Genomic DNA, 72,089 nt, shown 5'->3' with positions numbered 1-72,089 from the left:
ATCAAGAGGATGTCAAACATGAAGAAGGCTGTGTTAGTGGTGGAGTGTTACACATTTCTTGCTTACTTTACATGTTGCTTTGAATGAATTGCAAGTATAACTCTGTAATACCCCTTCTCAGGTATTACCCCTTCTGAATACCTTCATATAGTCCTATAACATATACTTAGTAGTATTCTACATATTTTCTCACACTTATTATTGAAAACTATTTCACAATTTTGTTCTTTTTTAAAATCTTGACATTTCAACACTTAAATGAGCATGCAGTTAAAATAGTAAGAAAATGGTCAAATTTTCTGAATTACAAAAGGAGAATTTTTGAGACTTTTCTTTACTTTGAATTATTATTGGAATGATTTTTTTTGTTGAATATATTTTATGAAATTTGGTCCAAATTAATTGTTTATTCAATTTGTATCACAGAATGTAATAATGAAAACAAGATTATTATCAGACCAGAAATTAAGTTCTTAAAGGTAGGTTTTATATATACTTCATTGTTCCTTCATTTTATATTTTTGTCAGATAATGCAACACATGTGACTCTTGACAGTTTAAGACTGAGGTATAGTTGGTACAAACTGAGGTACAATTGGTATAAACTCATTCTCATTCAGCATAACTCAGAATTCTCAATCTGCATATCAGAAAAAGAACATCACATTACTACTGACAGTTTTGATTATGTTTCAGCCAGAAAATCAGGACAAAGAAAACAGAGACTGCATTTCACCCTATGACCCTATGGAAAATATATTGAGTTGGTATGCATTAACTATGATACATATGAATCTATAGGCAAACTATTCTACTATCTCAGCAGCCTGCTGTCTCAGAGCAATGTGGTTGAAAATGAAGCCACATGGATGATAAGGAAAGTTATTTCAGCTTTTTAATGACTGAAATAATGTATCGGAAAAGAAACAGACAGAAGGCTCAGCTATACTAATTCATATATTTGTTGAGCATATATGGCTGCAGATTGCCTCAAAACAATTTTCTATCTACTTAACAGATAGTTACTGAGAAATGTTAGAAAAACTAGTTGAAGGTAAGTTACTGTAAATTACCATTAGTTCCACTGTTAGAAATTACAAGCAGGACTGTCTTCAGAAGTAAGAATATCAACTAATACCTCCAAAGCAATGGACAAGCCTGGACTGACAAAAAAATAGAATAAAAATGGCCAGAGGACAGTAAGAATAATGAAATTAGAATGTTGTATATTGGGTATGCTCATTAAAAAAACACACACACACAAACACAAAAAAACCGCAACAATAATCAACTGATCAGTTCAATGTTGCTTATAGCAATGGTAAGCTATAGTAGGCCAAAAGAAGAAGTAGAATCTCAGGGAACTGTAGTAACCCAGTTCTGATTTTTTGTTGTTACCTGACCCGACAAACTGGATGAAAACTGGGCATGTAAAGAAAATGAACTGATTTGTCTCTATGAAGGCCCTCCTGCACACATTGTATCAATAGAAGATGATGGCAAGGAAGATATTTTTCAATTAAAAAAAAAAAAAAAAAAAGTATACCTCACATCCACTGAGATACATGAAATATAAATACACATGCAAATATAAAAAGTGTATAAATATTTATTTATTACACAATCAGCTAAGAAAGAATTAGCCTTAATTCCAGTGACTAACACCAAAAATTCAGAGCACTGCATGAAAAAAGATTGGTATTTTTAAAAAATCATGCAAACTGGTACACTTAAACAGGTTTGTACAGATCCTTAGAAGGTTAGAAGTTTAAACAGGTTCAAAAACACAGCTGTTTCAGAGAAGCTACTTATCTACCAAGTTGTTTTAAGTTTCCCTAAGTATTTATATAGAAATAAATCAAAAATATTCAGCAGATCATAACTGTGCCAAAGACTATGTCTGGTGAATAATTTTCCTTATATTTTGGTGAGGGATACATTTTCAGTACTACAAAATAATTAAGCATAACAGCTCATTAACTCACTGTTATTTTAAATGACATGAAAAGTGTGGCAAAAACCAACAATATCTGGGAAAAATTGGAAATTCAAAGTCTTGGCTTTCAGTGTATCTGTAAGGATATAATTCCATCACTCAGCCCAGTGGTACTGGTGTCTATAAATTATCATCCAATACACCCAAATTTAATTATCCAGGATAATGAAGAGGTGTAGGAAACAGAACACAGTAACACCAAATACAATTCTGTTGAAGAGGACAGTTGATTATAGGGATGTGTTAGTTTGGATGGGCTAGGTGTTCTGTAAATGCAGGTGTACCTCATCCAAAGGTTGGGCTGGCTTGCACAGGGATGTCTTGGGTGTGTACCCAAACTGTGTACATAAAATCTGTGTGTACACGAAATCTGAATGTTGATAAAGTGAATGGAAGAGAAGTATGTGCATAAGCCCTGGGAATGAGAAACAAGTCCAATACATGTCCCAGAGAGCTCTCAGAAAGGGATACAGCTGTTACCTTTCCCTTTACAAGATAGTATGGAGAAGGTGTGTCTGACCAGGTAGGGGCAAGAGACATCTGAATTCCACTCTCTGCTTTAAAATTAGATTTATAAATTCACCAACACTCTGTAAAAGATTTGAAAACTGTTTTCTTACATCCCAGCTAAGTTTACTGTTAAGCTATCTATTTTCTTTTTTGTCCAGTGGATACTGACTTCTATGAAAAATAAAAACACCTGATTCCACACAAAGAATTAGAAATCTCCTATCTAGAACAGTGTTGTAAACACTGTTGTAAACACTGTTGTAAACAGTGTTGTTATTAACAGAATTGTTAAGACATTTAACCATACTGTGAACTAGAAAAGATATATGGCAATTTAACAGGTAAGAAACTGAGACCCAATGGGGCTCTAGTCAAAAAAAGTATTCCAAAGTTACAATGTCACAGATGCGGTTGTGTATGTATCATGTATTCAGGGTGAAAAAATCTGCTCTGTGATAATTTTTTGATTGTTATTTTATTTATTGGTTAAATTTGTTGAGATCAACATGAAAATTTTTAATAAATAATAGGGCAAAAATTGCATTTTCAGTCCTTCATTGTTAATAGAGCCTATGTTCTGGAAGCTAAGGCAGTTTGTAGAACTACAGAGCTCCTATAAACTTTCATTGAGCTCCAAAAGAATTCAGAAATAAATTAGTTCTGGAAGATATGAAAGGAGATAGTGATGGTTAGGAAGGTTATTCAGACTATATCCTAGAAAATTTGGGGAATTTTGAATTTGCAGAGTGCCTGGAGATCACCATTCATGGTGAAAACTCTGCAGTGTAAATGACAGATACATTGTAGAAACTGGTAATTCAAGTGGATAGGGTTTCTTTCTTTGTACTCTCTAGTACTGTGATCTTTGCTGGGAAAATACATGTACATAGAATGTTCTAGTAATAATAAAGAGCAAACTAAATGTTTTGCAAATGAAGTGAAATGTTAGTGAAGAACAATATTTATTACAAAGCTGAGACCTCTGATTTTGAAGAATGTGAGAGAACTTAAATAACAAGAGAATATGAACAGTATACATGTAAACAGTGGTGTATTCTATACAAATGCAGACTCATGTTACTGCATTATTGGTGATTAGCAATTTACTGCCAGTAATCACTCAAATGCATATTTAATACTAGGTAATTCTGAATTAAGCTAGAAGTGCAAACTTCCCCTGGTTGGCAGCCACGGGAGTTTTCTTTTCGTCTTTTGCTGGAGCACACAAGACAGCAAATTTTACCTGTGGTTAATATACTTTCTTAATCTTTCAGAGGGACTATCTTCCTCAAATTTAGACCACAATGATTCAAGGTTAAAAGAATGTGTATAATAGAGATGTGACATGTTACATACATCCCTTAGCACTATAAGACTCACTTAAGAGTATGGTTTGGCAGACAATGCAGAAAAGGGCTGTGAAGGCATTCACTTTAATCAATTACCAAGAGCTTCATCAAAGTGCAAAGGTTATTTTAATTCTAAATACAGTGAGAGCAGTGTGTGAAGAGGTAAGTTTTTTGAGGGTATTTCCCCCACACACACACCCCGGACAGGAGAACCTGATATAACATACAAAAGAGATTAAAGTAGAAATACAATTTAAGACATGACTTGGTGAAAAACACCAGATATATTACATGATTTACCCCGTGCCAAAATTTTGCAGGTATTGAGGGAAAAAAAAAAAAGAAAAGAAAAAAAAGAAAAAACTGATTATTTTTTCTTATTGAACAACTTCTAATACAAAACAAACAACAAAATAAAAACACAATTTCAAAGCAGAAGATATCTATAAAGATAAAACAATAGCTTTCACTGAAGAATGTCTTGTCAAAAGACATATAGATCTGGCTCATGAAAAGTGTTACAGCACTTTGTTCCACTACCTTATTCTTTTGTGAGGTAATCCTTAAATCTTCCCTAACCTTTATAAGTAACAGCAGCTTTAAAGCATTAGTGTGCTTGTAGAGTCAGAAAGACATGGTGATGTCACTGTTCCTTCCCCTGTCTGTTCTGTTTAGGCTGACCCCAGCTCAGCTAACTTCAGGACTGGTACTCTGTCTCAGTGTCATCTGTACCTTCCCCTATAGATTCTCCTGAAGTTGGCTTCAATAGCTATCAGTAATAATATTGTAGCACACCATAGTTCCAGTAGAGGTTCATGGCATTTTTGCGCAGGATGGCATCCAGATGGGTTTTGAATATCTACAGAGAAGCAGACTCCACAACTTGTCTGGGCAACAAATAACTTTTTTTGTTTATTCTTCACCTGCTCACCCAACTTTAAAGCAGAATGGTCTAAAAGCACAGATCTGGAGTGGAATCAACTCACTCAACTTCAGTTATGAACAACTGGTCTGAAGTCCATCTGCCATCACTGAAGAGTGGTTATTGTGTACCAGGGGAAACTTACACCAAGCTAGAAAAGACATCTAGAATAAATGAAACAAGGGACTAAATGAGACAACGAAAATTTTAGACAGCTGAAATGATTCCCATTTTTGCTATAGTAACAATTGCAGAAAAATGTTTGTTATGTCTGAGGCAAGCTATTAATTGGCTGTACCAAAGCTCAGATATATTTTTTATTTTATATATATATATGTAAATATATATATATAGCATTAAAAGCCACAGTATACCACTAGAAACATGGTAATCCATGCTATTCTGACGTATGAGGCTGGAGGTCAGGGTGAATGTGACAGTCTGTAATAATTGTTTAAAAGTAAGACAGTTTAAAATTGTCTTGAAGTCAGAGTGAAAATAGAGATACAGAATGGTATCTTCAAAGAAATGCAAAGGATACTACGTTTCTTAAGTTATACTGGACGTGATTTCGGGTTGATTCTGTACAATGCTTGATTCTCAGTAACTTTTTCATCTCAAACTTCACATCTGAATGAAGGATGCCCAAAATACAAATCTTATCTGGAGCCAAGTTCTGGCAGTTGTTATAGTACTAATATAACTAATATAACTAAATTTTATGGTTTGTGGGCAAGCAGAAGAACACATTGTTTGAGCAGATTAGTCTTATCTTAAATCTGCACTTCTGTTATACAGCCACAGGTTGGAAAGGATCCTTGTGTACCACAACAAGGTACTACATATATATATATATATATATATATACATATATATATATACACATTAAAAAAACACCAAACAAACAAACAAAAAATACCCTGTGATTCTTAATTTCATGTTTCTAAAATGGAATATTTATTCCTTTACTCAGTTAGGTGTTGTAAACATAAATTCATGTTTATGAATTTATGATTCATTATGATTTATGACAGAGATATATTATCACTAATTTTGCATGAGGAATTAAACATGGAACAACAGGTTGACCTCCTAAGAAAATAACCTGAAAAATAACCTAAGAAAATAACCTAGTGTGCATGCAAAGAAACAAGTGTTCCTAGCATAACATGACTGTACTGGAAAATAACTATAAGATGTCTACTCAATATACTAGTTTAAATAGTCATAAGAATGATGTTACTTTAATCACATAGAAAATAGAGAACAATTTTTGCTCTTTTTTTTCTTCAAAACATTTTTACCTGTTATTATTTATTTATTTATTTATTTATTTATTTATTTCCTTCTGTGCACAAACTGCTTTTTACTTCTGCTAAGAATCTTATCAGAGCATCACTAGGAAAGGATCCATCCCACTGCTCCCAGGCAGGGTAGGATGCATGAAATACAATGGTGAACTTGTACTTGTGGTACCACTACCCAGCTGTTTGGCAAGTCAGGATCATTCCCAGAAGGAGCAAGGCAATTTCAGATCAGGCAGTAGATGTAACTGGTGCAGCTTTTGCTCTCTCCTCTTGGTTTGTAGGTGTTCAGGATTATGCAGTGTTAGGAGGAACAGCAAAATGAAATGGTCTTAGCATTGTAATATTGGAAACCAAAATAATGTATTCTTTGAAAGGTTAGGCACCGATTGTGTGAAGCAAATATGCTCTGTGATAGGGGAAAATAAATAAATATCTGCACTTTTATAGTAATAATATGTCTGTCCCTCTCCTCCCTCCCTTGGCTTCTTTGCAGCCAGGCTAAAGCCTTGGAATTATAACTGAGCAAACTGAGCCCATTTGTGTGCATCACTGGCTTAATCACTTTGACTGATTTTCAAGAACACCCATACTATTTACCACTCAGTCTTTGCAAACATACGCATTTGATGGAGATTGATTTGTCAGTCTGTACTTTTTTTTGTTGTTATTTGGTCTGTGGGGTACACATTGTGAGGATATTTGCTATCTAATAATCTGAATTTAGAAACTGTGTTTCTAATTTCTGTTTTCCATCCACAGCAGGGAAAATACATTGAAGCAAATGAATGCTGGATCTCAACTTGCCATGGAGAACGACTACTGTTCACACTTGAACTGCAAACAATTAAATTCTTCCCACAGGTCACTTAGACACAGCCATCGGGACCAGTTTCCATGGGTTATATGCACCTTTGAAGAGACATTTATATACCATAAATTGTACAGGTGATTTGAAGAGCAGTGATTTGCAGCTTCCTCCCTTGTAGGCTTATTAATAACTACTTATACAATAAGCATGCATCACAAGGTACTGGGCTTAATGCTAACACAAGGCTTTCAATAACCTTGGAAAAACAGAGAGAATTGCAAGCTGTACATACACATTCCTCAGCAAGAACTCAATATTCCAGTTTCCAATAAAGTACCTCTTGTGGTTAATAGTTCTAACAGATTATTTTAGACCATGCTGTGCTCTGTAACATGTGAAGCAATTCTTTGCTGAAATCACTGCTGCTTAAATGTTTTGCTAACTTACTGAAATCTAGCTCCCCATACTTGTAGTTTGAACCACTTAGTCCAGTCCTTTACAGAATCAAAGCCAGCCATCACATCTCCTGTCCCAGTAGAGCTTCTTTTCTAGTGCACAGGCAACAAACTGTTATAATATCTTCTCTAGCTTATTCCTCTTAAGGACGCTATACTAAACAAGAGTCACCCAATGTCAACCCATCTTCTTTTCTTAGTTTTCAAGTGCTGACATCCCTCTGCAATGAAATATGTCATGAAATGCCCCCAGTCCTTTTTCCTGGAAATAACAGGTCTCTTCCCCAGTTAAAAAAGTGAGTCTACACAGTCTTCTGGTAGTGGTTTTCCCTAGAAGTGTAAAATGAGGGAGGGGCGCGGAAGGTCCCAGAGAAAACTTCAAAGAGTGTTTTGTTATTTATTTTAAGGGTAAATAGTCATTCAGATTTCCTCTGCTTTTCTTTCTGAAGAAACTTGCACTATTTTTCTTCACAAAACTAAATCTGTTGTCGGGTGGGAACTGCCATAATTTCTTAAACAGTTCAAATTTCATTTTATTTCTGCTACAGTGTAAAATGAAACTTATGCTTCCAGAAGTAACATAAACAACAACAACAAAGAAAAACCCATGGAATTTCCAACAACAACAAAAAAACATTTTCACTGAGTTCCTATGTATTTTATATTGAATTTTCTCAAAAAAAAAAAAAAAAAGAGAAAGAAAAAGAAAAATCCCACATCTTCTTATGTTGAAATTTAAATTTTGTCCTGAATTTATGTATTTATTTATTTATTCTTAATTGTTTTATTTTTTCTACTAAATATTTTTATTTCATTCATACTATTATTTGCCTGGTCTACCTGTGCCTGCATAGTCTGGCTAATTCCTCAAAACCAGGTGGTATTCATATTTTTCAGTTAATTTTGTGTTCTCAGATCATAGCTTATTTGGATTACCCACAGATATTCTTGTATCTAGTTCAAAGCCATACATTCAAGGCATATGAGAAATGCCTTTGACAGGAAACCCAATAAAGTGCATTTTAAATTGTAAAGGTAACAGTAGTTAGTACTTTTTTCATCAGGAGCATCTGCATGTACAAACCATAGCTTATATATATATTAGCTTATATATGGGAATATAGCTTATTCCCATAATGCACATCAGAGAAATACAATAGTTAAGCCAGCAAGTTTTTAACACTTGGAGTTTTGCAAAGACTCCATATGTAGCATCTTTTGTTATACTCACAGATATCATGCCCCTAGATGCCTATCCAAATGGATGCCGTGGCAGAATCAAAGGAAGTTATGTCAATTTTCATGTGAAAGAAAATGGGTAAGAACCACAACAGAATTGACAGAAGAGCAGAACTATAGGTTTTGTTATAGAAAGACAGAAAGGTTAACAAAGTAAATGTGGGGTTTCATTCAAACAGAAGTAAATTAATTACCAGGTCAAGCTCATTTCCTTTGTGTCCCCTAAATAAAATTACATCTAAGCGTGTGCAGAGTGTTTTTGTCTTCTCCTAGAAACACGGTGTAAGCACAAACTTTTAATACTTGTGTGTTTTTTCTTATAAAAATCCACAAACAAAGGGCTTCACCACTCTAAAGGTTACACAGCATTTCAACAATAGGTTTAGTTGATTTGAATAGACTTTTGGCATGTTGATTTATGCTATAAGTGTGGCCAACGTTTTTAACAGTTTAAACAGGATAATGGGGTAGAGAAAGCATGCTGGGCAAAATGTATTTCAAGACTTAAGGACTTAAAATGTCTGAATTAAACTAAACTGACATGTATTAATTCTTAGCAAATTTGCTGTAATTATATCTGGAAATTCTGAAACAAGTCTGCGATTGCCTGCCAGCTGATCCAGGGGGTTACTGGTTCCCATTATAGGAACTACATTTCAAGCTGTTGGTCACATACCCAGACATTAAGTAAATGGTGCAATGCCTCAACTACTATAAAAGTATTTCAGAACTAAGGACATTTGGCATTTGACCAATCTTTGCTGAAGATATGGATGAATACCAAAAAGAAACATAGAAAAACAAAACAAAACAAAACAAAACAAAACAAAAAAAAAAACACACAACAAAACCAACAAAACCTAAGTAATTGAAAAATGCATTACAGAATTAGTCTATAATTAATACAGTAAGATGGTGCAGTCATGCACTAATTGTGCTTGTTGGTATATGTTTCTATAATGACATAAATCACAAATATCTGAGGATATTCTGAGAAAACTTTCTTGTTTGTTTGTTTAAAATAGAAATGGTTATGAAATCCATTTATTTGCATTTTAACAAATACATTATCGTCCTTTGAATTAAACATTCTGTGAGATCCAGTAAAGTTCAATTTAATCTGGATCATTCAGAGAGGTATTTCTATTCATGGTGTCATCCTCTGGTAACATTTTACGTCATCTGTTTTCCTTTTCAGACAATTTTCATGATCTCCAAAATTCTTTTCCCTGCAGCATATCTAATCTTTCATAAGGATATAGGCTCTGGTATAAAAAGTTGGTTCATTATTCTTCCTTGGTGCACTGAAACCTGCTGACATTAATATAGGGACTAACGTGAGATACTTTGAGAAATGTCTTTCATATGGCTTGTAGGTAAGTCAAAGCTGTATGAGCTGTGTGATAGTCTAGAACATACTACCTGTGTATGGATAGTTTCTCTTGTCTTTACTCCTCCTCCTGTGATCCCAGGCTATTTTAGTGGAAGCAGAGATCACTTGGCATTTAACAGACTTGATTTATTCTTCTCTAATACTTATGCTTCTACAGCTAAATTGCTCCAGTTTTTGAGGATGGGAGCTGTAAATTGCTAAGAGTTTGCATACGATGCAGGATTTAGCAGCAAGGGCACAGAAAAAGATTCTTATGTTTGACATTTCCAATATTAGACACCTAAATCCTCAGTTAGACTCTGAAGTATATGGCCTGTTTGTTGAGCAGCTGCTGTTCTAGCTGACATCAATTGACACTATGGGTGAAAAAAAAAGCTTGATATATTGGAATCCCTAAAAATAGAAACACAAAAATAAAAGAGTAAATGAAAGTGCATTTTTAGCTAGAATAAAACATTGTGGTTAGGTCTACTAAGAAGAAAAGTCAACTTTATTTTTTTTTTATTTTTTTATTTTTTTTTTATAAAAAAAAAGAAGTTGGATTTTCAATTTAGCTGAGATTTTTACGAGGATGCATCTCTCCTGACTCTATTTGCTGGGACAGTCTGGTTGACAGATCACATATATTAGGCTGACCTGCTGTATGAAGGAAGGCTTTGGTACTGTGCCTCAAATAGATGAGATAAAGTTTTATTATTGGGTATAGTGAGATACGAACAAATTCTAAATCCCTGCCACTTAGTGCATGAAGCTTGACAAAACTGGAAACAGACGCAACACCCCACTCTTCCCCCTCCCCCAATTTTGAAAATATTAGTACTAAAATGTCAAGATGGAATCTCCTAGCAATTTAGCAATTTAATTTTTCTGCTCCTGTGGCTTTTTTTTTTTTTTTTTTTTGGGGGGTGTGTGTGTGTATGTCTGTGTCTGGGTAAGATATCCCTCACAGTATCTGCAGCCTTCTACATGTATTTAAACCAATGAATGACTTCCTATTAACTATCAAGGAAACCACAATGACTCCCCTTGGAGCCTGCTGTGGGGTCTGGGGCCATGCCAGGGATTCCTGCTGCTCCTTCCAAAAATTCCCATTTCCCAGAAGATAATCTAACTACTACTTAGCATCAGTAAGTATCCTACAGAGCTTTAGAGAAAGAGTGTTTTATTGTATTTATTTATACATGTAAACTAACATTTTTGTTCAAGGTGATCCTCAGCCATATATCTAGGTCAAGGGAGGTGATTGTCTCTGCCCTCATGAGGCCCCACCTTGAGTACTACATCCAGTTCTGGAGCCCCCAGCACAAGAAGGATGTGGAGCTGTTAGAGTAGGTCCAGGAGGGCTACAAAGATGATCAAGGGGATGGAGAACCTCTCCTATGAAGAAAGGATGAGATGGAGATGTTCAGCCTACAGAAGAGAAGGCACAGGAACACTTCAGTGTAACCTTTCAGTACTTGTAGGGGACTTATAAAAAAGATGGAGAGCGACTCTTTGCTCAATCGGATAATGGTGGAATGGTTTTAAACTAGAAGAGGGGAGATTTAGATTAGAGGTTAGGAGGAAATTCTCCACTCAGATGGTGGTGAGGCACTGAAGCAGGTTGCCCAGAGAGGTTGTGGATACCCCATCCCTGGAGGTGTTCAAGACCAGGTTGGATGAGGCCCTGGGCAATGTGGTCTGGTGGGTGGCATCCCTGTCTATGGCAGGGGGTTGGAACTAGATGATCTTTGAGGTCCCATCCTACCCAAGCCATTCTATGATTCTATAATTCAATGATCTCTGGATGCTGATGAAGCATCAAACCTATTCTTACAAACTTTCCTAGGCACCTGCTCTTAGCCAGTGTCAGACACAAGGTGGGCACATGGGAATACATGTAGACTGGGTCAACATTACTTGCCTTACGCTGGTAAAGTGACTGAGAAGTGCTTGCACAAATCCATTAGAGCATGTATGAGCGTCTGTGCAGGGAAGAACAAAGCCGATGAGACTTTCCTGCAATCTCTGTTACAAGCTCATTTACAGGGATAAGAAGCTGCAGTTTATATCATTGCCTCTTTGTCAGATATATAGACACCTAAGTTGATGTATTCAAGTTGGATTATAACAACTGCCTTTAGAGATTTCATATTGCTGCAAGTACTGCACCAGAGAAATTCAGCAAAGTTGAACCACAATGTATTGCTACTCAGACTTGGAATGCTGCCCCAGCCACATTTTTTCTACTTGTAGTTCATTTGGTATTAAACATATCTTTTAAATCTGTTGTTAACATATCTTCTAAAACACTTAAAATTAAAAAGTATATATATATGTATGCCTGCATACATAGCTATGGGTGTTGTGTGTGTGTGTGTTTTTTCTTTACTGTTTTATTTAGAGAAATATTTTTTCTTGTTTTGTGCTTTACCAGTTGTCACAAATACATACCATTTTTCTACTTTATGTTTCTGAATAGCAAGTAGAACTGGAAAGGACTTCACACTGTGATGCACTTTCAAAACAATTTAGCTACTTTGAATGTAAATTTGATAAGTGCAAACAGCACTGACAGAGCTGCTGTACAGCTTGCAAAGACTTAAGCAGGTGCAAATGAATTCACTTTGTCCTGAGAACTTGCACCTGGTGGAGAGCTCTTCTTTCAGACAGCCTGCATGAGATGAAGCAGCTTCTTTCTAAACTGAGACAAATGTTTGTGCTGAATTATTGAAACAAAGTTCTATTACAGGACCCACTTAACTCTATTAAACAAATGCAGAAGTAACACAGGGTGGTTTCTGACAGTACATGTCCGCAAAAGGCAAGCTTTGTAACTGTTTTTCAGATTTTTCTCTCTCTCTCTCTCTTTTTTTTTTTTTTTTTTTTAATTATGAAAGTTAAATGTGTGGGTAGGTCAGGAAAAAATTAGTAAAGTGAGAAAATCTTGAAATTGGAAGTAATTTAAGATGAACTTTTTTTTTGTTTGTTTGCTTGTTTTGTTATTATTATTATTAAAAGTGTGGGAATAGAAATGTTGTTTTTGCAGAGTTACATTGTTTAGAAGGAGGGAATGTGGTACTGAGATATGCTTACAGTGATAAGAAAGTTTAGCAGGCGACCCTGTAAAATGCAGACAACCAGACTCCTTAGGACAATTAGGTGAAAATCACGGTGTCAAGTCAAGTCAGATAAGTGAAGAAACATTACCACTTCAAGCAGTAAAAATGTCAAAAGAAATTTGAAATTTAACAGGCCGGCAACTGAAGGCCATGCATTGTTTGTGAAGCATCAGATAGATTGTGAACCTGGATTACCCACTCAGTGGGGAAACAGGGGAGGGTCCTGCCATCAAAAGGTATATAAACTGTATTTCAGAACTAGTAGATGCGCTCTTTCCTGCTTGTGGGGCACCCGCCATTGCAATCGCGAATAAATTACCGCTTCACTGAGATCCTCGCCTGAGCCTAAGTTATTGGTTACAGTGTTTCTCACAAAAGTGCGGTATGTCTCTAATACAAATGTTAGAAACATGTATATTTTTGTGATTTTGCTACCTTTGCTACTAGGGAGAAATGTGAAAAATTGCTATGAATGCATCATTCCAAATGGGAAAAATAAATAGACTGAATTTAAAAATAGAGTGAATTTAAAAAAGTCCAGTTAGTTAGTTTCTCAATTATCTTTAACTTAGTTTTAATCATTATTTTAAAATTTATCCCCTCCCTTGCCCTCCCCAAGGAGGAGGATGTCACACTTTGTTTCATCCCTAAAGAGAGTAGAGATTCCTTTATTTTCTGTCTCCCTCTCACCAGTCCAGAAGTGAACAGCTCAGGCTTAAAGGATGCTAGTTCAAAGAAAGGGTTTAAAATCTGTTCCTTATTTACTGTATCATAATCTGATTGATACAAGAGCACAAACCATAAATTCCATTGCTCTCTTAAAGGCAAACAGAGGCTATCACAGGGGCTGGTGAAATCTTTTGGGAGATTAGTGGGCTCTCCTCAGATTAAGAGCCATTTAAAAAAAAAAAAAAAAAAAAAAAAAAAAAAAGAATCCTTGAAAGCATTTCCCTGAGTTTTTCCTTGAGTTAATCTCCTCTAGTGGATACTGGGATTTGCAACATCTACCAGTGTCAGTCATTGCTGGTTATACCATGTGGTGTGTTGTGAAACACTCCACTGACTGATCATTCAGGAGAGTGGCATCATGCTCCACTGACAGAAGTGGATCCCAATGGATTTCATATCCAGCTGATCAGATCTGAGGGATAACATACAGAGGTTCAATTTTCTTTCAGTGAACTCAACATATTCCTCTTCATAAATTATCCATCAGCAGATCCTGATTTTTTTTTGTTTTGTTTTTGTTCTACCTCTGATATTTTTTAGCTCCCTTGTGAAATAAATAGAAGTAAAATCATTGCTTTCTGGATACTTCATATGGGCACTATGGATACAGAAAATCTGAGGTTATTTTGATTCATTTTTCATGCTAAAATATTATTTTTGTTTCCTGGCTGGTTGAATGTAACTAGTGGGCTCAAACTTGCAGCTGGGGTGAGTGGTAGACATCCTGTTGAGGGGACCAGTCAGGAGCCTGTTTAAAAAAATCACAAGATCTGACCTGAAAAATCAGGTTAATCAGTCTACTGGATTTCCAAATGGGTTTGTTAGAAAATTGGTTGCATATTATGTGGGGATGGGTAAAGAGAAATTTAGCTATGCTTACTGAAGTAGTTCAACTAAATTTATGCTAGATTAGTGCTTCACACTTGAATCTTCACTTCCAGCTTTTCCACAAATATATATATAATCTGAGAAAGTGAATGCTTCCTAGATAAAAGATAAATTATTTTATTTTATTTTATTTTATTTTATTTTATTTTATTTTATTTTATTTTATTTTATTTTATTTTATTTTATTTATTTTTTATATTTTAAGACTTGCAACATTTAAGGCACAGGATTTTTTAACTTTGTTAATGTGTGACTCACCCAACTGTTTATATATATTATTATATATATTATAGCAATGCTGAGCAATAGAAGGCTTTTCATTTTCTAATCTTTAAAAAAGGAAAGACTAATTACATTAGCTGCTTGGCACAAGAATGATCTCTCATACAATTAGAGATTACTTTTGAATTTGGTGAGGTCAGATTGTATTCCAGTTAGGTGTTATGAGTCAGGTTGTGTCCTATCCATTTTTTTACAATGCTGAAGTAACCTTAAGGACTTTTGACAAATGAGGTACATTTCATTATTTTTTTGCAATAGAAAGGGAAAGCAAGACAAGCCAAAATGAAGTAACTTAACAGAAAATGGCAAAAATGGTCATTAATTAGGAAGTTTTAATTTTTAAGTCTATTGGTGAGGGAGGAGTAAAAATGGAAAGAAGAAATTTCAGCTCCCCTGTTCTACTAAGTTCCTAGTCTTGCTTGAAGGGAGTGGATACCATCATCTGATGTAGTCTAATTTGTCATAGGTAACACAAGAATGAGCCTGGACATTCCTGTGGAAGCCCTTTCTTATTATCTGCTCACAGATGCAGACACAGACAAACATAATTTCCCTATCTATCAAAAAAATCCAGTTGATAACATGAAGAGCAGACATCTATATCTTAGCAGAGAATGAGCAAATTATTTAGTATTCCCACTTCAAAACTATCCCTGATTCTCTCAGTCAGCATGGCTACTTATCACAGTCCCTATATCCCATGCGTTAAACCTATACTGGTCTGCCCTCTGCAATAATGACTTTTAGGTTCCAGTCATCAATGGGCCTACCTAAAGCTAAGGCTTTTTTTTTTTTTTTTTTTTTTTTTTTTTTTTTTTTTTTTTTCTGCTCATTCAGAGCCCCCCTTTGAGCAGGCAGTTAGGAACGGGCCTGGACCCAAGTGGCCCTGCACCTCATATCTCTGTTGGCTGCCCCAGAGGGTACAGTAGGGTAGAAAATTTAAGAGTTTGTACAAATAAAATTTATTGAGCAACAATATCTGATTCATAGGGTTGGAAGGGACCTTAAAGATCATCTAAGTCCAAGCACCCATTAGACCAGGTTGCCCAGGGCACTAACTAGCCTGACCTTGAACACCTCCAGGGATAGGACATCCACAGCTTCTCTGGACAACCTCTTTTGATACAGCCCAGGATGCAGTTGGCCTTCTGGGCTGCAAGCACACACTGCTGGCTCATGTTTCATCCACCAGAATTGCCAAGTTCTTCTCTGCAGGGCTGCTCTCACAATCTTGCATGCTAAAGGGTTATTCATCTGTAAATAGTATATAGGTTTTTGTGCATGGAATTTATGCCTGCTTTTAATGCTTAAGGACCTTATCTGTGTCAACACTACTTCTAAACACCGCGGGGGGGGGGGGGGGGGGGGGGAGGAGTGTGGAAGGGTAGAAGGGTTGTTGAAAGGGAGGGGGAACAGAGGGACGTGCAGAAGTAGCTGTAGGACGTAGCCAGCGAGACGCAGCACTCCCACTGACCCTGCAAGCGCCCAGGAATGCCGGTGGCGGTCTCCTCCTCCCCTCGCTATGCGCCCCTTCCCCCACGTGATGGCAGCATTTCGGAGCCATCCCGCCGCCGTGCGGGGATGCGGGGCGGGGATGCCGGGCCGGGGATGCGGGGCCGGGGATGCGGGGCCGGGGATGCGGGGCCGGGGATGCGGGATGGGAGCTGGGGCCGAGGCTGAGGGCGGTGGGAACGAGGCCAGGGTAGCGCTTCGCAGCGCGGGGCTCTTCCCAACCCTGCTCCCTGCACCGCATCTGCAAGTGCAGGTTGGGTGGGAGAGAGATGCGTGGTTTCCCTAACCTCAGCATCTCTACGTTTATTCTCGCCTGAGGACACTTTCATGGCTCCAGTTATCAACTGGTGAGCCTGAAGTACATCTGCAGAAGATTGCACCCCAAGTAGTCTGTAACTCTTTTTGAAATCAGAAATGAACACACATGTGCGTGCACACACACACACACATATATAATCATCTATCATTTTTCAACTTTTTTCTCCCCAAGTTTGAAAGACCAAATATATTTTTACTAGGTTGATGTACAGTGCTTTCACAACACTGAAGTAATTTATGAAGATGGAACTGGACTAAAGTTTTTTTTATACACGTTTTGAAGTGGGGTAACTCTCTTTCACTGGAATACAGTTTTATGATGTGCTATAAAATACTTTAAAGCCTATTTGATAGAGTGGAAAAATAAATTTTCATCAGCATTGTCTTTATGTTTCCATGATGTACATTGTATGTTATCTGATTTTTCTTGCTTCACCTTCAGTGTGGGACTACTCATTTTGCATAGCACTGCTATACCACATACATTGAGACTTCCAACATAATTGCAGCAATAGGCAATAGAGCAATTCACTGTTAAACTATTGCCTTTAATTATTATGACTAAGCTTAGAAAACCATCAGGGAACCTATACATTCTACACAGAGGCCCCATGTTTATCCAAATGTGTCTTCTGTGAAGAAAACTGGATATCTGAAAAAATAAAATAAAATAAAATAAAATAAAATAAAATAAAATAAAATAAAATAAAATAAAATAAAATAAAATAAAATAAAATAAAATAAAATAAAATAAAATAATAGGAATGCACAAATAAGCTTTTGCATGGAGTTTTGTTTTGGAGATTCACATTTTAAAATAAAATTTTAAGCAGTAAAAACAAATACTTGACACAGGCAGTGGTTACACAGTCAATTCAGACAACCCAAATCTCATTTTTCACTTAAGCCCTGATGTTAGGGTGTTCAAATTAATGAGACTGGATACTTTGGAATGTGCATGTCAGGGGAATGTGCATGTCTCGGGAAGGAGTGAGTTGTCGTCTTTTGTCTCAAACTACATCTGTTTTGTATACATATATTCACAAGAGCAAAGATTGGAACCAGGGTGTGAGTACCAGAACCACCAATCTATTGTAATTCTTTTGTTTTTTCTTTAAGAGGCCCAATGAATAATGGAAAGGTTTCTTCTAAATGCATAGCATAGCTCCAAGAAATTAAATTTTCTTTCTACAGCCTCTTGATTTGTCTATTTGGGAGAAGATTTGGTTATAGCTTCTTGACTTCTCTCTTAGACATTTAAGACTTCATTTAGAAGGAGGCTGAGACCCTTAACTCTTCTCTGCCTTTTGGCCAAACCCCAAACTTTTGCCTTTTCTACTATTTCACAGTCTCAAAACTAATTTACAAAATGTTGAGGCAATCAAATGGAAAACACAATTTTCAGTATTCTATAGAAAGTCACTAGTTACTAGATTCAAGCCTTTGGCCTACAGTTCCCAATCTTAGTGTAGAGTACTTGCATGGCTAGTAGATAAAACCTGGAAGCTTGAGATTTGCTCCTAACTGTGCCACTGGCCTAAAATAGTTACTTTATCTTCTCTGATTTATCTTCTCTTAATTTTTCCCTAGTCAAAGTGCATCTAATGCTTCTAACCCTACTGTTCCTTACCTTGTCTTCTAATGCATGAAAAGAGTATTTATTATTATACATAATCATGGACGGGTTATTTGATCAGTTTCCATGTATCTGGATGAATTTGCCAGGATGAAGGCAAATTTCTACTCTTTCCCTCAGTGAAAAGAAATAGTATGACAGTGGCAGGAGGTACAAAAACGAGACTTTTCTTTTCTTGCCCTACTATTATAGATCTGAACACATTAATGACCTTGGCCCAGCATGTGTTGTTGAGAATTAGTGATTAGATGAAACAATTTCCCAAAAGGGACAGTGATTAATTTTCAGAAAAATTCGCTAGGCATCAATCAATCTAGCAAAATCACTCAATAGTATTGTAGAAGAATATGAAAATACATCATTTAGGAATATAAAAAGTTTTATTTATTTATTTATTTATTCACTTATTTTTTAAGTGACAGGCTTAGGCTTATAAAAACAGAATCTATTCAGTAATTTATACTATTTAATTAGAAACGATGCAAATATGCATCTCCAAGGATGCTGTTACTGTCAGATTCCCTGCGTAACAGGAAAGTAATACAGTAATATTGCATCTATGCTATATAGGATGAATGTTTACTATACAGGAGTATAATCATGGAAAGATAGATTTTTATTTTTATTTTTATTTTTTTTACCTTTTATAAATAAAAAAAGATGCTTTCCTAAGGAGATTCCTCCATTTCTGTTGTAAATTGGCCATGCCTGAATATCTCAAATTTGGCCTTCTCATTGAATGACAATGAAATATTCTCTGTGGAGGAAGCTTCATTCCACTAAAAATCTTTGCAATCTGCTTGGGCTTCTGAAGCTTCAAAACTCACTGAGGAGTATATATGGGTAGAACTAACCAATACATCGGTAAAGTCTACTTTTGTGGGTGAAGTCTATATTTGTGCTCATTACAGTTCACATGAATACATTGTGCACGAGTTGTTTAGTACAAATTCATCCTGCCCTATATATGATCCTGTTAAATTCTTAAATACTATTTTAAGTATGTTTTAAATATGTTCACTACTTCTGTGAACAGTGAATCTGAAACATGACAATAAAATGGTGACGTCTATTTAGTAGTGGAAAATACACCCTTTTTCTGTTGACATTGAAACTTTGAGAACTGTGCATATTGCCATATTTATTAAGGTTCAATTTTGTACCAGAATATGCATGTATATGGATCTAATTAATTTGTAATAGATATCTTCATACACCTATTAATTGTCCGGCAACTCTCCATGATGTATCCCTTCCTTTGAACTAAAATTAACCTTGATTATACTGGAAGAATAACACTAGGCTTCAGCTATTATATCCTGTGGAAGACTGTTGCATTAAACTAGCAACATGACCAATATGGAGCAAAAAGATCCCAGCAACATATATATGTAAATTCATTACTCTTTAAGCAGCCTCAAAGTATTTTGGATAATCATAGAAAATAATACATTTTGGAAGCCTTTATATCTCCAGAAGAGAAGCAATTAAAATGAGGAGAAACATTGAGAGTGTGAGGAGACCATTGGCTTCTTTTATAAAAGAAGCTGTAAAAAGGATGTCTCTTTAGTCTAAAACCAGGTTTGTCTTAAGGTTGGTCATACTCCCGAATTTCATACATCACCTACAAAAGTCTCTATTGCATTAAAACCTTTCCATTCTCCACTCTTCAAAACAACCTATTAAAGCCTATCTTTTTAGGCTACTGAACACTGCAAGGGGATACATGGGTGTGTGAATTGTGCTTTGTTGCAGCAGGACTGAGCTTTTAAAGACAATGGGGTTTGACAAGTTACAAAGGTGGCCTTAACAGTAACTGTGCAATGAACTACCATGTGCCAGATTATTATTTAGAATTTATGATTTCAAATGTGTCCCAGGTATACATGTATGTGTCCTGCTTCAGAGTGCAGCTGTAAGCTGTGTCTAAATTCAGTGACTTTCACTGCCACTAAGGGGGCATTCTGAGCAAGGAAATACCAGACTTATGGTATTGAATGCAGAATCACAGAATCACAGAATCACAGATTTTCTAGGTTGGAAGAGACCTCAAGATCATCGAGTCCAACCTCTACCTAACGCTAACAATCCCCACTAAACCATATCCCTAAGCTCTACATCTAAACGTCTTTTAAAGACTTCCAGGGATGGTGACTCCACCACTTCCCTGGGCAGCCTGTTCCAGTGTCTAACAACCCTTTCGGTAAAGAAGTTCTTCCTAATATCCAACCTAAAACACCCCTGGCGCAACTTCAGCCCATTCCCCCTTGTCCTGTCACCAGGCGCATGGGAGAACAGGCCAACCCCCACCTCGCTACAGACTCCTTTAAGGTATCTGTAGAGAGCAATAAGGTCGCCCCTGAACCTCCTTTTCTCCAGGCTGAACAAGCCCAGCTCCCTCAGCCGCTCCTCATAGGACTTGTTCTCCAGGCCCCTCACCAGCTTCGTCGCCCTTCTCTGGACTCGCTTGAGCACCTCAATGTCCTTCTTGTAGCGAGGGGCCCAAAACTGAACACAGTACTCGAGGTGCGGCCTCACCAGAGCTGAGTACAGGGGGACGATCACCTCCCTAACCCTGCTGGCCACACTGTTCCTGATACAAGCCAGGATGCTGTTGGCCTTCTTGCCCACCTGAGCACACTGTTGGCTCATATTCAGCTGACTATCCACCATCATTCCCAGGTCCTTCTCTGCCTGGCAGCTCTCCAACCACTCATCTCCCAGCCTGTAGCATTTCTTGGGGTTATTGCGCCCCAGGTGCAGGACCCGGCACTTGGCCTTGTTGAACTTCATGCAGTTGACCTCAGCCCATCGGTGCAGCCTATCCAGATCCTCCTGCAGAGCTTTCCTACCCTCAAGCAGATCGACACACGCGCATAGCTTGGTGTCATCTGCAGACTTACTGAGGGTGCACTCGATGCCCTCGTCCAGATCATTGATGAAGATATTAAAGAGGACCGGCCCCAGCACCAAGCCCTGGGGGACGCCACTAGTGACTGGCCTCCAACTGGATTTGACTCCATTCACCACGACTCTTTGGGCCCGGCTATCCAGCCAGTTCCTAACCCAACGAAGCATGCGCCAGTCCAAGCCAAGAGCAGCCAGTTTCTTGAGGAGAATGCTGTGGGAAACGGTGTCAAAAGCCTTGCTGAAGTCAAGGTAGACCACATCCACAGCCTTTCCCGCATCCACCCAGCGCGTCACTTTGTCATAGAAGGAGATCAGGTTCGTCAAGCAGGATCTGCCTTTCATAAAGCCATGCTGACTGGGCCTGATCGCCTGCTTGCCCTGCAAGTGCTGCGTTGATGCCTTCAAGGCCATCCAAAGTTTGAACTTGTTCAGTGTCATTTTGGTGTGCTATGGAGCTGAATGGCAATACAGCATCTGTTGTTACGTGGAGGAGCGTTTTGTTTGCCAGTAAATCTTAAACGAATACCAATTTTTGTCCTTTGAGCAGCAGAATTCTTTTGAACTGTTGGATATAGGGATCGCAGGGATCAATCAGACTACTGCAGGCAGGATGTGTTCATTCAGTAGCAGCAGCTTTGGCACCAAAAGAGGATTGTTAGAGCCTATTTTCCTTTTAGCAGCAGGAGTAAGTACTGTAAAGAAACAGGACTCAGTGAGATTGCATGATGCATAAACAGTGTGTAATCCTCTGAATGTGCAGGGAATTATATATGAATAAGGAACAAGAACAAAAATCCAGTTGTTGCTGTTGCAAATGCCTGGCACTGAATACCCAGGTTTGAATTGTCAGTCAGAGATGCCTTTGTCTTCAGAAGGGAACTCAGGGAACTCTAAAAACATATAGAACTTTCTAGCTCCTCCTTTGGGATTTAATAAGAGAAGTCCAGGACATAAATGGATCTGTATTGAGTGGTTTCAGCCCCACAAGTTTTTTTTTTTTTTTTTTTTTTTTTTAATCAGATAAAATACATTTTTACATTAACAATTCATTTTTACATTAACAGAATAGTCAGCAGAAAAAAAATATTTATTGGATAGGTTTCTATAAACCATCATGGAATAAACCTAGGACTTTAGTAACTAGGAGTCAGAAGGGAAGGAGAATGGAAAAACATTCTGATATGCACTGTCCTGGAAGTTATACTACAGAATACCAAATTGCATACAGTCAGAAAGTGATATGAAATGAGCAGAGACCAGCTTAAAACAAAATTCACTGTTTTTATCCTTCCTTAGGAATGCTTGTGTACATGCAAAGAAAATAGAAATGGAAAAAAATAAAGGATCATATGCACCTTTTTTTTTCTTTTTGCAATTTTTTTTTCTTCTTATTTTCATGGAAATGCTTTTGGAAAGATAGTCAAAAGGTATAATAAAGGGATTAAAAGATATCTGCACACAGACATGCATGCATACACGTGCAAGCACACATCCACTTTGTATCTTGGGTTGCAAATTTCTGTTAATTATTTTGAGGAAATAAATTAAACAGAAACTGAAAGATCAGTAGCAGAAGGGTTTTGACAAACATAATACCTGCAGCTGCATTTCTGTTTCTATGAGAGATTTGATTTGACATCCGCTCATGTTAGCATTTGGAAAAGAATAAGGCTTGGCATATGCTACTATGTATTTTCCTCCTACAGAGGACAGAAGTGGCAGGCACCCTGCTATACCTTTTAAATTGTTCCCTTATTGCACAAATTGAAAGAGAAATATTTAAACATACTTCAGAGGTTAATTTATAACAATTAGTTTCTCACTTTAAAGGCACATTTGTTTCCTATTTTTTGAAATCTATAAAAATACAAACCACAAGAGACCAGTAAACCTTTTTAATTCCCTAAAAACAAAAAACCACACACACACAAACACACACAAAAAAAAAAACCAAACAAACAAAAAAAAAACACCCATGCTTTTCTAAGGAACTGACTGTATCCAGTGCTTGAAAAAGTACATCATGTATCTATTCCTTTCCCTTCTCTGGAAAACAGAGAGAGAACCAGCTCAGGTATGTGTTAGGAGACATGCAGGAATTGTTTTATTCCAGTTATTGGTTCCATATGTTGATGGTCATGCTGATGCAAGATGCATCATGATGATCATGATGGTCTTGCCTGCAGATGCTGTTGAGGTTATACAAACTGGTTATTAAAATGATGTTAATGATGTTACCTAGCAGCAAGCAACAGAACAAGACTTGGCTACTGAAACCAGTCAGACACAAACAGAAAAGAGGGTTTGGATTTTTAACAGTGAGGGGCAGATATTTGTCAGCTATGCAGGAGTATGCACTGATCCCTGCCACTGAGCTCCCAACTGAGCCTGCTTATCTCTTGAAATAATGCTTTCTAGCTCAGCACAAGCTTTTATGGCTTAGCACAGAATTGATGTAGGGATTCCTGTGGTCTTTGTTACAGGTCAGATGAGCTTATATAACCATCTTGTCTGGTCTTTGGCCCTGTGAATCTGTCTGCCAGCTAAACACAGGGTGAGCATACACACCCAGCAAAGGTCCCTCTCATTCTTGTTGCACTGGTTTCAGAGATTCAGCTCCAAAATGTTACAACGCAATGTTGTCCAAACAAATATTGGGATTCAGCAATGTGAAACAGGCATATATATCACTAGGCTCTTAAGCACCATAATGCTGCATACAAGAGGACAGCACACTTTCAATTTTTAAATGTACCTGCACAGTAAAAGGTTGTGTTAAACCTCTGCATCTGAGGCAATGTACAGAGAGCTGCTGCAACACAATGGCTGATTGTCTGCAACCCACAGTGAAGCAGCCAAAGTGCTCAGTACCCACCTGGACTCCAGATTTGCTGCTGACTTTCTCTGTCTGCAGAGTACTGAGACAAAAACCACCACATGCAGTGTGAGAAACAGTTCATGTGTTTCAGGAAGGAAGAAGGGAAGAAAGAAGGGAAGAAGAATCAATCTTTCAATCTTTTTTTTTTTTTTTTTTTTTTTTTTGGTAATATAGTCTGAGTTGTTACCAATAAATAAATAAATAAATAAAGGAACATATTGATTTTGAATTATATAATATTTTATTATTTTCATTATTCAAAAACTATCCTTTCTCCAATACAGTGATTTCACCACACAGAAAAATGATCTCAATCTAAACAAAGACAGGAACCTGATTTAAATGTGATTGAAAATTCTTGTGTTGACTTCAGAGAACTTTGGATTTACATAATTTGATTTGTTGGCATTTAATGCAATTTGATTTCTGCATGGACCATGCAAGGAAAGAATGCAAGAAGTTTCAGAGAGCAGGCCACTCAAATCTCACTAGATACTAACTAGGGTTGTTTCAGGAAGCATGGCCAAAAGCACCACAGACACTAGTATGGTCAGATCATGCTCCATTTTATTGCCTGAATAGCCTAAATTTTATAGTGAACTTAACAGGGGCGGATAGTGTTTCACACAAGATTATTGGTCAAAAGCACTCAGACAAACAACTACAAGAAAACAACCCCCTTATTAGCAATCACGTAGACCTTGTCCTTGAAGCCAGCTGCTGGTAACAATATTTTTCTAAATTCCTCAACTGGGCAATGTGGGAACACTGTCATGGGAACTTCTCATAGTTGCCCTGGTAGCTTGGTTTGCTCAGCTGCAGCAAGCCATGGGATCTATGCTGTTTCAAAATTCCCTCAACACTAGGGTGATAGAACACAATACGCAAAAAATTGCCAAATGCTCATGGAAAATTGCTGACTATTGTGCAGAAAACTATGTGCCTCCACAGAGGAGAAGAGACAACATTGGTTGACTATGTATTGGGTATTTAAACAGGTAGAATCATGAAAGACAAACTCTTTTATGATGAGCTCAGTTACCACTGCAGTGGTAGAAAACTTTCTGCACAGACAGAGATAGGAAAAAATTTAAGAGGTGTATGAGTCTTGTTACCAGACTAAATAGTCAAGGTTGGTCATGCACAGGCTAGAAGACTCAGTTATCAGAATTTATTTTTCTACCCAGATTTATTCTGTTTTCACTGTGGCCAGACATTTATTCTTATTGTTATTTGACCTAGGAGATTATCTGCACTCTCAAGTTTCTCTGTATAATTGGATATTAATTTTACCACTTTTAGTTCATTCAGAATCACCAGTGACTTGTGTTTTCCTGCTCTTAATGTGACAGATAACAAGGACAACAGAAAGCACTCTGTGACAGATGCAACCTTGTTGGCATCTGCAGGTGGAAACATATTTTCAGTTTAGCATGCTAAAGGGCATCAGTTCAGAGCCTTAGGTGGTTTGGAACATATGCTGCTGATGAAAATAATAAGAAATAAGTATTTTGAAGATACTTGTGCATGTGAATATGTATGGAACATTTAACTCCTTGAACACTGAGGGGAAATGTCTAGACTGTGTCAAAGTAATAGAATGCTTGTGATGATAAAAATAAGCCTGCCAGAAGTCCTCTTATGAGCAAAATGCATGAGTGTTCTTGTACACTGCTACAGCACATAATGTTTTCTCTTTCAGCTTCTTTAGAAGACAATTGCCCTTGATATCATGGTGATATTTCAACACTTCTTTATGGCCTTTACCCAGACCCCTATTATTAAACATTTCTTCTTCATTAATAATTGATGTCTGTGTTTAAGGCTTCCGTTTGGAAATATCTCTCAAATCTACTTTATTAGATTTTGAGTAAATGTTCCCCAAATCTCCTCAGCATTTTGTTAAAAATGAATGTCATATATCTTTTGATAAAACCTACGGAGTTAAGTGTCTAATAAAATACTACATGACTAAAATGACTATTAATATTTTAGCATTATGCTGAAGTATGAGTGTTCTCCCAGCAAAGGTATGAATCACTGGTTTTTCATTTCTTTAATTCTTTATTAATTGGTACTTGAGGCAATAAACCATAACATATAACTTTGGCTCCAGATAAGGTTTAATGAGTGCCTGACCTTTGCTTGGATAATTCTCTGTCAGTGAACCAATTCAGAATAACCCTTTGAAGCTTGAATTTCTGTATTGAATGCTGCTTGCTTTTCACTGTCCTTGACTTAAATGGACAGTGCAGAAGGTTGGATTTTTATCTAAAAAAAAAAAAAAAAGTCTCCCATAAAGAAAGCTGCCTTTTAAATGACTCATTTAGTGGATTTTTTTCTCTGTTTCATTAATTACTTTGCAGTAGAACAGAAGTCTGACTATAGCTGGAGCTGAGGACTATCTATCCTAACATAACTGAGTTATATAGCCTACTAAGTCGTCATAATCTGCATGATGGCTCTTCTGACTAAACATACATCATGCGTACAGATACACAGCAAAAAATCTAGCAAAGTCCTGATTCTCTTAAAGTCACAGGGAGCATAGCTATAGAAACTAGAAAAGTTATTACTTACATGAAATAGTATATTTTGTAGGGGACCTGAATAGGTTTGTTAACTTGCATGTAACTCTAAAATAATGCTGATACAGGTTTGAATTCTCAGGTCTTCTGAGAACATGTTTTCCCAGAGGAATCTCCAGTACTTTCTAGTTCTACCTGAAATTTGAAATACTATGAGAAAAATCACTCATGTTTTAAATTGTGATTTATGTTCTCTCTTCCTCTGTGAACCCCAGTGTGTATCTAGGCATGAAAAATGGACACATGACCCAATTTATTCTGACTTTAAAATATTTAATGATTTTAGACACTATTGAAAGATTGAGTAACGTATTCTGTGTTTTAAAATATCACATTTCTTGGGGTAGTTTCTCTTGCCGGTAGCACCTCTTTACAAATCTTTCAGTAGAAGTAGCCTAGTCCTTGGGCACTGAACATACGTGAAGGAGACTAAATTAAATACGTTCTTTGATCTTTGGCAGGTATATGAATTAAGAGCAGACACCTCTTATAACAGTGTCATATACATTGGCCAGTGTCATCAGTGTGTACATTATATTCTTTACCAAAAAATCTGTTTCTGTGTATATAAAATAATTAAATATTCATTGGAGCAGGGGTTGGTACCTGAGTCTCATGCTTTTGAGCCATTTTAACCCTTGACAACAAATATTGAATTAATGAATACAAAATATTAAAACTTCACTTCAAAATTTTTATACTGCCAGTGTTTTAAATATATTCTGGGCTTCAAATCTCATCTTTCAGTCAGAAAATATGAAACTAACAATCAAGGATTTCCATACAAAGGAGAGGTTGTTCCTGTCCTTTTATGAAAGCAGATAATTAACACATGCTGAAATAATATTGTCATATGGTATCAGGTCAAATTTGCAAATCTGGCTTGAATATTAAAATATTTCTGGTCTTCAATGTCAAAACAACTTTTTGTGTATTTGTATTATTTTCAAAATTCTATCCTTAACTATTTGTTGCAAATAATTCACATATTTGTACATTCACAAGTAATTTTAGGTGAATTATTCAGTCAAACACTCTGAAAAGAAAACAATAATAGTCCTAACTACATGTTTAAATCAACATGTGCTTCAGTGTTTTGCTGAAACTTGTGCCCCAGGCCCTGGTCTCATCATTTGCACAAGCTGATTCAAAAGATTTGAGAATTTTTACCTGTAAAATCTGCCAGTTCCCTTGTGGAGTTCAGTCTGTATGAAGATTTGGACTCATTCTTCACAATGAATATGCCAATTGCAAATAAAAGATATCAGGGCTAACAGAAGCAACCTAGAAAGGAAAAATAGATCTAACTGCTTACAGTTAGCTTACAGCTAACAGCATAAACCTAGGGAAACAAGCTGCCTCACCATGGTTAAGAGACTCCACTCCAGTGAACAGAATTAATTAAGTTCATTTCCATGCAGGACTGCCCTTGGTCCACAGAGAGTCAAAGGGCAGTTGAAGAGTATAATTACTTGTGTTAAAGAGAAAATGGCAATGAGAGTTAGCCCAGCCTCACAATGTGATTTAAAAGAACAGCATGCCTTTATTGTATTTTTAGTTTGATGTGGGTGAATTACAAAGCGGGGTAAAAAAGCTCTGTGTGAAACAGTACTTACCAGATATAAATGGAAACACTCATTCAAGTTCTTCATTTAAAATAGTGAAGAGAGAAAAAAAAAAAAAGAGAGAAAAAAAAAGAAAAGAAAATAAAAGAAAAGCAACAAAAAGCAAAACAACCTTGCCCTTCTGATAACGTCCTGCAGTATAAACAAATGCCATCAATTACTGTTTCCTTGAGGCTGTCATGAGAATAAAAAAAAACCTGTCAAGTAAGAATTGCTAATTAAACCCTACTAGAAAATATTAGATGCTGTGTCCATTCATTCCCTTTGATCCAGTGTGCACTGATTCTTCTCCATTTTTATCTACTCTTTGCTGCACTGTTCAACAAAGTGTTAACAGCCCAACTAACTTCGACTACAGACTCCATATCCCTCCAGGCCTTTTTCAAAGCATGTATAGGAACATATATTTTTGCTGCCAGATAATTGCCAAATTTCTATGGCATTTTTTTTTCCTGTTCACTTTGATATCTGGAATCATTTAATACAGTTTGGAAAAAAAAATAATACTTTTTTACCTTACCAAATGATATAAATGTGCTGAGAGACAGGTATTCTCATTTTCTGTTGTTGGTACATGTCAAATAAACCAGAGACACTGGATGGAAAGAGCTGGAGCTGTGGTATTCATTCCATTCCCATAACCTGTTTCTGTCCACCTCCCTATACCTGGGGTGTAGAAGGATTCAAAAGGATTTTTAAAAAGAATTTACCACAAATGAGCACAATGCCACTGTTATTTTTATTAATATGTTCATTATAGCCTATAAATATTTCAGTACCACAAGCAGGTTGAAGTCCTTCATGTGTCCTTCTGGCTTGAGCAGATCTCAATATGCTGGAGGAGATTGCCAGAATAACTGATGCTAGATTGTTGTGGCTTAACCTAGCAAGCAGCTAAGTACCACACAGCCATTTGCTCTTACCATCCCTCCACCCTGAGTGGGATGGGGGAGAGAATAATTAAAAAAAAAAAAAAAAAAAAGAAGAAGAAAAAACTCATGGGCTCATGGGTTGAGATGACAGTTAAGACAGTTTAATGGGACAAAGAAACAAGGGATAGTAATAATAACAATAATAAAAGAATATACAAAGCAAGTGATGCACAATGCAATTTCTCAACACCCATGCCCAGACCATCCCCAAGCAGTGCCTGTGCCTCCTGCCCAACTCCAGTTGGCCAAGGAAGGTGATGGAGTCCCCATCCTTGGAAGTATTTAAGAGATGTGGATGTGGTGTTTAGGGACTTGGTTTAGTGCTTGGTTTAGTGATGGACTTGTAGTGTTAGGTGGATAGTTGGACTTGATCTAAAAGGTCTTTTCCAACCTAAATGATTCCATGATTCTATGATTTTAGCAGTTTCCCAAAAAAGTTATCTGAATCTCCATTAGCTTTTTTTTTTTTTTTTTTTTTTTTTTTTTTTTTTTTTATTACTTCCAGAAGAGGTTATATTTATCACTTCCAAAGAGGTTATATTTACATAAAATATTAACTGTATCAAAGTATGGCCAATTGCTATCCTCTCATTGTGCTGAAGGTAGCTACTATAGTTGGATACAGCTACCGTATCAGGACTATGTTTATGCCCTGTTAATGTAGTGTAAATCCAGTGTCCTGATGGAACTGAGATTCACCTCTTTGGTTTAAGGTCAGGCAGTTATATACTGAAGTAGTGTTTTCTCCAGCTTATTGTGTTACCACTGTAATGCAGGCATCTGAGCTTAAAGCTGTGTCCTAACTCAGAATTCAAATTCAGGGCCTTTTCTTTGTGAATAAGTTTTACCTAATTTAGTTCCTCTATTAAATTTATACAAGACCATGTAATTGTATAAGGAATTCTCTAATGCCTTTTTTTCTTTCCCTACTCTTTCATGAGATATATTTCTGTTAAAAGTTGTTCAGTGAATATATGTTGACAAAGCTGATATTGTAAAATGAGAAATGAGATAAAAGAGCAAGTCTGCTCCAGAACCTATAAAACTCCAGAGAAGAATTCCAGTTTGTTGAGCTACAGATATTAAAAGAAACAACAACAAAATATTTACCTCCCCTCAAAAAGAAAAAAAAAAGGTAAAAGGGTAATGATGCAATTTCAGACCAAATAAATAATTAAAAAATAAACTATAAATAAATGAATAAAATATTGTTTTGAGTAAATAACTGACTATTGCTTTGAGTGTGTTAACTGACTTGGACTGAATTTCTTGTACAATATTAGTTGGAAATTGTTCAAAATGAAAGCTAAACTTGACAGTATAGACAAAGGAGTTTTAATGGCTAAATTAGCTGTGTAGCAAAAAAAAAAAAAAAAAAAAAAAAAAAAAAAAAAAAAAGATAAGAGCAGCCTTCAAAAAATCACAATGATTTTAAAAATATTGAAAAGAAGAAAGAGAAAAGTAAATGAAACATGAAACTTGTGCTTCAAATTGTATAGGTGAATAAGAAAAATGTTAGTGACAATATAATATATAATTATGTGACAATATTCATAGACTGGGACAGTTTAAAACAAAATTAATGGAACAATTCACAAACATACAAATCATTTATTTGTTTATTTGTATTGAGTCTTCTTTGAAGGGAAGGAAAGAAGGAAGGAAGGAAGGAAGGAAGGAAGGAAGGAAGGAAGGAAGGGAGGAAGGAAGGGAGGAAGCGAGAAAAGGAAGGAAGGGAGGAAGCGAGAAAAGGAAGGAAGGGAGGAAGAGAAAAGGGAGAAAAGAAAGAAGGAAGCATGAAAAAAGAAAGGAAATAAGGAAGGGATGGAAGAGGGAAGGAAGAAAGAAAAGAGGAAGGAAAGAAGGAAGGGATGGAAGAGGGAAGGAAGGAAGAAAAGAGGAAGGAAAGAAGGGAGGGAGGGAGGAAGGAATCTGAACGGGTTTTTGTGACTGGAAAAAGACAGGGTTGTTTATGCGGTTACTTATATAGTATTACATCTTATGGCCAGATAATCTTCTGCAGGTGCCTCTCTCACATTTTATTGAAGAAGGCCACAGACTGCTAGATTTGTGACTTTGATGTCTCAAGACATTCTCCCTCATACTGGGTTACCATAGCATAAAAAAGAGCTTTCTGCAGTGAAGGAAAGCTTCAAACAAACATACAAACAAACACGCAAATAAATAAAAACACTATCCATTTATGTGTATATGTAACCTGTAAAGTTATGTAATCTGTAGCAGGTATTTTCCTTGTGTGATATTCTATATCCATCTGGGAACATCCACTACCCAAATACTGGCAGGGAGAAGATACGCTGAACCCCATCCAACCTCAAGACTGGACATTCCTCTCTATTAGCAGTGCCTGACTTTCAGCAGGGTTATGAAAAATCCGTTCTCACATGTCTTTGTAGCCCTTTCACTACAAGTGAGAATGATGATTTCCTAGCAGCAGAATGACCTTCTGAGGAGGTTTCAAGTTGCCCACGTGACATTCTCAGGGAGCTACGTTCTGTGGCTCAGCAAATAGGTAATGGCAAAAGCCTTTTGAAAAATATTTGGAGCAGGATGTTTCTTATGTTTCCTCCTGTAGGCTAAGGAGAAACCATAGAGAGACAAGCTCTCTAGTTCAGGCCCAAAAGATTGCCTGACATTGTTACCACAGACTAACCTGATAATGAAATGATATGAGTACTCCCATAGAAACGTTTTAATTTATTTGATATTTGAGGTTTTAGAAATGTCTGCAGGTAGTTTATGACTAAAAATTAGAAAACATAAATAACCCTAATTTAGTAAATTACAAAGCAAAACAAAGAATTTAAACAAATTTCCAGTAGTTAGCACTATCATTCATTTCAGTTCACTAAGGTGATTCCACTGTTCCCACCTCAGTACAATGCATAGACAGTGAGAGTATAAGTCAGCCTACACAGATGGTTACGAAATGTGGCTGAAGTGTATCTTGCAGTTTAGATTTATCTGGGAGGAATCTAATTCCCAAAGAATCATGTATGGTATATGGAATCCTTAAAAAGACCTTATTATGTTAAAATACCAAAGTTGTAAGGCAGCTCTATGTTAAAGAGCATCTCCTGTGTTTCAGGCCACCAGACAATCTACCCATGTTAACCTCAGAAGTTTTCTGTTCTCTGTTAAGATCAGAAAAGAAACTCTGATGAAATAATTGGGAATATTTCTTTTCCAGACCTTTTAATTATTTGAGTTTAAAATCATAGAGAGAAATAGATACACACACACACACAAGGCTTTATGTTCAACTCTTCAGTTTGTTTATCCAGCTATATCAAGTTGCACTTTTTGCTATAGATTTCTAGTTTCTCCTTTTCCAGTAGCAGTATCAAAGATTTCCATCTGAAAGTTTATTCAGGATCAAGTCTATATGGGAAATAGCACAATATTTTTGTATTATCACTATCTGAACAAGATGTCTTTTCGACCTCTTTCCTAATCTTAAAGATACTGGGAACCTCAGATCCTTTTTACATCTCAAAAACCCTAAGCTCTTACATCAGGTACATGGAGTTCAAAATTGAAACTTTATAGTTAGCGATAACAGACATTTTGCCTAGCAGGTATGTCAGCTCAGTGCAAGTTTTCACATACCTGATTTGTCTTTGTCTTTGTCTCAGAAACTGTTTCAGATTCATCCTCCTTGAGGCTGATGAGCTATTCACTGTTATTTCCACCAGGATTTCAGACTATATCCTGAAATGTCTTGAAAAAAAATTCCTTAGTGACTTCAACTCATTTTTGGAAATTGGGTCATTTTGTCTTCCGATGCCTTCAAATAACCAGTTAAAGAAAGAATAAAATAAAATAAAATAAAATAAAATAAAATAAAATAAAATAAAATAAAATAAAATAAAATAAAATAAAATAAAATAAAATAAAATAAAATAAAAATAAAATAAAATAAAATAAAATAAAAATAAACACTAAAAAAAATCAACATCAGAAGAAATACCCCAAACTGTTATCACAAGCGTATCATCAGTCTTCAACAGCACCAATTTAATTTTTCACAGGGAAAACTCAGTATCTTGGGAGAGTTCATAATAGTTTTGACACACATTTTAAAATCAACAATTCAAGATTTTCACTATATATTTAACAATCTGGTGATTGTCACCAGAAGACCATAGGTCAAATGTAAAATGGGTCATTCAAATGGAAAAAGATGAACATTTTTGTAACACAAATATTGTTAACATGTAATGGAATTTCATAATTTAGTCCTGGATTTCTTAAAGAATGACACATATGATGGAAATTTTAGATTCTGATTAAACAATTTTCTAGGAAGGAAATTGTTTTTTTAAAGTTCATTCATACAATAATTAGAAATCAGTTTTTCAAAACTTTATTTTGGTAAATTTGGCAAATATTATTTTGCAGGAAATGTAACTATGTGTTATTTTATTTCCTCCACAAAATAATATTTTAGTATTTCAAAATAATGACATCCTATCTTGGATTTAAAAATAGATTGTTTTTGTTGTCATAATAAAGCAGTATAAAAGGGCAGACACAAAGTGAAATGTTTTTCTTTGATGAAATGGTAAGTTTACATTAACTTTACAAACAGTATTCTTCCAGGATTTAGTTTAAAAGATCTATATTAATTATATTGAAGATCATGTGTATTAATTGGCTGAGAGAAGTTTGTGGATGTGCTAGTGTACAAAAGAGCCTTTGAATAATCACAGAGTGGTTAGCTTGACACCAGCCATGGGCAAAATAATGGAGACTGAGACATGGGATTTTGTTGTTAGAACACTAAAAGACTGATATATAATTGATATTACTCAGCATGATCTCTAGTACTCATATTTAGAACAATAATGGGGATGGATGCATGTGTTGTAGGGAGGTATTAAGAAGAAGCACGAATGTTGGAGGTGGTGTACACAGAAGTATTATATACAAATGGATAATCAAACTGGTCTTTACTGGACAAACAATTTGCAAGTGCAAATAACTTCAGGCTCAGTTTAGCTAATTTAACAATCTAAGTAGCAGTTGTGCATCTGTGTCAGCTTCCTTGACATCTAAATGGCTTAAATTACAGTGAAAATAACCATAGAAGAAAAAAAAAAAAAGTGTCCAAAATTTACAAAATTAAGAAGGCTTGTACCCTCAAACAAATTATTATAGATATGTCTCCTACTTTTAGATAATGATAGGAAAAATTTCCTCACACTTTTTTCCTATACCCCTATACCTTTTCCTATTTCTTGCACTGCTGATCTGAAAATAATTCTCCTATTCCCTCAGAAAGGTGAGCTAACTTTCAGATATATGCCTGATGGTACAAAGAACAACCACCTTCAGCTTTATCACTTTCTCAAAATTTGAGGTTATTTAACTATAATGCAGGTATCGCCGGCTATGCATAGATAATAATAATCTATATCAGTAGGTTAATCCCTGATTTTAAAATAGATTGTAACTAATTGAAAGATGAAATGCAGGAAAAAAAAAAGAAAATAGACAAAAAACAATCCTCTTTGAGTTTTTGTTACTAACCCATGATCTCATGTTCTTCTTGCATAAGATTATCAGGATCATGTTTGCTGCTTATTTGGTAGTGTCCATGTGACAGAAAAATGTAGTGTAGAAAAATAATTCCTTCATTTTTTCTTTTTTTTTAATATTTAAAAATGATTATGAGTTGTCTTTGCCATACAGGACACTTTATTTTATCCTTATTTTTTTTTTTTTTCTCTCTTCATCAGCTCCTTGAGAACTCTCACAGCTAGAACCAACCAAACAGTATCTTATCTCAGTAGAGTAACTCACAGAAAATGAGAAAGATGTCAGTCTTTGTCTGATTTTCTTTACAGCAGTGTGTAGTAAAGGTGTAATTTTATTTATTTTATTCATATTTGTGTAGGCTGGGAGTAACATACCTATCAAGCTTTATGTGAGTGACCTTTGGATGTGAAATATTTTCCACAACCACTGTCCCCCAAATTAATAAGAAATTATACAGATGATATAGGAATGTATTAGATGGGTTCAGAAATACCTAAGAACAACAACAAAAACTCCACATTTATACTAGTGCCTATATAACTCTACCTCTCTCCCCAACACACACACTTTCTATCATTTGTTCCTTTCTGACACTTTTTCTTGTCCATCTTAATCATTTTATGACTTTGATTTCTCTGTCTGCAATTTTGAGCAACAAGGATATTTTCCTTTTTTTTTTTTTTTTTTTAAATAATTATTATATACTTGTTTATTTTTGTTTATTTATTTAAATGAAATTTAACAGGCATATGGTATTCAGTGAACCAGAGAAGGCAATATATATAGAAATACACACACACACACACATATATATACACATATCTCTATAGCTCCAGTAACTTGTTTATATGCAAATAATTAACAAAATTATTTCTTTTGGAACTTATTTACAGGTTAAGTTATCATAGTTTAAACCAAGTCAGGATAAAAGTTATGTGATTTATTAGCAACATGTAATTAACCAGCAATTAGTGATCGATGCATTCAGAATCAATACCAGCAATTCAACAGATAAATTACAATACTAAACCCTTACTAAATGTTAACATATAACATATAACCACACATTTCTGAACAGCTTTCTATGGTTGATTCTATAAAATTCTAATTGTACTCATGTCCCCCAGACTGCCTACTTTGAATTACATGCACCCCCACCCGAAAGGAAATTTTGCATAACTACAAGTTATTGTACTCTGTACACACCCCACAAGTTGCTCATGATATCCAACAAGGAGGCTGCTCCATCCAGCCTTGAGAGACGTTGGGGGACAATTACAAATACACTGGGGACAATTTTTGGCAATGGCAAACCTGGTTTTGGCTGCAAATGCCATCTTAGACAGTTTTGGGTGTTCTGATCTGAACGGTGTGCATTCACGTGCCTGTCTCAGCAGCTGAGCATCTCCAGTACCTTCTGCCAAGCTTGGCCAAAGTGAACACCCTGCAGACCCCAGAGGGACACTGGTTCTCAGAGTAGGGACATGCATAGAACCAGGACCTTGAAGGATGACTGAGGAAAGAGACTGACAGAAAGTATATGCAAAATGCTTTGAACAAATGCTAAAGTGATACTGCAGAACCTGTTTGCCTAGCCATTGACCATTTCAATACCATTTCTTCAAAACAGATCTTGAAATCTCATTGCCAATCACTGTCCTTTGTTGTATTGATAATTATATGGCTGAGTTGTTCTTATAATTACCCTTTACCAAACAGCCTAGTGTGGCAAAGCAGTTGATCACTTTTGAATAAATTATAATCTTGCTGACCCTGTTAATTGCTAATGCTAGCTCCAGTCCTCTACGTAAATCTCTCTCTCTCAGAAATCATTGTTTAAATTAGTTTAAATTCTATGTTTATTAGCATTAGTGTTCATTGAGCTTAATAGCAAAGACAACAGACAATAAACATTAAACTTGTCTAGAGGTAAATATTAAAATACTAGTTTTGACTTTATAATGCCTTCTGTTTCGTAATTTGCTGAAACTCCAACAAATCAAAATATTTATTGTCTAAATTGGTGTCACATATGGATATATTTTAGCAAATTTTAGCACAAAAAGATCATCTCCATTCCCTGGCTGTGAAGAAGAATGTGGAAAGATGCTTTGGTATTAACAAGATTTACCAAGATTTACCAACACTTGTAAGGACAATAAATAGTTGGGTTAGGAATCTAAAGGGAAAATTATTTAAATGAAATGGAAGTGTTATTGGCCTTAATTAAAAGTTAAGGAGTCTGAACCACAGACAGTTTTAACTCTGCACACATTCCCTTAGAATAAGTGGAGACATAGACCTTTTTCTTATTTTTTTGGAAGTAGAACTAAAGGTTTGAGGAAAAAAAGCTAGGTTGTGGATGGCTAGGCTCAATGATTAAAGCAGGGCTAGAGTCAAGAGTGGGGAACAGAGATAGTTATTATTGTCAGGGGAAGCCAAAAACAAGAATTAGAGTTGCACCTGGTGAAGAATGAAGGATGAAAATAAGACGGCCAAAGGATGGACAAAACTAATAGGCTGAAGAGAAGTATGGTCAGATGCTATATAAAACTTCTAAGGAAATTAATGAGTCTGCTGGAAAGTATGACTCAAGGTGAGGAAGAGGTTTAGAACAATCCTAAATAAAAACATTTTGATTTTTATTAATTAAATTGAAAATAAAATTCACTTAAACATGAATTTTAAGGAAAACAGCATCCAATAGGAATGGGAAATATCAAAGATTTTGAAATATTTTAAAATATTTTTGAATAATTTTTGAAATATTTTTTGGGCATTTGATGAATAAGCCAAGGAAAGGTAGACATAAGTACATAAAATTGTATGAAGGAAACACGTTTTCCTGGGGGTAGGAAAAGCCCATCTGAGAGTAAGGCATCTATACTGGTTCTTTTTCCCATTTGAAAGCATTGAAACCAGAGCATGGCTTAGTCGCTATTGTACAGCATGTTCTATGGGAACGGAAAATTTCTTGCTGATGGATATATCTTTGTGTACTTTGCGTAAGCAAACAGGAAAACACTGGAAACTAGGGAAGCTCAGAATTCTAGTCCATTTGAGAAAAATGTTTTGTTCATATTGTTCCAGTTTCTTGAACTACTGAGTCAGAAGTAAACTGAGAGAAAGCCACATACTAAAGAAGAGTTTTCTAGCCAGGTATGTTGCACGTGTGTATGGGACAAGCTATCTAGTGAATTCTTAATTATTTAATGCAAAGTGGCATGTAGGACAGACTAAGAACACCACAACTGAAATTATCCTTGGATGTAATAATTATTGCTGTGAAGTGGGGAAAGGTTCAACCTTCTTCAAATGAACCCACCCTCACTTGACCCCAGCTAATGCCTCCTGTGAGGTACTCGCTTGACTTCACTCGCTTGAAATCTCTGGAGGATGTTGACCATTTGGCAAAGGGTAGTAGCTCTTCTTCCTGCAATCTGAAGGTAGGAACCAACCTTGAAAAAGTGCTCGAGGTTGTCTAGTGCCTTCAGCCAAAATTCACAAATAATTTTTCAATGATTAAACTGATATCTGTAGTAAGTAAAACATTTTCTAAAAATTTGTCTGACCTGAATTACAGTATTTGTTGGGGAACTGACAATACTATGCATTAAATAATGTATTTTATTGGAAAATACATCTAGAAGAAAGATTCTGTCTATAAACTTTAAAAACATAATTATGAATATTCTCTTAATTAAGGAGATATTGCTTTGTATATTATCAGTGAAATGCATCAACTGTTCCTTGCTGAAGTATAAGATATATTAGAAAGAAATTCTATACAAAAACTTCAGGGCTTAGCTAATTAGAAAAATGACAGTTCTATGCACTATAGAAAGTTGTGTTTTTGGAAATACTAGACAAGTAATTTTTTTTTTTTTAAATCACTTAAAAAAAGCAAAGAAAATGTTAAGTATCATAATATCTTAAAAAAAATTAACAAATTCTGACAATATACAGTATATGTCCCATCAACAATCCTGTAGGGTATTAAAGTACAAACATGGAATAGAATCTGTTTGTCTAATACATTGTTCTCACAAATGGAAAGAACATAAGGTTTTCATATTGCAAAAACACAGGCTTAAAAACACTCTTTACAAGAAACCAACCTTGGGTTTCAGTCCTTTCCTCTGCATTTGGCCAAAAAGTGCAGTTTGTGCATAAACCAATCATATAATCTTAATCTGTCTAGAGGCATAGTTTAAATAAAAGGGGAATAGATCTGACTAACATGGATGAGGCAGAGGGAAACTGCATTGGGATGTTGATTTTTTGTCTGATCATGTAATTGTCAAATTTACCATATGGGTCATGTCAATATAGAACCTAGAAAAAGGCTGGAAACCAGAAAGATTGTTCTTTTGTGTTTGCTTATTGCTAAATTGACCATCAAAAAGGGTATCAAGAGTGGAAAACTGTGAACTTCATTTAGAACAGTCCAAAATAAAGTATTTGGCTTTCTTCCTCCTTTCCCTGACATATTTATTAGTTTATTTAGATACAAACTTACTCCTTTTTATAAAATTTAAGTTGATTTTAAATGAAAAAATGTCTTTTATAATAGAAATGTTGGCATTTGTCAAATGGACCATGTCTTATAAAAATTCTGGACTAGTATTTTTGATGATTCTAAATGACAGTTCTGTCCAGACATTTCTTTTTACTTTTTCTTTTTACTTTTTTACTTTTTTTTTCCCCCCTTTTTTTTTCTTTTTCTCTTTTTCTAAAAATCCTAGTGAGGCTTTACCTACTGTGGCTTTAGTAGGAAAGAGGTCGGACTCTCGGTAGTCATTAATAATAAATGCAGGAGCAAAAGACATTTGAATTAAGTAACTAGGGCTGTTGGAATGAGTGGGAAGTGGGAATTCTTGCTTACATGGAATAATAGCCACATGCCACATTTAAACAATGTAAACAAAATGCATCTAAGTAGATGCATCTAATGCATCTAAGAGCAAGGGAGTCCAAACCAAACCAAACCAAACCAAACCAAACCAAACCAAACCAAACCAAACCAAACCAACCAAACAAACAAACAAAAAAAACAAAAAAACAAAAACAACACAAAACAGGTATGAGATATCCAAAAAAGAGAGAGGAAATCTGTATCAAGTGATCAAGTGCTATCAGATTAAAGTTAAAAGAATATATTTTCTTCTTCTTCTCCAAAGTTATCTGGGTTAGCTGGTCACAGGAAACCTTTATTTATCTTTGCATTTAACATGGATCAAACAATTCCACTAAAAAGCCTGATCACAGGAAATCACAGGAAATATTCTAAGGTTATGGAAAATTCAGGCAGGAAAGAATATTTCTTTATCTTGTTTTATTTCAATCTCTTATAGCAAGAACAACTCTAATTCCATCCTTAAACTTCTCAAAAAAATTGTAAATATTATAAAGCAGAGATTTATTTCATGGACTTGTTCAAAACCACATTTTTTTTTAATATTAAATATTTTTATGATTTTTTACATTTAGATATTATAGTCATAATAAAATATTAATTGTCCATTAACTGTAACCCCAGTAAGTGCTGCTTGAATTGTTTTGGAACAGCCCCAGTATGCATGCACTAGCTGAAATTTGCACATGCAAATAAGCTGCATTCTAAATTCTTTAATTAGGTGTTGATTTAGAAGCTGCTGACTGAGATATTCTCTGATTCCATCTACTCTGACATTTACTAACTCATTACACTTTAAAGAAGGCACTGAGACAAAAGGATAAATAAGTTTCTTAAGGACTAGATGAAATACAACTTCAGTTTTCAGGACAGCTTTAATATATGTTTTTATGACAACAGCAAATACAGTTTAAAGTAAAAAAAATAATAATAAAAATACTCAAAATTATTTTCTCACCTGAATTTGTAATAATTGCTCTCCTCTACTTGTTTGGTTCATAAACACCTCAATGTCACTCACTTGAAATCTTCAGAGGATGTTGTACCACACAAAAACATAAAATAGTGTTTTTAAATTAATTTGCAAATAATACCATCACAAGTTATAAGGGATAGAGAAAAAAGTGGTATTACAAAAGATTGAGCTCATTGACTTAAAGGGGAATGTGGAAGTTTAAACCTTTGGAAAAAATATAAAAATAAAAAATTAAAAAATCCTGTTGGACCAGAAAATTTTGAGGCAGACAGGCCTGGGTATGGACACTGCACCTGTAAACTGTCTTTAAAGGGAAAAAAAAAAAAAGTTAAAAAAAAGTTTAAAGTCTAATCTTTCATCCAAATTTTGAGTGAAAATGCTGTTCTGAACTGAGTAACTGTGTAGTAAGCCATAAAGAGGAAGAGATAAGTGTCCGTCAGTGGAACATGAACAGTTGAACCATGAGAAGCTGTATCTCTGTAAGCATGTCTCTCTGATGGTGTGACTGGACTTTGACTGTTGCATGACTTTCAACTTCTCAGTGGATTTTCTTTCATTATATTTTAACTACTTTTGAGCTGTAACTTTTGTAAGGTATCTGGCATCTTCTGAGATATATGTGATTTACAACCTCCTAATCTGGAAATTATTAAAAGGAGATTTTGCCTATAGTATACTCCAGCACATCCCCTCGATGCCAGTTTTTTTTAAAGCTAAATAAAAATACACTGCTTGTTTCTTCCTTTTCTTCTACCCTTTTTTTTTTTTTTTTTAACATAATAGAAAGCTACTTTTTGTGTTGATATTATTTCTGAACTCCCACATACAGGATTTGAGTGCTTGCATGTATAAATCTATTGAATTTATCCGCAAAAGTTACCATTGTAAGTTTCTCAAGTATCTCTACCAGCCCAATGAAAAATAGCTTTGCTATCTAAAAGATCACAGAAGAATATAGCTTTCCTGTTTTCAAACACTTCAGTGGTCCCATGTAACTCAGATACTGTTTTCCTCAACTCCAGTTTTTCAGTATTTCAACAGCTGTTAAAGAAGAGTCTCTGTTGCCCTCCTTTTATAACTATCTTTCTTTGTTGAGCACTGGCAAAGAGTCAGCAGCACTGCACACCTTTTTTTTTTTTTTTTTTTTTTTTTCCAAATAAAAAGGACCTTGTTTGCACTTCAGTTTCTCCACAAGAATAGACAAATCTGTTATTGTGTTGTAACCTTTTTCTCTTTGTCCTTTGACCATTTCTATACATGAAAATTGTGCCCTCTCTTAACATCTCATGTATATATCATGTCAGTGATTACGGCTCTCTGAGAAAGCAAGAGAGCTAGATCTTTTCCATGAAATGATATCTAGACACTGTCTCCTTATCTCTCCTCTCCACCACAAGCTGTTTCAACATCTGTGAAATCTGTATTGTTTACAAACAAACAGAATTGCAGTGGTACAGCAGATTGGAGGCCTTGTTTATGGTGGAGAATCACATTGTGGGAGGATCCTGGAGCAGGTTTTCCCACCAGGAATTAAAGAAAGACTTTGGAAAATACTTTGGTCTTTGTTTTTGTTGACTTAGTGCCCCACAGAGCCACACAGGATTTTTCCTTCATCAGCAGCAATGCAGATGAATCAGGCAATACAAAAATCATTTGTCATTTCAGCTGAGCCCTGTGAAACATTCTCTGAAGGAAGGACAAGGGCACAGGCACAATCCAGACCCTGTTGCATGTTATTACTAATATTCTGGGTATCTCACTGAAATAACTCCTCAGTGATTATGATGTTATAAAACACATAGAAGGATATCAGATCTTTCCCAAATGCATACACAGCTGAAGGCTTCAAAACAAACTAGTGTGTATTCAACCTTGGACTTGTTAGCTGCCTTTTGAACTATTCCTATCTTCCCATAAAAGTAATTACAGCATCTCTTATGCAGAAAGATAAGGCATTTACACACAGGGTTTGTCTCTCTCCTTTCCCACGTGGATCTTTTTAGTTAGACACTTGAATGGTAAGGAATTACTAGAAACTCGAAAGAAAGAAAATAAAAAGGAAGAAAAGGAAAAAAAAAAAAAAAGACTATGTTGCAGAGTTCTGTTCATCTGTTCTTTGTATAGGTTCAGAGACTAATTTAAGAACAGACAAATCTAAAAATCACAAAAGAGGGAAAAAAACAGAGGGAAACAGATGAATGTATGAACAATAAGAAAGTTTTTGATGTTACTAGCTGCCTACATGCTATATGCTTCAAATGTAATTATATGACTTAATGTATAAACAAAACACTCGTAACAGTCATTTGTGGCCCTTTATCAAACCTTAAGTATTATCAGTGCTCTCTAAGGAAAATGAATATAAATAAGGGTAGAAACTACATTTTGTAAAGGAAATACATGAATAAACTGCTGTGATTTCATTTGTCTTTCGTTCCATCTGTTTTAATCCTTTCCAGTTTTCTTGAAAAATTATTATTTTCTCTAGGTCAAGTGTTTGCTCTAGCTCCTATTACCAGCTTTGTCAAAGTAGAGATTTGATTATCTGAGAAGGCAGTTCTCATAAAATCATAGAAACACAGAATGGCTTGGTTTGGAAGCAACTTCAAATATCTCCTAGTTCCAACTCCCCTGCCATGGGCAGGGATGCCACCCTCTAGATCAAGTTGACCAGAGCCTCATCAAACCTGGTCTTGTACACTTCCAGGGGTGGGGCATCCACAGCTTCTCTGGGCATCCAGTTCCTGCACCACCAGGAAGAATTTCCTTCTAATCTCTAATCTAAATCTACCTTTTAATTTAAAACCATTCTCTCTTGTCCTGTCATTATCTGACTGAGCAAAAAGCTCTCCATCTTTTTTATGTCCCTTTTAAGTACTGAGAAGCTGCAATGAGGTCACCCTGGAGCCTACTCTTCTTCAGGCTGAACAGCCCCAGCTCTTTCAGCCTTTCTTCATAGAAGTGGAGCTCCAGCCCCTTTGATCAACTTCATGGCTTTCCTTGGGTCCCATTCTAATGGTTTCACATCCTTCTTGTGCTGGGGGCCCCAGAACTGGATGCAGTACTCAAGTGATGCCTCACAAGGGCAGAGAAGAGGGGGAAAATCACCTTCCTTGACCTGCTGACCACTCCTCTGGTGATGCAGCCCAGGATGCAACTGGCCTTCTGGGCTGCAAGCGTGTATTGCTGGCTCATGGTGAGTCTTTCATCCACCAGAATCCCCAAGTCCTTCTCTGCAGATCCCAATCAGCCCAAACCTGGGCTGATACCAATGAGTTTTTCTCCCAGTCTGTACTCATGTCTGGAATTGCCCCGATATTCCTCAGATATTCAGTGATAAAAAAAGTCTTTTTCCTCGCCTTTCTTCCTTGTCCCTGTCCCTGTCCCTCTCCATCTCTCTGTCCCTGTCCATATCCCACTCTCTTTTGATGTTATATCATTATAAAAATTTCATCCTACCAAGGCAGAACTCATCTTTTTCTTTTTGGTCATATACACTGATATAACATGCAAAACACTATTGTTTCAATTTAGTCACTGTTCATATCTATGAGGCACGGGTGTGATCAGACACGGCATAGCGAGACAATGATGCATGAGGCCTTTAGAGTTTAGCTTTACATTTCAAGAAACAGCAAAAGAGGCCAAAGGCATATATGGCATAGCACTTTTCTTTCAGAATGAAAGAATACTAAATCTGGACATTAAATATGGACACTTGATTCAGCAAACATGAGGGGAGAATTCTAGGGAATGTAAACAGCTTGTAACTTTGCCATAAGGCAGTAGGGAAAATTTGAGATTCAAGATGGGGGAACATATGGTTTGTGCTGTAAAACATACCACATGTGTCACAGTAATCTTTTTTTACTATTTATTCTCATGTTCAAGGGCTTGGTTTCCTCTTCAGTGAATAACAATTGTCCCTAAAGATTTACAAATAAACACAAGAGAACCTTAAAGGACAAATAACTGGAAGTTATTTACTATGTGACATCTCTATCGCACTTACACAGACTTATCTTGGGGTGAGTTCTTGTCCAGACGTTCCCATCCTTAACCCCAGGTCCACTTCTTGATCCACTTTCTACTTATGTATATTTTTTTTCCTCAGAAGTGTATTATAGGGTAAATTTAAATCCTCTCCACATCCCACTTAATATCAAAGACTACAGAATGATGTTAAATGTGAAAAGATTATGCTTTAAGTATACAAATTGAAAGGAAAAACTGTGTTACTGTTTTGTAATCCAAAATTTCAATCCAAAATCATCCTTTATACAATATTGTGAAGGCCGGTATTAGAAAGGATTTGAGAAATATTGAACAGAGAACCAATCAAGCTTTTTTATTGCAAAGTGACATCTTAAGTAGATCTTTCTTCTAAAACACTACATATTTCATTCTGTACAGTTTGTTTCTTGTTTTCTCTTATGTGTTACAAACATAATTTAAATATAATTGTGTTAAACAGAGAATACCTTAACTTTGAATCTTCTTCTCAAGTTAAATTCTATTTGTAAATGCTTTACTGAACAAAATTTTTCAAACATAATTCAAATATAGTAGACATGTTAAAATATATTTTTTCATAGTTAAATCCCATCTACTCAATACTGATAAGGAATTCAAAAAAAACCAAAACAACAAGCTATAAAAATCAGTGCCACTCAATGTTTATTAATTATACAGCTTACTGAACACATTTGATATCATAAATCTATATCCCAAGGTATAGATGTAAATTTTGGAAGATAAACTTTAAGTCTAGTTAGACTATTTAAAGATTATAAGCAATACACTTATCATTTTATTTAAACTGATTCTGTACAGAGAGGATCATTTCATTGCATAGAAAGCACATAATTTCTTCCTTGGACATAAAAAAAGGCAGTGCATATTAAAAGTCAGTGGTGCATAGTGGGAAAAGCTGCATACAGCCTGTTTTCCATTGTTTTTCAAAAATTAGCCGTAAATTTAAGTCTTATGTCTAATTTCCTTAGACATTATTTTAAACTCCAGTAACAACATGAACTGATTTAATCAACTGGTGGTGTATGAGTCATAATGGTCAATTAGATTGGTGCAAGAATCTTTCATGGTTTTCTCAGATCCAGACTCACAAAAGACACCAGAGAAAGATAGACTACATTAGTAATATATATATATATTTTGACATGGGTACACATTGCTGCGGGTATAGTCATCAACAAAAACAAAACATACAATATTAAAACAGAAAACTGTAGACTAGTGAAAGTTGCAGAGTAGGAATGACTTAATTAGAAATTTTATGAGCACCTTATTGAGAGGCATGTGCATAGTTTTTATTACTGTAAATCTTGTTCTGGCAGCAGCAGACACACTTGAGAATAAAAGCAGTCAGTACCTCAGACAATTCAAAATGATAGACCATAAATTAATTTCTAATTTCAGCAGCACAGCCAGAACTTGATCCTGCCACTGCAAACTCATCACAAATTTTTGGCTATGTCTGTATTGCAAAGGAGTACAGCCTTCCAGAGCAGTTCTGTGAGTGATATGCTCTAAACTCTTCCTCCTTCCTCTTCATTTTGCCATTTGCAGTAGGATCTGAAATGTACGGGAGACAGGATTTGGCACATAGAGGTTGAAAACACGCAAGTTGAAGATCATAGAATCACAGAATAGCTGAGATTGGAAGGGACCTCTGAAGATCAGATCATCTAGTCCAATGCCCATGCCAAGCAGGATCACCTAGAGAACATTGCACAGGATGGCATCCAGGCAGGTTTTAAGTATCTCCAGAGGAGACTACATAACCTGGCAGCTCCTGGTGTGGACTGCTCATAGTGCCCTCATCTGCCCTGGCATGGAGATGCTTGTCCTCTGTGGGATGCTGCTCTGATGCCAAGTGGGTATTAAATACCTCTGGTCCTCAACACCTGCCTCACGAGTTGAACCCATGGGCAGAACCTCAAAGATTTGCAGCCCACCAGCAGTACCTCAACACCTTGCACTCCACCAGAAAGACCTCAACACCTTGCCAGCAACCAGAGGGATCTCAACATCTCACCTGTCACCGGAAGGACCTCGCATCTCTTGTGCCACAGGAAGGACCTTGACATCTTGCGTTGCACAGGAAGGACCTCAGTTTCGCACCTTCACTAGTGACTCCTGCACGTCTTACATTCCAGCAGTAGGACCTTGACCTCTTAAGTGTCACCAGCTGGACTTGACTCAGGCTGGACGCTCAGGACACTTATGACCAGCTGCCTTTTTTGAGGCCATAGGGTGAGAGTGACTCTGTGATTACATCACATGGCTCTTGGAGTGCCCCTAATGGCAGCACTTAGGGAATTAATGTGACTATTGTGAGAAAATGCTGACATCAAATGGCTGCTTCACATTTACAGAAGCAACATCTGCCAGGCTGGGGTCCAGATCAGGACCTCAGCCTTTGGCCTGGGAATTGTGCCTGGGAGCCAGGGATGCCCTTGATGTCCTTGCAGCTGGGTACCTGAGCACTGGAGATGTCCTGAAGAGACCACTGAGACAACAAGAATCTGAGGAAAAACTTATCACCTAGAAAGGTGGAAAAGAGCCTAGGCATGAGGAAATTGGCTCAAGAAAGCAGGAACATGCATGAGAAATCAAGAGCTGTTTAAAGAATATCAGGAACATCATTAGATATCATCTGTCCAAGGGGGATGGTAGAAACGGACAGCATTTATTAGTTACCTGAAGTGGTGGTGTCATAGAATCATCACAGAACCAGAGAATCACAGAATGGCTGAGGTTGGAAAGGACCTTTAAAGATCATCTAGTCCAACCTCCCTTCTGAGCAGGATCACCTAGAGCACATTGCACAGGATGACATCCATTTTTCTCAGGATTGTCAACCAAAATGGTGAAAATAGGCCATGTATCCTATTGATCTATTCATGCTGAGACAAAGCTGAATTTCATCAGCACAACTATAAGTATAAAAATTTTCATTTTGTTCAAAACATTTTATTTTTTTTCCATGAACATTTGAAAAAATTGACAATATCCAATCCAAACTAGCTAGATTCCTCCTTATGGTAGATTCCATTCACACTGATATAGAAACAGAAGAAAACAAAACAAAGCTAGCAACATTGAGCTTCTTATTTTTTATGTCATTTTTTAATCAAAAACAATCTTTTTATTGGCATTTTTGTTTGAATTATTCTCTACTGCATCCCCATTCTTTACGAATGACACCTGAATAATAATGGAAATGATAACCTTGTTTCAGAGCAGCACCGTGTAACTGCACAAAATTAGCCTTCATGGAAGAAAGAAATGAGGGCAAGGGGAACAAAGTGAGGAAGACTTAGAAGCCACACTAGATCAGTCATAATCTACATCTATGATCCACCAGTGATCTACTGAGAATTGCTGGCTGTAAATTGCAAAGTAATAACAGCCCTTATTTAAAGCAGTAAAGCTACAAGACACTAAACTAAGAGTGCATGGCCGTCTGAATGTACGATTTTCCATTCAAAAACCTGTTGGAAATACCATAATATATCAAAACATTCTTTATATGCAAATCAAAAAAAAATTTTGGTGTTGTATTTGCTTAAACATAAAATTAATCTTGATTTTAAGATGTCACTTTACATTTTGATAAAAGATTCATCTAGTTTAGTTAAGGGTATGTAAATTACATTTAACTTAAATTACAGGTTCCAAATTCCAACCTTTGCATCTTAAAGATTTTTCTTATAGGCTCACCTCTTCCCCAAATTCAAATATTTTTTTTTCTTTAATATATGTTTGTGAAAATTGGTATGTAAACATAATATGTGGGTAATAGGTGGGTAGTGATTCACAAAAGCTGTAAGGGAAAACAGTGCAAGGCTATGTAGCATAAGAAGAGAACGAAAGAACAGACTTCACATAGATTACTTTTGCTACGTAAACTTGTAATATATTGCAGCATTCTCAGTGGCGTATTCTTAAGTGAAAATTCTGATTGCTTTTGATCTTTAAAAGAGTTTTGTGGCTCTTCCTGTTCCTTGTAGCAAACAAGGATTAGACTCACCAGTTCTATCACCTAGGCAGGAATTGTGTTGCGCAACCTGCAGTGAATGGATAGCTTTAAATAACAAACACAGGAGACACACACACACACACACACACACATCCACATGCACAACAATGTTCTATTGTTATTGCTTGAGAAAAAACATTAAGATATCTGGTGATTCACGGGTAAGTTTTACTTCAGCCTAAGTATTGGTGAAACAGAAAGTAAATAGAAAATATCAGATCCAGTGCCCCCAGATAGATTTTTTTTTTATTTTATTTTTTTTATTTTATTTTATATTCTATTATTCACAAGACTGTCAATGCATTGGTACATTAACCTTTTAGAGAAGTCATATTGCTATAATTATGTTTCCAGATTCAAATTCTAGATGCTAGAAGGCCAAGAATTTGGCACACTTAAGACCTTTCATTGGGTAGATGGTCTACCAAAGCAGTCTGTGATTCCCCTGCTAATTATTACAGCATAGATCTGTTTGGATTCCAGGGTAAACTGCTGTTTTCAAGAGCCACTTTTAGAATCACCCATGAAAAAAGAACTTCTGAAATTCATAGTTCACTTTTTAGTTATTAATTAATGAGGCCCATTAAAAGTTCAACAAGTTGGTCCACCTGGATTGGTATTAGTATAGACTGATAGATGAATGGATGGAGAGTAGGAATGCAAAGAAGAACCCATATTGATGGATTAAAAACTGGAGATGAGTCAGCAGTGTGCTTTCTTAAATGTTGTCTTTCAGACTGAGATCACCCATCATTCATGATACAAGTTCTGTGGAATCATCCTAGATTCACAGCTAGATTTTCTCTCAAAGGGAAAACTGATCTATGTCTGGTGTGATTTAAATGCAGATTTCTGAGAATGTTCTCTTTTTCTTTGATAGATATCCTTCCTCTTTATTAAATGATTTAAAAATAAAATTATGCTTAATATAACAAAATAAAATATTTTAAACTATACAGTTTTATGATTTTTTTTATTTGTTGTTAAATTTGATGGCTTTCTGTTAGCCACAAAATTTAGAATTGATTTCAAAATTGTCAAATTTCCTGTCTTCCAGCCACATTTACTGAACAAGTTTATTTAGCTAAATTTTTTCAAGCATGCTTCTTTCTTTGTGGGGAAAGCCTCTATTTTATAGAGAAGCCTACAAAAATGCATATATAGAATAGAGTATTTAGTACACAACTTGAATCTTGCGGACAGATAGTAGAATCCCTGATTGTTTCTAAACTGTTGAGCATGACAGAAGGATTGGAAAGGTGAATGGTGTGGAAATGATGCACTAATGTTACCTGAGACTTAGGAAACAACACTTTTTTTTTTTTTTTTTTTTTTTTTTTTTTTTTTTTTTTGTGAATTAGCAATATTATGTAATATATATTTGCAGCACTGTTTCCTAGTAACTAGTTTGTTTTATAACATTCTCCTACAACTGTGTACAATAATAATTTACACAGTTATAAGTATAGTAGTGTGCTCCTCTTCATAAATAGTACCTGCTTGAGATTTAGAAACCATACCTGCATTATTTACCTGAATTAGTTCTTACAAGCTTAAATCATAAAAATATATAATTCCCATAAAGAATTTATGTATTCTTTTTTACACTTTTTTGACATGATTAGATAGATAGGACAATCTACCCTTGCAGTATTTACACATATCTAGAGTTTTGTGGAGGATGCACAAAGATCCACTTCAAGTTTTTTAAAGGTCAGGGCAATGCATAAGCTCAGAAAACTTTTTGGGTCTCACTTTTTCCTTTTCCTTTAAAGAACAATTGCCTCATTTAGGAATAATTGGTATTCACAAAGGAAATGCACATGTTCTGAAACCTAGTAATTTCCAATTGCCAAGATACCTAATGAGTTGTCTTAACAAGATTACCAAACATATAAAAGGAACTAATTGCATTGCATTTAATTCTGAAATCACAACTAGATGCAAAATAGGTTTTGCAGCTGGCATTTTGCTGGCAATGCAAGACGAAAATGAGGAGGTAGCTAGAGATCAAGGGACCATTCTGCTCAGTTTTCAGGAAGAGTCACTCCTTCCTCCCCAAATAGACACCAAAATTATAAGCCATTATTGCTTGAAGAGAGAAACATTTTCACAATGTGTGACATGACAAAAGATTAGTCAAACACATCCATTCTCCAGAAACATCTTTAATTAACTGTTTTTCATTTATTTATTTAAATTGTGATCTACTATTCTGATAGGAACAGACAGGTATTATTTCATGATACAATTTAACGTTTATGTATTCCATACATCTTTTTATCTCTCTCTTATCAAACTGTTTGTACACTCACAGATAAAAACTGTTGCCAGTGCTCCCCCGTGCTTGAATCTCTTCCTTAATTACTGATTTAAAAAATATATTATTGTTCCTTTTGTCTGAATGCACTATTTTTCTATACTCCAAAACAGGTTAAAAAAAAAAAAAAAAAAATTATTGTTGTTTTACTTTAAATCTGATTCATCCTTTGCTTTATTCTTACTCATACATTCACTGCACTCTCCAGCTCTAATCTCACATGATTTCTAGGATTTGATTCTTGTCATATTTTCAGAGAATATTATTCACCCTGACATGAAATGTAATGGATTTTTTTTCTTTTCCTATAGTTGCATTAAGGTAATTGCTACCAATACACCTATTTTCAATGTGTTACACAGTTTTATTCAATAAATAAAACACAATATATATATATTTTTACACTTATTTTTTTTCTTTGATTTTCAAATCATTATAAATTCTTATTAAATGCCTTATGGATTGAAGCTGAGGACATTTGGGTTGTCTAGTCTGGGGAACAGAAGGTTAAGATGTGACCTCATTGCTCTCTACAGCTTCTGTAGGAGAGGAAGTGCAGAGGGAGGTGCTGATCTTTTCTCTTTGGTAACTAATGACACGATGTGTGGAACAACACAAAACTGTATCCAGGGAGGTTCAAATGACGTCAGAAAAAAAATCTGTACTGTGAGGGTGGTCAAACATTGGAACAAGCTTCCTAGTGAAGTAGTTGATGCCCCATGCATGTCAGTGTTCAAGAGATATTTGGACAATGTCTTCAATAACAAGCTTAAACTTTTAGTTAGCCCTGAAGTTGGGATGCATGGTCTTTAAAGGTCCTTCCAACTTTTCCTTTAATTTCCTTTTCCCTTTCCCTTCCCTTCCCTTCCCTTCCCTTCCCTTCCCTTCCCTTCCCTTCCCTTCCCTTCCCTTCCCTTCCCTTCCCTTCCCTTCCCTTCCCTTCCCTTCCCTTCCCTTCCCTTCCCTTCCCTTCCCTTCCCTTCCCTTCCCTTCCCTTCCCTTCCCTTCCCTTCCCTTCCCTTCCCTTCCCTTCCCCTTCCCCTTCCCCTTCCCCTTCCCCTTCCCCTTCCCCTTCCCCTTCCCCTTCCCCTTCCCCTTCCCCTTCCCCTTCCCCTTCCCCTTCCCCTTCCCCTTCCCCTTCCCCTTCCCCTTCCCCTTCCCCTTCCCCTTCCCCTTCCATGTATTTTGCTTAGAATTGTTTCTAATTTCAGGAAAATACCTGTGATAAAGCACCATCAATATTTCATGTATTGTATATTTTTATTGTTTAACCGCTACTTGAAACTTGGCATTTTTAATGTTGTAGATGGTTATAAATGACCATTCTAATCAACACCAACTAGTGGTAGGCTCATGCAGCACTAAGACAGAAATTCTTTTTTTTTTTTTTTGGCCTTCACATTGAGGCAGGTAAGAAATTTCTGAACAGGTTCAGCATATTTCTTCATGGAATTTGTTCTGTAACATTTGAAATGATCTTTACACACTTGCACTTTAGGCAATTTTCCACAAACTAAGTATGAAAGCAGTTATTACCTTCTTCAAAAATATTGTTCAAGACTACCTACAAAAGATTAAGTAAATTAGGTGGAGGTACCAGGACCTTTTCTAATGCAACATTCCTCTGGTCACTATTTATTAGTGCTGTATGACTTTTTATCTGAATCAAAGAAAAAAATAAAAATCCTTCTGTTCCTCATTATGTAATGAATAATTTGTATGTGTCAACTTGGGAAAAATAATCACATTTTTTACTGTGTTTTTCTTTAAAAGACCTTTGAACATTAAATGATGCTAGTAGGATCCAGGTTCCAAGAAACCAGAGAAATAGTGTTCGTTTACCTTCATAAACTGACCTGTGAAGTTCCTTGTGAAAGAAAGTTTTGCATACAAAAAGTTAAAGAGGACACTAGACAAGGTCTTGGAAGAGAATCCATTGAAGATCTTGAAATGTGTAGAAGTAAACAATTCGTATAATATCTGACCTAAAAATAGTTGGAATTCAAAGAGTAATAGAGAAAAGTGTCTTATACATGTGGTTCATTTTTATTCTTCCCTAGATATCAGCTTATATTTATGGTTAAAGAAAAAATACTGGAATAGACTGGTCTTGACCTCATGCAACATGGCCCCTCTGTTTTTCTGGTGATGCAAGCAAAGCTTTTGAGATCCATGGACAGTTTCATCAATGTATTGTATGTACATCTCCAATCTCTCAAATAAGTCGGGGCATGACCAAAGGAGTCACAGGAAATCTAACTCAGCCCTTTTACTCACAAATGAGATTTCTTCTATTCAGCCAGCTCTAAGTGCTTCTATTGTTAAAGGCATATATCAATTTCACTTTCAATTTCTATTCCAAATAGGTACCAGTAGAAAATAATGTTGCAGAGGAATAACCAAAAACAAAATTTAACCTGATAATATCTTTCTTTATCTCATATTTTTATTAAAGATATTCCATATGAATCTTAAATATTGTAGCTGTTGAGAACTGAGATGGACAAATTGTGAAGTACATTTATATATTTTTCTCAAGCAAAACAGCATACATTTTTATACCTCTTCACAAGATGTGTGCCATATTTTCTGTAAATACACAATACTTTTCTTCCTTTAAACATCACAAAGCTAAAATTAATCATGCTTGTAAAATTTTACTATCATATTATTGTTCTGCACATCTGTTTGAGGCTCTGCTAAGATTAACTGAATGGCTTGAGTAAAAATAGAAAAATAGACACAGCTGCAAGTAAAAAAAAAAAAAAAGAAAGAAAACACTGAAAGAGAAATGATGTAATATACACAATGCTGTTTCCTCCTCTATTTCACCTACACATACTCTAACTCCTGCAGTGTTGTTGTTTTCCTTTAATTTCAATAATATTTCCCCTAGTCACTAATCATTGTGCTTCCTTTCTTCTCGGTTGAACTGGCTGATTGGCCTCTTCTAACAGGTAACTAGTGTTAGTACTAGATGGAATGACTTCAAGTTGTGCCAGGATTAGGTTAGAAATTAGGAGACATTTCTTCTCAGAAAGAGTAGTCAGGCATTGGAACGGGTTGCCCAGGGAAGTGGTGGAGTCACTGTCCCTGAGGGTGTTCAAGGAAAGGTTGGACCTGGTGCTTAGGGGCATGGATGACATTGGTGTTATGGTGACGGTTGGACCAGATGGTCTTGAAGGTCTTTTACAACCTTGCTGATTCTGTGATTCCACGAACCTTTATATGCAGCAGATTACAGAAGTGGGAATATTGTAGAGGTTCTGAACCAAAAAGAAGTGTCTTTTGCTTTGAAAGTGTTTCTTTCCTGATCCTTTTGAGGAAGTTAGCAGAGCTACTGTGTTCTCTTTTCTTTATCTTTCCATTTATACCAAAAGTGCAACTTTTCCATTTCAGACAGCGCAAGGAAGAGTGCTTAGAAATTGTCTTAACAATAAAATAATAGTTAAGGAGAGACAGAAGAAACAACCCTTCTGTATATCCCTTCGAGGACTCTTTCGGTATAACAGAATTATTGACAGAGGAAGTTACACATGTGGTGGCTTTACCTTGCTGGGCAGCACTCCACCACAACCACTCTCTCACCCCTCTCCTTAGAAGAGGAGGAGAAGAAAGTATTCTGGAAAAGAAAAAAAAGGCTTGCAGGTTGAAATAATTTAATTAAAGGTAAAAGGAAGAGGGAAAAACAAACAAACGAACAAACACCACAACAACAAAACAAAACAACAACAACAAAAAAACACAAGCAAAGGCCACACAGAAGCAAAGAAAGAGAAATAAAAAAAATATTCTCTACCTCCCATCAATGACTGATGTTTAGCCATGTCCCAGGAAACAGGCCCTCAATATGCACAACAGTTGTTTGGGAGGACAGATGTCTTTATAATGAGAGCCCCTTCTCTCCTTTCCCTTGTCCACCTTTTATTGATGAGTATGATGTCCTATGGCATGGAATATCCCTTTGGTCACTTTAAGTAAGCTGTTCTGGTGATGTTCTCTCCCTGTTTCTTGCCCACCCACAGCTTACTGGCTCTAGGGGTTTTTTGGGGGGTGTCTTGTCGCTGTGCCAGTATTGCTCAGTGATAGACAACACTTTGGTGAGATATCAATGCTATTCTAGCTACAAAACACAACACTAATATGGGCTGCTGCAGGAAAGTTAGCTCCATCCCAGTCAGACCCAGTACAACATATATATCCATTCACATCAATACCCAGTTGGCCACAGGGATACTGTTCTGTAGAATTAAGACAGAAAACAAACAAACAAACAAAAACTTGATCAGATAATTTTTTTTGTGTTGGTGTCCTGGTCACCTTATCTTCAAACCTGTGTGTTTCTAAGGAAACATGACTTGAACCCTTTTCCAGGTTGGTAAAGCACCCATGTACCCTCTGCTATCTATAAAGCTGGGTGCCTACAAATTACACTGTGAGGTTCACATGCACAATGTAGCTAACAGCTAACAGAATCAAAACTTTAATCTTATGAGCTGGTACATTGGATGAGTATAAAATATAAAGATATGTACTAATATACACTGCAACCCTATTACAATTCGAAACAGTCTCAAGCATTTGTATGAATACATTTATATGAACAACATATTGGCATTGTCTCTTTCAATCACAACAAATCAGTTCAGTTATTATTTAATTTGTTGATTAAATGATATTCTCAATATAGTTATTTTTATCCTTTGCAGGACCCCAGTAAAAGCTTAAAAAACACCAAAAAGCCAGACAAGGAAAAAAAAATTTAATCATAAAAATGTAAAAATAAAGATACTACAGAACTCCTGGAACAGAGAAAACATCTCACTTGTCAGTCAACATCCAGCTCCTAGAATTGCAACCAGCAAAAAGCTCTATGCATAATAAAATGACATCTACTTCTACAGTCCCAATGCAGGAGAAAATGAGATTGCATATACTACTACAAATCTCTAGACTTACACTTAGGTAACACCCAAGTAAAAAGATCATAATGCACCCCCTAAGTTTCACTAGTGTATATCTAACTATAACATGGGGGGAAAAAAAATCACCTCTTTTCTGTACTGTGAAAGAGAGTAAATGCAAATGTTATTAGCGTAATGCAAGCATGCAAAGGAACCACTGCATACCTTTAATTTTAGCTCTCCCACAGTGTACACTCTTAGGTGGTTTAGGGGAGAATAGTGAGGCATTGAGAGGAGTAAAGCAAAGCATATTTCTTTTTCCTCTCTTAAGACCAGATAGAAACAACATTTTCTGCAAGACTGTAATTACAGCACTGTATTAATAATGCTGAAAAGGTCAAATTCTTCTTTCTAAGTCGCTTGATGTGAGCAACCCTGGAAACACCATTTCCACTAAGTTAAAAAAAAAAAAATAAATAAAAGGAGAAGAAAGGAGGACAAGCATCCAAATAAATATAATGAATTTTTCTAAGCATATATGTATCTAACAATATGTCATTTATAACACCTGTGAAAATACAATACAAAGAAACAAACAAAAAACCACAAAAACAGCAACTTGCATTCAAAATAAATGGTCAAAGAAAAAATCTGCCCCCTTGCATATGAAATTTCTAATTGCTGTCCCATTTTATGTGGTTAAAGGTGCAATGATGTTATTTTTAGCAATTGCTAATGTTTTCTGCAAAGCCATTTAACTTCATTTAGCATGAATGATAATGAACTTAGCTTTTTCTGGTAAATATGGTCATCTTTTTTTTTTTTTTTTTTTTTTTTTTTTTTTTTTTGGTGTTAAGTGAAATCTTTAAATCTTTACCCTTAACAACTTTTCCCTGTAACTCTGTTTTGTATAGAATAAAAATTCAGGTATTTTTCCAATTCATATCGTAATATTACATTCTGGAGAGTGAAGTGGTGTGATTAGAAATGGGTTGAACATTGAAACCCCAAATCATAGAATCATAAAATCATTAAGGTCAGAAAACACCTCCAAGATCATCTGGCCCAAATTTTTTTTTTTTTTTTTTTTTAACCATAAACATTCACTGATGTTTATCTTACAGATATTCATGCTGAATGCTTTTTTTTGTGTTTTATCTGTCAGCTTGGCTATCAAACCAAGATGACTTCTTGTCCCTAGTCTCTACTAACAAGTACAGATCTTTAAGCTCTGTATCTCGACTGTATGTTTTGTGAATCATATATAAATGATAATTAAAAACAAACAAACAAACAACCCTCCCTCCCCCCCAATATTTTATTGCTTACAATAATAATAAGAGAAACTAGTCTTGAGTATGTGAGCTTTATAATGTTTTTAATATGGCCATCTTTGCCATACATATCTTACATACCAGTATTGTAAGCAAGAATGGATACAGACAGGATGTAGAAGAGTAGATAAGTTCATGCAATATGACACATGATTAAAAGAATGAATGATAAGTCATATAGGTAAAGGAGTTTAGACTTGCGTACAGTTTCGTATGATCCATGTGACATCTAAGTAAGATTTTTTAACATCCTATTTTTGTGTGTATGCATTTTTTTTTAAATATATTTTACTGCAGTAAGTTACAAATGTATCATCATAGTGCACATGAACTCTGTTCACATTTACGTCTTTGCCACCACTCTGCTTATGGTTTGCAACACAAAGGAGAGCCTGTAGTTTGCTTTATAGTGTGGGTGCAAAGCACAGATCACAACATCATCCAGTAAAATGATATAAAGATGTGACAGAAACAGGAATGTTTTATGCCATTAAAAATGGTAATTAGTAATAAAAACTCTGTCTATTCCTTGTAACAACATCTGTCTGAGCATTCATTATAATTTGTAATATAAATTATCCTTAAATATATACCATACCTGTAATTTTTACATGGAGACAGTGACTCTCTCAAGACATTTTAACATATTTAGATATTAGTTCTGAAGTCTTCTGGACAAGCTTTTAATTGCTTACCCAATAACTTTTTATCAAAAGTATTTGATTGGAGGCCAAGCTGATCTTATTAAATGCATAAATGTTTTTGCAAGTTATTTTTGCAATCCACTGGGACAAATCAAAACCAAGGTTTTTACCCTATGAGTTGTTCATATAAATGCAAAATGAAGTTGCAGTTCTTTAAGGCATGTCTCCACATGTCTCTCTTACAGAGAGATGTCTGTAAGAGAGACGTGTGGGACACGTATTCGGTTTTTTACATAATGATGTAAAGATTACATCCCCCCCATTGAGTTTTAAGGTAAGGCACATTAAAATTTACTTTCATTCTTCCAACAGGTATAAGAGAGAAATTTTTCTGATGTGATTGCTTATTGTCAACACTTTTGTGAAAATCATGAACTTACATTATTATTTTACTAAAGTTCATACAGAAGCAATTATTTTGTTACTGTTTTACTTAGGTGAATAATACTTTCCTTAAACAAATTAACTAGAAGGAGATGAAGGAAAAATAAAAGCATGTAAAAGTAGACATATTTGGATTTCTTTGAAGATGCCAAATGTAATATTTTGACTCTGAATTTTAACTTGCAAGCTGGCAACAACTAAAGTCTGAATTTACATCAGGAAATTACATCCAAATGTTGTGCACACGACTGATTCCTCTCATTTGTGTCAGAGGTGTAGTTCATCCAAATTATATTGCTTTCTTTAAAGGTATTTGAAGAAGGAGAAAGATCTGAAGGAGAGAAGGTGTAGTCCTGTGTGACAGCAATGCTGTTTAATCACCTCACAGCACTTCCTCCTTCAGTCTTGACAGATTCATATTATTACCTTAAATACTATTCATAAAGTTATGATCAAATAATGCCACTATCATGAATTGTGTCCAGCAAGTCTACTCAGAGATTCTCAATAGCACTGGATTTACTACATTAAAAGATTTTCCCTTAGTTTTCTTTAACTAACGGATGCATACAGAAATGAGACTCCTTTGAGATTTTTCCTTGGCAAGCAGTAGAAACTGGTGCATACGTATGCTTATGCCACATTACCATAGATGGAAACGTTATGAAAATAAATGATATAAATATATAAAAATATTTGTACTGGACACCCATAACAATATATCTTGTCTGTACTATTTTCTTTTGTTGTTTCTAAAACTTGTAGTTGAAACTATAGGCCTGTTTGACCTCAGTGCCTGGGAAACTCATGGAACAGAATATCTTGAGTGTCATCACGCAGCATTTGCAGGGCCACCAAATGATCAGGCCCAGCCAGCATGGGTTTATGAAAGGCAGGTCCTGCTTGACGAACCTGATCTCCTTTGACAAAGTAACATGCTGGGTGAACAAGGCAAAGGCTGTGGATGTGGTCTACCTTGACTTCACCAAGGCTTTTGACACCGTTTCCCACAGCATTCTCCTCAAGAAACTGTCTGCTTGTGGCTTGGACTGGCGTACGCTTTGCTGGGTTGGAAACTAGCTAGGTAGCCAGGCCCAAAGAGTCGTGGTGAATGGAGTTAAATCCAGTTGGAGGCCAGTCACTAGTGGCGTCCCCCAGGGCAGGGCTCAGTACCGGGGCCAGTTCTGTTTAATATCTTTATTGATGATCTGGATGAGGGGATCGAGGGCACCCGCAATAAGTTTGCAGATGACACCCAGTTAGGTGCGTGTGTTGATCTTCTCGAGGTTAGGAAGGCTGTGCAGAAGGATTTGGACAGGCTGGACCAATGGGCTGAGGCTGACTGTATGAAGTTCAACAAGGCCAAGTGCTGGGTCCTATACCTGGGGCACAACAACCCCAAGAAATGCTACAGGCTGGGAGATGAGTGGTTGGAGAGCTGCCAGGCGGAGAAGGACCTGGGAGTATTGGTGGATAGTTGGCTGAATATGATCCAGCAGTGTGCTCAGGTGGCCAAGAAGGCCAACCGCATCCTGGCTTGCATAAGAAGCAGTGTGGCCAGCAGGTCTAGGGAAGTGATCGTCCCCCTGTACTCGGCTCTGGTGAGGCTGCACCTCGAGTACTGTGTTCAGTTTTAGGCCCCTCACTACAAGAAGGACATCGAGGTGCTCGAAAGAGTCCAGAGAAGGGCAACAAGGCTAGTGAGGGGCCTGGAGAACAAGTCCTATGAGGAGCGGCTGAGGGAGCTGGGTTTGTTCAGCCTGGAGAAAAGGAGGCTCAGGGGTGATCTTATTACACTCTACAGGTACCTTAAAGGAGGCTGTAGTAAGGTGAGGATTGGTCTATTCTCCCACATGCCTGGTGACAGGACGAGGAGGAATGGACTAAAATTGTTCCAGGGGAGTTTTAGGTTGGATATTAGGAAGAACTTCTTTACTGAGAGGGTTGTTAGGCATTGGAATGGGCTGCCCAGGGAAGTGGTTGAGTCACCATCCCTAGACATCCCTTTAAAAGACATTTAGATGTAGAGCTTAGTGATATGGTTTAGTGGAGGACTGGTTAGTGTTAGGTCAGAGGTTGGACTTGGTGATATGGGAGGTCTCTTCCAACCTAGATGATTCTGTGATTCTGTGAACATTTTCAGGGTGGAAGAAAATTCTTTAGCCACTTACATTGTAGAAAATCTTGCCCAAAGAATGCATCTAAAAGGAAAAAGTTCACAATCTTCTCCAAACAGAAAAAAATATGAAATTGACCAGAATTCCTACTAGGCTCTTGCTTTCAGAGACAATTTTTACTTTGGGAACACTTTGTAACAAAAGCATAGCTGTCATGCTCAAATGTAGATAGATGTGATATTCAGAAAAGATAGCTTCTAGTCAAATAGCTGTTTTTGGTTAAATTAATTCCACTTTTCTTTCCAGCAAGTGAGACACTGTACACCTTTGATGCAAAAGAGACATAAGACTTTCAGTATTGGTGCATCAGTGCTCTCAATGTTTTGTTTTGAAAACAAAGCCAGAAGTGCACTAGAATAATCACTTGTGGACTGCTATATAAATTAAAAGAGCAGGACTAAGAATTTTCCCCCCAAAAAAGACAAAGGGAGGAAAACTGTTGATCATCACTTGCCCAACACATGGTTAAAATTAACCTGCTATGACTTAATCTCTTTAGCAGATACATGGAAAAAATAAAAATTCTGCAGCATACAACTGACACAAATGAACCATTTTTGTATCCTTACTTGGAGAAGGTAAACATATGAAAGGATAAAGATGCAGATTCTCCTCTTCTGTTGGAAGTCTGCAGCCATTTGTCAATGTACTGCTTGTTACTGTGAGATAAGAATTGAAATTCACATCAAATATACATTTTCTAATTGGTGTCATTTAATAGATCTTGGTTGTATATACAGTAAGAGAAAGATCTCTGAAACTGGATAGTCCAATATGACCCTAGGTTCTTAGGGTTATTAGAGTTTATTATTATTATTATTATTTATTTTATTTATCATTTATTATTATTTTGCTTTTTGAAACAGAGTTAGTCGTGTCTGAGACAGAAAATTTCTGAAGTGATTCTGATTGAGGGGCAAATAGTTTTTTAAAGGGAAACAGGAGTATCTTCAATAAACCTGAAAATCAACAAAAATAAATGTTCTTTTCTTGTAGTGCTCCTCTTCGTTTTCACAGTAACCTCACCTTAGGGCTTCCACTGCAACTATGAGATGACTGAGGAAGTCTTTAAAATCTTGACTGAAAGTTCAGATCATTCTGAAATTTAGGCGGAATGTATATATATTAATTCATTTATTTTTGTCTCCTCAAAACTCATTTTGGCAAAAAAACTGTTCCTGAGTCAGTCTGAATATCTGTTCATAGTCCTTTCTCAGTTGAAATGGTGAAGATCTGACAATCTGAACCCCCAATGATACTATTCTTGTTTTTAGCTATTGGAAAACAGTTATTTGGCCAAATTTAATAATAAAAAGTACATATCTAGCTAATTTTCCTTCATCATTGAATGTACAATTTTTCTTGATTTAAAATTTCACTTTTAAATTATCCTCTCCATTTAGCTGTAATGCACATTGATAGCTGTCTAGTCTTGTTCTGCTAATTTCTGTTCTTTCTCATATCTGAAATTGGTCATTTCTATTCATAGAAAATTTGGCCCTATTGAAAATGTTGAATTATACCTTTCGTAGTAAATAGTAGAGTCTTAGAGAACATGCATTGTTATTGCATTCATTCAACATATAATGTTGCACCCTTAAAATATACATTGTATGAATACATTAGCTTTGTAAGTTCATTTAAATTATATTATTTTTGTTCAGCTCTGTGTTTAGCTTTAATGTTGAATTATTGGAAACATAACAGAAATCTCTGCTTTCAGAAATACTTACATTTCTTCTCATTTATTTTCATAGGGTATAACTGAAAGCATAGGTCCTTCCCATGAGTTGAAAAAGACAAAACTGGTCTAAATCTCAGCAAAAAAAATGAAGTTAATTTCATTAATATATTTCAGAATACAAGTCTACATATATAGGATCATAACTGAGAAGTCTTCTTTGGAAAATTAGAAAAAAAAAAGAAATTGATACATTTTTATTTTCAAAGACTCCTATAACTGTTGCTCTAATATCACTGAGGCCCACCTGTGTGGAGAGATGTCTTTGTGGTTTTTTGAGAAGATATATTTTTGACAGGAATCACATACAAAAAAAAAAAAAAAAAAAAAAAGACAATGGATTGATGGATTGTTTGACTTTAACTCATTCAATTTATTACTAAGAACAGTAGTAGAGAAAATATATGCTAAATATGTGCTTTTGGGTTCATGTAAGGTTTTGCTAGAAATTATACAACACACTAACATAATAAAACCTAAACACTGGAACTGATATTGATGTCCCAAAGACAGGGACCATAGACCAATTCCTTTTAGCTTGTCTCTGTGACAAGCTTGAGTGAATGGATCAGCAGACTGCAATCCTGTGTTTCACTTATGGACTTCACCTAGTGCTGGCAGATAATGGCTGATTTTCTCAGTCTTTTTGCCAACAGGGAAACAGGAACAACAATAAAATTGGGCTGTTGTCCTGAATATTGTCTTTATATATAAATATGTCTTTATATATACATGTACATATATATATATATACATGTATATATATATGAATTCTGGCTAATAATTCTGGCTGTAATCCCATTGTAATCCCATTTGTTTTTACATCCTTCTCTGCAGAAGGCTGTAGGTGGGCTGGACATATACCACCCTTCCTGTCAGTAGTTTCTCTAAAATGTGCAGTCTTTGTTTCTTTTTTTTGGTTCTGTTTTGATCCTGTTCAGCCATATCCCCAAGTAACTACACAATGTTGACGATCATCATAAAAAAGCAAACTTTTAAAATGGTTACATGATTTTCTTGAAATGAAACTCCCTTCATCCTCCACCCCTCCCCTCCCCAGTTGAACCACCATACTTAGAAACAGTGTCAGGCAGCCCAGACTACTAAAAATAACACTGTGCCTGGTAAGTCATGAAAACTAATGCTTAGAAACCGATATCTTTCACAGAATCACACAGAATCACAGAATTTCTAGGTTGGAAGAGACCTCAAGATCATCAAGTCCAACCTCTGACCTAACGCTAGCAGTCCCCACTAAACCATATCCCTAAGCTCTACATCTAAACGTCTTTGTTTTATTCTCTAATAAAATACAGAATTGCACAAGCAAACAAGTTGGCACACAGGGCTGCCAACCTCAGCCTACATTTCCAGCAACTATATAATTAAAATAACTATGTGTCTGCAGAACAATATTTGCTTAGTTGAAGCAGTTAATTATGAAAAGACCCCATACTGTTGAAAATAATATTAAGGCATTTTATACTCTGGGCTTTATTAAGCCAACCCTTCCTCTCGTCTTCCAAAAGATCTCTCTCAGTGTGCCATTTTTTTTTTTCTACAGAAGAGCTTCTACTAAATGTAATAGTTTTTTTTTTTTTTTTTTTTTTTTTTTTAACAGACCATGCCATCCTCTAGGACAAAGCTATTTCTTCCCACTTTATACATGTATGGTGTCATACTGCTTTCTATTACCATAGAAATATAAACAATTCATAAGAAGTTTTCAGTGCTAGTAGAAAAAAGTACACATGCGTCTTCAGAGACCTTTCTTGCAAAGGCAGTTTGCCTTATCTTGTCTTACAGCACAAAAAGTCATGAAACATTTGGAGATTAAAAGATATAAAACATTTTATTCAAATTTTTCAATGCTATTATTATTAACAGCTACCATTAGGCCAACAGAAATTCTACAGTGTGCATTCATTTTAAAACTAAAATATTTGGCTTTCTAATGGTTCTAGGATTTGAACTTTTTGTTCGCTGAGGATAGTCAACTATCTCAGTGAACTAGCTTAATATGATCAAGAGTATGAGGAGATGCTAGAGTTGATCCATTTCTCTTATCAGAACTTAGTGATCAGAAAGTAAGGTCTGGTTTATTATGTATGTGCAAGGCTTAACAACGTAGCCATGTAGTAAAAGACATACCAAGTCATTCATTTTGGTTCATTATGGTCAAGATGGACCCTTACTACAACTTGTGAACTCCCTCAGGGTAGCTTGCCACAAATAAGCTGACTACCCCTATTTATACTTTCCTGACCTGAAGCTGTTCTTACCTGTACCAGTGTAAGGGACAGGTATGTAGTGGTTTTACATTGCTAGGCAGCTGAACTCCATCACAACTGCTCTCTTATTCCCTCTCCTCAAAAAAGGAGGGGAAGAAGAAGAGGAAAGAAACAACTCACAGGTTTAGATAGGGATAATTTAATTAAAGGAAAAATAATTAGTAAGGGGAAAATATTATTAATTAAATAATTATTTAACTAAATGGAAAAGGGAAGGGGAAAAGGAAAACAAACAAACAACAACAACAAAAACCAAGCAAATGCTGTGTGGAAGTACAGAGGAAAGAAATTACTTTCTACTTCCCACTAATGAGTGATGCTTGACTATGTCCTTGAAGAAGGGCCTCAATACATGTAGCTGTTGTTCAGGAGGACAGATGTATTCACAAGAGCCCACCCCTCCCCTCTCCTTCCTTTTTGCAATTTTATTGTTGAGTGTGGCATCGTATGGTATGGAATATCCCTTTGGTTGGTTTAGGTCAGCTGCTTTGGTGATGTTCCTTCCTCACCTCTTGCCTACCCCCAGCATCCTGGCTCTGTGGAGTTTTGAAGAAGTCCTGATGTTGTGCCAGTAATACTCAGCAGTAGACAAAACACTGGTGTGATACCATTGCTGTTCTAGCTATGAGTGCAGAGTACAGCACTGTATAGGCTGCTGCAGGGAAAATTAACTCCATACCAGGCAGATCCAGTACAACCTCCAACCCTTATTCCATTACATTTGTTTCACTCTCAGGTCCCACATACTTTAGCATATAAGTATTCTCATCACCATTTTTCCTCAATCTTTAACAGATTGATAGGTAGGTATTTCTTTTCACTCTACAGTCCTTTCTCAAAAAATGTTCATAAGAACTGTTGATGTTTTCAGCTTTATCTGCCAAAGTGGTCACTCAGGACAGGTGGAGTTGAATTTTTGGATGTCAGCACCAGCTTAGCTCGAGTCATTGCTTCACTTGCTGGGTTCCTTGCAAAGTTGACCTGTCATTGATCCTGCAGTGTCTTCCTACAACACATAATTTAGATTGCAGATTAGTTTTCTCCCAAGGTTAAATCTCCTTGAGGCATGCACCTAATATCCCCATTCTTTTGCACGACCCACGAGGTATACCCGGGTCCTTGATAGAAGACAATCCCATGAGTGGGTTTGTTTGCCTTTTCCCGAGGCAGGAGCAACCCACATCACCTTCCCCATCCAGTTCTCTACAAGCACTACAGGGACTTTAGCTCCTCCGAGAGTGTGTAGGGTTTTTGTTTCAGCAGGACCAGGGTGGTTGTCGAACTCTTTGTTGTTAACAAGCCAAGTGGCTTCTTGTAAATTTATTTCCCATTGTTTCCATGTCCCAGCTCCCAATGCTTGTAACATAGTCTTTAACAGTCCATTGTACCTCTCAACCTTCCCAGAGGCTTGTGGGTGATAAGGGATGTGATATACCTACTCAATCCCATACCTCTTGGCCAAGGAAGTGACAAGGTTGTTTCAAAAGTGACTCCCACTGTTGGACTCAATTCTCTCTGGTGTACCATGTTGCCACAGCACTTGCCTTTCCAGACCCAAGATAGTGTTTTGGGCAGTAGCATGATTTGTGGGGTATGTTTCCAGCCACCCAGTAGTTGCTTTTACCATGGTGAATATGTACTGTTTGCCTTGGCGGGTTTCTGGGGGTGGTCTGATATAGTCAGTTTGCCAAGCTTCACCATATTGAAACCCTACCCATCTCCCCCTGTTTCAGGGAGATTTTACCCTCATGGCTCACTTGATTGCAGCACAGGTTTCACACTCATGGATGACCTGTGTGATGGCCTCTGTGCTCAGATCCAATGCTGTTCTTGCTACAGGTGCAGAGCACAGCACTGTATGGGTTGTTGCAGGGAAACTTAACTCCATCCCAGACAGACCTGGTACAAGGTGATGCCACAAAAAGTCACCATAAGCTACCATAAAGCAGCAGGAGGAAAGATAGCTGCGAGGCCTTGGAAGCTGAGAAAGAAGAGTTAGAAGAGTAGAGGGTAGGGAATCTTTCTGTGTCCCACTTGGCCCACTAAGGTGACTTGGTGTTTTTTTCTCGGAGTATTCTACACAAATTTTATTTTTAATTCACTAGAAATATGAAGCAGAAAAGTTTTCATCACCCCAAAAATAATAGTAATAACAACAACAACAACAAAATAACAACAATGGATTTTTGAAATAATTAAAATTATATAAATGTCATGAAACTTTCCATTTCATTGTCAGATATTGTGTTAGGAAAGAAAGCCATCCTTGCTTATATCATAAATTAATTTTGCCAACATAACTGATTATTTTCACTTTCAGCTGAATACTCACAGTCATTCTATACTGAAACCTGCATATCTGCACACAGCAGAAAGTGAAAGTATTCTGTTTTGTTTCCCCTTCCCCACTATACTGTCATGTTCAATACAGTATGTAACAGGATGGTTACTCCACTATCTAGCCTTGTGACCTTTGCAACATTCCCTTGACTTTTTGTGAGAGGCAGATGTCAGTATCATTGGTTAAATATGGTATATGATTTTTTCTTGGAAGAAAGCCAAGAGGCATAAACTCTTCTACAGAGAGAATATATCTATTACTTAAGAACTCATCATTTCACTCCTGTCAAAGGCAGCAGCATATGTCAATAACAGCTTACCTTAGGTACTGAAGACTATTTTTGGATCTATTAGAAGGTAAAAAATAAAATCTAACTCTAAGCTGTGCAATCTTTTGAAAAAAATGAATAACTACTTTTAATATAACAACAACAGTGTTGTGGGACTCATAAGTATGTGTGTTTTTTTTTTTTTTTTTTTTTTTTTTTTTTTTCAAATAAAACACTACCATCTTGTTTCTGGAAAGCTTTTAATTTTGTAAAGCATGCTTAATTGTGAGTACTGGAGTATACTTACCATGAATCATACGCCTAAATAAGGGCCTTCATTAAATTTATTTAAAATATAATTAAGGAAAAGATAAAATGTCACATTTTTGTTATTGTTTTGCTACTTGAATATAATATAGATTTTAGCATCTTCAGTAGCATAAACTGAATTACCAGTGTCCGTATCACATTGGCAGCATGATTTTACACATTGTAAGTGTGAAATGGTAGAAAGTTGCCGTAAAAAAACTATTTCACTGCCACATGAAAGGTGTGGAATTACCAATTATAATACACTGAAATCTGATTCCCTGAGTTTTCAGGTATCACCTCTTCTTCTTCATGAGGAAAACAGCTTTTAATTAAAACAGTTAAACTCAGTAGGTTTTAATGACTAGTTAATAAAGTGTGTAATAAAGTTATTTCTTATATGCATCTAAATCAGAAATCCTACATGTGGAACCACTTTCTTCCTGCTAAAGTTAAAAACCTAGAGTTTAATGGAGCTTGTCAAAATAAAATTCAACACTGAACATCTTACTGAGTTTACAAATCACACAGCTATGTTGGGTGACAGGGAGAATGGTTTTCTGCATGTGCAGTATTAGAGTTTATGCTGTGGGGATCCTAGTTATTAGTAAGATTTTTTTTTTTTAATTTTGTTTTTAGTGTGAACTGTTCTGACTTCAGAAATGCTCTGTCATGCTATTTAGTGGCTAAACCAAACTGTGACTATTCTATTAATAATAAAACACCAAATAAAAGTTGTCATTCTATCTTTTTACCCTCTTGTTCATAGTCTGTCTTCCTTCCCTCCTTTCTTCCTTCCTTCCTTCCTTCCTTCCTTCCTTCCTTCCTTCCTTTCTTTCTAAGAGATTTTCTGAAACCTAATTCAAAAGGAGGTATTGATTAGTGTTTTTCAGTATGGGTGATTCAACACCATATTAGACAAGAAAACCAGTGAACTATTTGTAGATAGCAAAGACAATCCATCACCATAATGATTCAATAGCCTTCAGTGTTTTAAATTCAACTACTTTACCATTTGTGAATAGCTGTTTTGCATAAAGTGCTGTCACTTCTTTTAACCATTCCAAGTGACCATTTGTCTTCCAAGTGTCCTGTCAGATACACTGAAAACACTTCTTTTTATGCAGTATTATAGAAAAAAAAATATGGATATAAATGGAATTTCAGATAAATAACTTTAATACTGTAGCAGAAAGTGAAAAAAGATCTGAAACTGAAAGGTGAAGCTTTGAAACAATCATGGAAACATACCAACGTGAAGGAAAAAAAGTACAGTAACTGAAGGAATCTGTATCAAACTGCAGGTTGGCTGTCCATCTTTTGCCAGCAGGGCAACAACCAAAATAATATTTTAAGCTTATATATATTTATACACATATGTATACACATATACATATACATACATATGGGGGTATTTTCCTTTTTTTTTTTTTTTTCACATTAGATGAGAGAGAGGGAAGAAAAAATATACCATCCTTGTCAATAAATGTGGATAACATGGGAGCTTGATGTGAACTTTTTTATTGATTCAGCTGATTACAATTGGATGTAATTCTGTTTTAGAAATGGTGTTTGCTAGAAGCTATTCAGGCTTCTTAGTAATAAAGCTCCAACTCACCTATTTTTATGCTAAAATATAATGAGAATAATAGAGCAAAAAAACCCAAACAAATATACAAAAGACCACTACCTTATACTAAAGGCATATAATTAATAACTTTATAATCTTAAAGTTGTTCATAAAGGTCGTGGTAAGAGATAATGCTTGTTTCTGAAGTAGACAGAGCCTACATCCACTTGAATTTCATGGACACACATCCATATGTCTCATGCAATTGAACAGAACCATGCTGTTAAGAAATTGCATGTAGATATGCTTCATTCACATTGATTGAGTTGTACCTGATCACATCTTATGGTATGGACCTCATCATAAAGAACTAGTCTGGGTAATACTATGCCAGACCTTTCGGAGTCTCATTCTGCCCCTGGCCCGCCCCCCCCCCAAAAAAAAATAAAAACAAAAAAATCCACAAAACATATAAATATTAATGCAATTATATTTTATTTTATAAAATATTTCATATGGAAACACATGTACATGTGCTATCAGCAGTATTTGAAGGCCAGTAATTCCATCTCTATAAGACTAAGTGAACAACACATATACCTGTGAGCAGATCAAAAAATGATTGAATAATTGAATATAATTGATTGAATATAATTCAAGTAATTTGTCATATATCGTTCTACCATATACTGCTACTTGATTTCTAGAGAAGGGGGAAATGCATTGGGGTTATATTGAAGAAAAATGTCAAAATTAGCCAGATAAATTATTTTAATGAATAATTAATTCAGTTCTGCTAGAAACACATAGCATATCATTTAAAAGAGGTATGTATATTCATGTGCTTGTGTCTATTCATTTATATTTATGTCTATTTATGTTTATAATTTTTCAGAAGCTTTTGTAATGTTTCATGGAACATTGAAGAGAATGAAATAATGAAAGAACTTGTCTCTTGAATGGATCAGTTACTCAATGTTGTAAATATAGTTAAAAGAGCAAATATTACATTGGTTTTGCCTGTAAATTTCTCCAGATGGTAAGAAGTAGAAAAGAAAAATGTAAACAGAAAGACAAGTACTGAAATATTCAATCCTGAAATGTACAGTTCTGAGTACTAGGTCATCTGGAGATGTGTTTTTTGCAGTGAAAGTTGTGGTAAATATTTATAGTGTAATATCTGACTTTTACTGAATATAAACTTAACTCTTTTAATAATAATTTATCTCTTTTAAATCAGTAACAATAAAAATTGCAACATTGTCATCAAAGACATAAGACAGGTATTTTTTTCCATGAAAAGTTCTTTACTAGCATTGAAATCTATTGATAACTGCACATACATGATAGTTTTACATTTTCCATTACCTTTAGTATTCTCTAGGCACTGAATCTGGCCTATCACAACCTAAGTGCAAATTACATATGTGCATTTCAGAACACTTCATATCCAAACTTGCAGCTGAGTGTGATTTTTTGTTGCTTAGTAGTAAATCTTTGGAAAATAAGGTTTATAATTAAAGTGCTGATGCATGTATAACTGTAGAAGCATAAGCAGTATGGCTATAAATATTGCAGCAACTGCAGTGGCAGACGTTGTCAAGTGTTTTGTATAGGGCAGCTAAGCTGTGGCAGCTGATGTGGTGGGAGAAATTATATTGAGGTCTGCAGATCAATTCCTTTTTTACTTTATTGTTAAATCTTTCTCTTCTTCAGCAAGAATGGACATTAGCTTTGTGTCCCCTGTGGGGGCATTGCTTGAAATTACAGTGCTCTACATTTACCTTAAAAGAGGCTATAGCGAGGTGGGGATCAGTCTTTTCTCCCAAGCACTAAAGGATAAGACAAGAGGACATGGCCTTAAGTTGCACCAGGGGAGGTTTAGGTTGGATATTAGAACAAATTTATTCACTGAAAGAGTTATGAAGTATTGGAACAGGCTGCCCAGGGAAGTTGAGCCACCCATCCTTAGAGATCTTGAAAAAATGTGTAGATGTAGTGCTTAGTGATGTGATTTAATAGTGGACTTGGCAGTCCTAGGTTAAAGGTTGGACCAGATGATCTGAGAGGTCTTTTCCAACTTAAATGATTCTGTGATTCTATGAAATGGTCAATCTCATTTTAAGTAATACACACATCTAACTTTTCAGTAAAAGAAGAAATTGTACTTGACAGACCCTGTCCTTGACATTTAAAATTACACTATTACTGATTATACTTGATGGCATACAGGGCTTCAGAAGGGGACTGAGTTCACTAGAATATTCAAAAAATTCACTGTAGGTGGTAAGAAATAATGGAGGATTTATCCAAAGTTAGTGTTATCTGGGGTTAATCTGGGAGAAGTAGACCACTGTGTATACTTTAATATTTAAAGTTCTCAGGAAGAAACAAAAAGAACAACTTAATAAATTAAAAACAATGTTTGCAAGCAGATAAATATCAATATGAATTAGTTTAGTACAATGTACAATCCTGAAAGCAATTCTAGTTGGTACAGAAAATGTTATTTTGGTAAAGGAATATTTTTTGACAGAAGTTTAAAATGATATTAAATAACATACTTAAAGGGGACATAAAAAGGTGGAGAGTGACTCTTTGGTCAATCAGATAATGACAGGACAAGGGGGAATGGTTTTAAATTAAATGAGGGGAGATTTAGATTAGAGGTTAGGAGGAAATTCTTCACTCAAAGGGTGATGGAGCACTGGAACAGGTTGCCAAGAGAAATTATGGATGCCCCATCCCTGGAGGTGTTCAAGGCCAGCTTAGATAAAGCCCTGGGCAACTTGATCTAGTGGATCCCTGCTTATAAGGCAGAGGGGTTGGAACTCGATGATCCTTGAGATCCCT

This window comes from Aythya marila (genome assembly GCF_965140915.1).
Source record: "Aythya marila genome assembly, chromosome: 2".
In the NCBI taxonomy this organism is placed as follows: Eukaryota; Metazoa; Chordata; class Aves; order Anseriformes; family Anatidae; genus Aythya; species Aythya marila.
Note: the sequence above shows the minus strand (reverse complement) of the source record.